Source organism: Phacochoerus africanus, chromosome 14, assembly GCF_016906955.1.
Source record: "Phacochoerus africanus isolate WHEZ1 chromosome 14, ROS_Pafr_v1, whole genome shotgun sequence".
In the NCBI taxonomy this organism is placed as follows: Eukaryota; Metazoa; Chordata; class Mammalia; order Artiodactyla; family Suidae; genus Phacochoerus; species Phacochoerus africanus.
In genome coordinates, this window is record NC_062557.1 from 20,059,584 (window position 1) to 20,128,627 (window position 69,044).

The 69,044-nt window shown below is 47.0% G+C and overlaps 5 protein-coding genes across 11 annotated transcripts in view; 2 read left to right on the plus strand and 3 right to left on the minus strand.

The window, feature by feature from the left end:
- IFI35 (interferon induced protein 35) overlaps positions 1-4,334 on the minus strand; it is an 11,263-nt gene extending 6,929 nt beyond the window's left edge. Inside the window, exon 1 of the mRNA XM_047757210.1 lies at positions 4,188-4,334. Within this exon, the coding sequence (XP_047613166.1) occupies positions 4,188-4,193 (6 nt within the window). The 5' untranslated portion in view covers positions 4,194-4,334. The remainder of the gene's footprint in view (positions 1-4,187) is intronic.
- Positions 4,335-6,847: 2,513 nt separating this feature from the next.
- On the minus strand, positions 6,848-9,180 carry RPL27 (ribosomal protein L27). The gene is made up of 5 exons (XM_047758565.1): positions 9,095-9,180; positions 8,772-8,854; positions 8,070-8,239; positions 7,056-7,166; positions 6,848-6,941 (listed from the first exon to the last, which is right to left on the minus strand). Exons 2-5 carry the CDS (start codon positions 8,850-8,852, stop codon positions 6,893-6,895), a joined length of 411 nt encoding a protein of 136 aa, XP_047614521.1. The 5' UTR covers positions 8,853-8,854; positions 9,095-9,180; the 3' UTR covers positions 6,848-6,892.
- Positions 9,181-12,721: 3,541 nt separating this feature from the next.
- On the minus strand, positions 12,722-23,933 carry RUNDC1 (RUN domain containing 1). Its single transcript, XM_047757039.1, has 5 exons — positions 23,390-23,933; positions 18,891-19,049; positions 17,008-17,206; positions 15,453-15,572; positions 12,722-14,859 (listed from the first exon to the last, which is right to left on the minus strand). The coding sequence occupies exons 1-5, from the start codon at positions 23,885-23,887 to the stop codon at positions 13,994-13,996; spliced, it is 1,842 nt and encodes a 613-aa protein (XP_047612995.1). The 5' UTR covers positions 23,888-23,933; the 3' UTR covers positions 12,722-13,993.
- Positions 23,934-24,046: 113 nt separating this feature from the next.
- On the plus strand, positions 24,047-29,697 carry PTGES3L (prostaglandin E synthase 3 like). Of its 7 annotated transcripts, none has more exons than XM_047757044.1 (7): positions 24,047-24,420; positions 24,756-24,916; positions 25,007-25,073; positions 25,174-25,272; positions 27,350-27,439; positions 28,932-28,988; positions 29,499-29,697. In XM_047757044.1, the coding sequence occupies exons 2-7, from the start codon at positions 24,849-24,851 to the stop codon at positions 29,532-29,534; spliced, it is 417 nt and encodes a 138-aa protein (XP_047613000.1). In that variant the 5' UTR covers positions 24,047-24,420; positions 24,756-24,848; the 3' UTR covers positions 29,535-29,697. The 7 variants fall into 7 exon arrangements, with proteins under 7 accessions (XP_047613000.1, XP_047612997.1, XP_047612998.1 ...); XM_047757041.1 differs by having other exon boundaries at positions 24,334-24,420; positions 24,803-24,916; XM_047757042.1 differs by having other exon boundaries at positions 24,334-24,420; positions 24,803-24,916; positions 28,935-28,988.
- Positions 29,698-32,564: 2,867 nt separating this feature from the next.
- On the plus strand, positions 32,565-41,044 carry AARSD1 (alanyl-tRNA synthetase domain containing 1). The gene is made up of 12 exons (XM_047757040.1): positions 32,565-32,722; positions 32,848-32,979; positions 33,362-33,521; positions 34,017-34,074; positions 34,887-35,043; positions 35,140-35,256; positions 35,505-35,635; positions 35,975-36,041; positions 36,211-36,302; positions 36,736-36,790; positions 39,027-39,121; positions 40,822-41,044. The coding sequence occupies exons 1-12, from the start codon at positions 32,684-32,686 to the stop codon at positions 40,955-40,957; spliced, it is 1,239 nt and encodes a 412-aa protein (XP_047612996.1). The 5' UTR covers positions 32,565-32,683; the 3' UTR covers positions 40,958-41,044.
- The last annotated feature ends 28,000 nt before the right edge of the window (positions 41,045-69,044 follow it).

Below are 69,044 nucleotides of genomic sequence, written 5' to 3' on the forward strand. Positions count from 1 at the left end.
AACCTAACCACGCCTAAGATAAAATCTCATGCTATCTGTGTTCATCACAGCCGTATTGGGAGGCCGTTAGCATAACGGTTAAGAGCATAAATTTTGGGGCCAGACTTCTGTGGCTTACATCCAGATCCTCTTACTCCTGCAAGACAATGGACAAGTTTATTTAACTCTCTGTGCCTTGATTTCTTCATCTGTAAAATGGGAATAGCAATTTCTACCTATATATAATTTTATTTGGGACAGGAGTTTATGGCACATAATGAGTGCTATGTTAAATGTTTTGAATTTATTTTATTTTTTGTCTTTTAGGGCCACGCCCATGGCATATGGAATTTCCCAGGCTAGAGGTCGAATTGAAGCTGCAGCTACTGGCCTACATCGCAGCTACTGGCCTACATCACAGCCACAGCAATGCTTGATCCTTAACCCACTGAGTGAGGCCAGGGATTGAACCTGAGTCCTTATGGATACTAGTCGGCCTCTTTACCACTGAGCCCCGATGAGAATTCCTTTTTTTTTTTTTGGTCTTTTTTTTGGAGGGGGGGGGCGCTGCATCTGAGGCATATGAAATTTCCCAGGCTATGGGTCAAATCAGAGCTGCAGCTGCTGGCCTACACCACAGCCACAGCAACTTGGGATCCGAGCTGCTCCTGCAACCTACACCACAACTCATGGAAATGCCAGATCCTTAATCCACTGAAAGAGGCCAAGAATGGAAACCAAGTTGTCATGGATACCAGTCGGATTTGTTACCACTAAACCATGACAGGAACACCCTGTTTTGTATTTTAATAATCCCCATTTCATAGGTTAGGGACCTGGGATTTATCAAGGTTAATTTATTGGCCCAAATACGTCAAACCGAAGGCCGTTGAAGACACATAGGGTCAGGAATAAGACTTGGTGGATAGGACTCTGGGTTAGAAGAGTATGTGGTGATGGTGGAAGCCAAGAGGATGGGAATTCATTCAGGCACAGAGCCTTAAAAATGTGATCTTTGAAGATACTTAGGGGTGAGGAAAGATAAAGGGATGCAGAGAAGAAAAAGGCCTGATCAGAGATAAGCAGGGCCAGGGCCAGGGTTAGGAAGTGTCAGGGACACAAAGAAGGGGTGATGAAACAAGAGGCAAAAAAAGATGGGGGGGAGGAGTTCCCATCGTGGCTCAGTGGTTAACGAATCCGACTGGGAACCATGAGGTTGCGGGTTCGATCCCTGCCCTTGCTCAGTGGGTTGAGGATCCGGCGTTGCCATGAGCTGTGGTGTAGGTCACAGACGGGGCTTGGATCCTGCATTGCTGTGGCTCTGTCGTAGGCCGGTGGCAACAGCTCCAGTTAGACTCCTAACCTGGGAACCTCCATATGCCACAGGTGCGGCCCTAAAAAGATTGAAAAAAAAAAAAGAAAAAAAAAAGATGGGGGGAATTTCCTGGTGACCTAGGAGTTAAGGAATCGGTGTTGTCACTGCTGTGGCTCTAGTTCAATCCCTGGCCTGGGAACTTCCGAATGCCACGGGCACAGCCAAAAAAGAAAAAGAAAAAGTTTAAGTCGATTGATTGAACTTGCTGATGCATTGCAAGTAGGATGTGGAAGAAGAGACTGGGACAATGCTAAGCTGTCTGGCCTGAGCAACTGAGGAGAATGAGAGCCTTCTGCTGAGATGGGGATGCTGTGGGTGGAAGAGATTGGGGTTTATTTTGAACATCTTAGGGATGAAGTGCCTATCTGACTGAGAGGTACAGTGGTGGTCGCCTCTATTGATGTATCATTCAGGGAACAGGTCCAGGCTGTGGGCATAAATTTGAGAATTACCCATGCAGAGATATTTAAAGTCACAAAACTAAATGAGATCGACAAGAAGAGGTCCAAGGGCTGATTTCTGGGGCATCCAACACTAAGGAATGAGAGGAATGAGGGAGAAACAGCCGGGGAGAATGCAGAGGAGTAGCGAGTGAAACCTGGGGAAGAGCAGGGGCGTGAAGGACCGCATGGTTAAGGAAGAGGAGCCTGCAGCTGTGCTGAGTGCTGCTAACAGGGCTGCAGGTGGCAGGAGAAACAACCACAGATTGAGCAACAAAAAAGCAGTCCTGCTTATCATAAGGAAATGCTCAGAATTCATGTATAAGGGTGATTATAGCTTTGTTTATGAAAGAAAAAAACCCTACATGTCCAAAGAGAAATAGCTAAATATAAAATACTATGCAGCAATTAAAAGACATAATAGTGAACATTCAACATGAAAAAACGCTCACAATAAGCCAGAAAAGCAAAATATAAAACTGTATATAAATATGTTCCCTATCCTTTGATTTAAAACATTTTAATTCAAAAGGATATTTATTAATGCATAATAATGCACAAAAATTCTGGGAAGACAGATATCGCAATGTTATTAATAACAGAGGTTGTCTCTCAACAACGAATTTAGTGTGATTTTTTTGGTGTAGCCGTGCCCACAGCATGCAGAAGTTTTCGGGCCAGGGATCGAAGCCACACCACAACAGTGACCTGAGCCGCAGCAGTGACAATGACAGATCCTTAACCAGCTGAGCCACAGGGAACTCCCATATCCTATATCTTGAACTGAAGGCAGAGACTAGGATTACAGAACCTTGAGCCTGGTCTTCATAGTCATCCAATAACCCACAAGATACTCCAAATTTAGTGTGATTTAAAAAAATACAGCTTCCTTGAATCCAACTAGTATCCATGAGGATGCAGTTTCGATCCCTGGCTTTGCTTAGTGGGTGTGGCCCTGAAAAGCAAAAACAAACAAACAAACAAAAAACCCCCCAAAAAACCCGGTTTCCTTTATCCACCTTCCTTCTTTTCTTTTTTTTTTTTTTTTTGGCTACACCCGTGGCATAGGCATATGGAAGTTCCTGAGCTGGGGATGGAACCTATGCCTCAGTAGAGACCTTGCCACTGCAAAGACAACACTGGATCCTTAACTTGCTGCACCACATCAGGAACGCCTCTTGTTTCCTTTTAATCCACAAAGGCCCTTTAAGAAAGCAGTTTTAGGAGTTTCCTTATGGTGCAGTGGCTTAAGGATCTGGTGTCACTGCTGTGGCCTTTGTTGTATGCCACGGGTGCAGCCAAAAAAAAAAAGAGAGAGAGAGAGAAGTTTTAGCAGAGAGGTAGGAGTAAGATGGGGGTGAATCAATATTGTCCTAGGGAACTGGGGTTCCAATATTATAAAGCGTTGGCAATATTAATGATAATCAATAAGCACTGAGCTCTTAGCATGTGCTAAGCAGTGTCCTCAGTTTTTACCGTATATTTTAGGGATTATTTAGTTTACTTCTTGCAGGTGGGTATTCTTGTGTTTGAAGCGTTACTCTCATTCCCATTGTATAGATGAGGACATGGGGCTTAGATTGTAAACTTGAGAGAGGCTAATAACTTGCCCAGGGCCACATAACTGGAGGAACCAGGCAGGCCGGCTCTACAGCTTGTGGTCTGTCTGTCTTCATTTAAGGGGCCTGAAAAATTTCCGAGCAAGACCTGTATATTTGTAACAGATGGGGTAGTATTAGGGAGAGAAAGACTCAAGAAGCCAGGAGGTTGAGATTCATTCATTCAACAGCTGTTTAATGAGTGCCTCCTGCGTGTCAGGCACAGTGCTAGGCAGTGAGGACCAAGGATGATCAGGCTGAGACAGAGGACCCGCCCTCACAGGGCTTAGCCTAGCGTGAGCAGGGGTGTTCACGGGTCGGGAAAGGGGGGATCACAGCAGATGGGGGGAGATTAGTTCTCAGAAAGGGAACATTTCTCCCTCTCACCGTGAAGAGAGCCCAAGGTTAAGCAGAAATGAAAATATAAGGAGGGGAGGAATTTGTTGGAGAAGATCTAAGGAGATAAAAGTGTGAGCAATTCTTAAGCTTTTAGAATTATCATTAGATTAATTTTTAAACTTTTGGGGTCATAGAACCCTTGGAGTATCAATTAAAATTATGGATTCTCTCCAGAAAAACACACATTCACACAAGGAATTCATGAGCTCCAGAGACGCACGTTATAGAAGGGACTTTGAGGCATAGTGAGGCAATCCCAGCTGTGTCTCTCTCTAGATCTTCAGCAGGTCTAAGAGATGGGCAGGGAGAGGCTTGGCTCAGAGATACCTGAAGGTTCCCGGCCAAGAAGTGCTCCTCTGCTCCCCTGCCCCCTGCCCCCCATACCCTCCTCCTCACCGACATGAGTCTGGGGTCCGTTTGGCAAGAACAGAGTTTTCAGAGCCGGGCACAGAGTGGCAGACCTTGCACCCTCCCAGGTCAGAGCCTGAAATAAAACTTCTACGAATCTCATGCAGTCTCTTTGCTTTCACTTTCATTTTGGTGAAGTTCCTGTCCTTCTGCACTCCACCCCTAGGAGGCTTCCTGGTCTTGAACTCAATTTCCCCCAGCTATGAGGCCTCGGGGGAAGCTAACTCACAAGCAACGACATGTATTTATATTTCTGGCCTTGCCCAAGGGATGCTGAAGTTCAGGGGCCAGGAATCAAACATGCACCCAAGCAGTGACCCAAGGCACATCAGTGACTCTGGATCCTTAACCCATGTGCCACCAGGAACTCCTCAAGCAACTATAAATTGCTGGCCCCAATCAACCATTCATTCCCAGCCTAGCAATCCCAGCACAGGCTGCACAAGCCTTTTGGTAGAATTTTGTATGTCTTTTTTTTTTTTTCCTTCCCTTTTTAAGGCCATCTCCTGGGGCATATGGAGGTTCCCAGGCTAGGGGTCAAAACTGAGATATAGCTGCTGGCCTACACCCCATCCACACCAAGACCAGATTTGAACCACATCTGTTACACCACAGCTCACTGCAGCTGGATCCTTAATCCACTGAGCAAGGTCAGGGATCAAATCTGCTTCCTCATGGATGCTAGTCAGATTCGTTTCTGCTGAGCCCCAAGAGAACTCCTGTTTGCATTTTTTTTTTTTTTTTGGCTTTTTGCTTTTTCTAGGGCCGCTCCCGCGGCATATGGAGGTTCCCAGGCTAGGGGTCCAATCGGAGCTGTAGCCACCGGCCTACGCCAGAGCCACAGCAACGCAGGATCCGAGCCGCGTTTGCGACCTACACCACAGCTCACGGCAACGCCGGATTGTCAACCCACTGAGCAAGGGCAGGGACCGAACAACCCACTGAGCAAGGGCAGGGACCAAACCTGCAACCTCATGGTTCCTAGTCGGATTCGTTAACCACTTTGCCACGACAGGAACTCCCGTCTGCTTTTTTAATGGCTATTTCCCTAGAGCCTAGAGTACTGCCCAGTACGTGCAGATGTTGAGTGAAAAATGCAACCAGGACAGAAGCCCCCTTCAGTTCACAAACTGAACAACCAGCCCTTAGCTGTTATGATTTTGCTTTTCAAGAATTGATCACCTTCAAAGGAACCCCTACGTTGGCTCTATTTTCTCCATTTCACCTGAGATGCTAAACCTCTGATGCAGAGGTGTCCAAAAGCCACACTGCTAGGTCAATCAAGCACATATCCAAACCTGGTTTGGACAGCATTTGATCTTGGGATTTCTTGTTGGCTTTGTCTTTTGTCTTTATAGGGCCACACCCGAGGCACATGGAGGTTCCCAGGCTAGGGGTCTAATTGGAGCTGTAGCCACTGGCCACAGCCAGTGCAACTTGGGATCAAAGCCGCATCTGTGACCTACACCACAGCTCATGGCAACACTGTTTCCTTAACCCACTGAGCAAGGCCAGGGATTGAACTCGAAACCTCATAGTTCCTAATTGGATCGTTTTCACTACACCACGACAGGAACTCCTGATCTTGGGCTTTTAGGTGGAGTGGAAAAGAATTTGAATTTTTAGTCCGAGGAGGGTTTAAATTTAGTTCCACTTGTGACTCTGAGTAGGCAAGCTACCTAACAGGGACATCCTACACCTAATGGCTAATCAATTGACACATGATTCCTATTTATCCTCTAGCCCAGGATTTCCACAAAGTAATTTACTGAGCCCCTTTCTCAATCCACTTGCCCCCAACCTAGATGGAAGTGTGCCAAGTATGGAGTTTGGCAGATAGACCTGCTTTAATCCTGGTTCCATTTAGTGATTTAAAACCGGCTCAGATGGAGCCTATTTCAGCAGTAAAACCTGGCCAGTTAAATGGCCAATGAAATAAAATGATGTTTCTACAAGTGGTGACAACCCAGTGCCCAAGTCCCTTGAATTACACCATTTCTCACCAATCACTGTCAGCCAGACCATTTAGGGGAGCTCCCCCTGGCCCCACCAGGGCTCAGGGATTCGTTGCTGGTGTCCATCCCTATTTAGAGATCTCCAGGATGGTCCTCATCTAAGCAGCACCAGCACCATGTGACAAGTTGCTAGAAATTCTTTTTTGGTCACAACTGTAGCAATGCCACATCTTTAACCCATTACCACACAGGAACTTCCAAGTTGCTAGAAATTCTGACTTACCAGACCTGGCACTCTGGTTTAAAAAAAATCACTTCAAGTTAATAAGTCTCAATCCAAAGTAGATGAAGTACACTCAGAGGGGCTTCTGGTTGCAAATGAGGGTGGGGGAAGAGGGAGGGGCTCAGAATGTCTTAGGTTCTCTAGGGCCCAAGCCAGGGATGCTTAAAACAATTCCACACGGAAAAATGTCTGAGTAGCCCTTTCATCAGGCAAAAGGTTCAATATATTTTATCCACTTAGGGCAGTTGGACCATTAAAAGATTATGAGGCTGATGAAAGTAGTAGTCTAGGTCTCAAATGCAGATTTAGCTTTGGTATTTTACCACATCCCCGGATCTACCACCCAAGGTCTCTCGCTGTATGGATGTTTTTTTCCCAGTCTAGTAACATAAGAAGCAGGCAGACACAGGGATTTTTTTCTTTTTTTTAATTTTAATGACCGAAATAAGACAGACCTAAAACCGCAGCTTCTGGAAGAACCATTTGTTCTTGCCGGTCTTGTATCTAGAGGGTGGGGGGGAAAGGACACCAATGAGGTGAAGAATGACATAAGACAAAATTATCTTCACGGAGAACAGTGAAACTATATCCCATCATTCACCACCAAAGCTGACTTACCTCTCCTCGAACTTGACCTTGGCCTCTCGTCGGGCCTTGCGTTTGAGTGCAGGGTCTCTGAAGACATCCTTATTGACAACAGTTTTGTCCAAGGGGATATCCACGGAGTACCTGGGGACAATGGCAGAGGTAGGAGCAGCCCATATGCTGCCAGAGCCCTCACTATCCCCACCATGGGACACTGGTTGACTCCACAGGAACTATTATCAAAGACTGCTGGAGTTCCCATAGTGGCTCAGTGGTTAACAAACCCGACTAGGAACCAGGAGGTTGTGGTTCAATCCCTGGCCTCGTTCGGTGGGTTAAGGGTCCAGCATTGTTGTGGCTTTGGCTAGGTCCGCAGCTACAGCTCCGATTAGACCCTTAGCCTGGCAACTTCCACATGCCGTGGGTGTGGCCCTAAAAAGACAAAAAAACCAAACCCCCCAACAAAAAAACTTGCTATAGTCCTGAAGTTTTCTTGCGGCTAAGTGGGTTAAGGATCTAGTGTTGTCACTGCAGCACTTGGGTCATTGCTGTGGTATGGGATTGATCCCTGGCCCAGGAAGTTAGGCATGCCTCACGTGTGGCCAAAAAGGGAAAAACAAAACAAAAAACTGCTAAAGTCCTGATGATGTTCTTTGGAAACACCCAATTTTAATAAATTCATTTACATCGATTCAAGCCACTGAAAAACTTCATTCTTGATTTTTCACAAGTACCTACCCTCTAATAACTACTATCCTTGAGTGGAAGAGGGCAATTCAGATCCTATGCCTGAGTTTACTGTGGCTGGAAAGAAATGGAAGAATCTTTACTCAACACTTAGCTCAAGACAGGAAGAGATTTTTCGATCCAGCTTGGGCAAGTCAGGCAAGTCTCTAGACAACTGGAAACCACAGCCAAGGGGACAAATTGAAGATGATGTCTCCTCCCTACACTGGAGTGACTATAAGGGTGTCTCCTTACTCAGCCGGCAAGAGAAAGGGAAAAGGTAGAAAAAGTCACTTTCATTCCCATTCTTGAAATGCTCACCTTGTGGGCATGAGGTGATTATAATTATAAACTTTCACAAAAGACTTAATCTTTGATCTCTTGGCAATTTTCTTCTTGCCCATGGCAGCTGTCACTTTGCGGGGATAGCGATCAATTCCAGCCACCAGAGCATGGCTGTAGGGTCGGTCTGAGGTGCCATCATCAATGTTCTGATTGAGCAAGGAATACATTTGTTATTTATAATTACTTTAAAAAAAATGAATTACTTTCGTCATTGCTATTTACGCCCTGAGCTAGATGTAGGGCGTGGATAAAGAATAACCCCACCCCATAAGTCTCTAAGACCCACTATTATAAAAACCATACAAAGCTAACATTTAAGTGCTATACTAGTATATACCCAAAGAGTAATAGCAATAAGGGTGGTATCAATCATTCCTACCAGGAAGATGCTAAGTGACTATTTTGACTATGAAACAATTCCTTGCCAGCTGCAGCACTTAACACGCTGGCCATCATTGCTACTTAAAACCTTTGGATACAAGATGCGTTGCTGCCCAATTCAACTCCTACTTTTTACTTTGCAACTTTCTCTCTCAAAAGCTCCCATGTATTCACCTCCATCCCTTAACTCGCAATGCTCAGTGGGTAAGGCTCCAAACTAAGACTCGAATTCCAAGCTGCAGCCCCTCTACCCTCCCCTCACCGATCCCCGGGATAAGAGGGCGCACAGGCTGGTACCTTTACGATGACCGCTTTGCGTCCGGAGTAGCGACCGGCCAGGACCAGCACCACCTTCCCGGGTTTCATGAACTTGCCCATTTCTGCAGAGGAAGGAGAAGGAGCCGCTCAGGAATCCGCAAGTTCAAGCAGTGGGCCCGAACTTCAGGCTGCGCTCACTGTCGCCTCAGCTCAGGCCGCTCGCGGGCCGTGCTCGCAGGACAGGGTCCGGAACAAAGCCGCCAGAGCCCAAAGGACAGAAAGCGGTCGACACCAACCCCCAAGTCGACCCCCAAGCCGCGGATGGCGGCGGATTGGGAAACCCTACCCAAACCTCTACTCACCGGCAGCGACCACTCGGGGCTACAGCGGAAAGGAAGAAAGAGCACTTCCGCTAACCTTTCACCCCGCGGAGGGTGATCTCACTTCCTGTCCCGCCCCTCAGGCTTCGCCCCCGCCCCATGCGTAGCGCTCCGAATCCGTGTTGAGGGCGGAAGAAGCTCTTAAGGGAATAGGAAGGCTTGGCAGCCTATTTATTCAAAACAAACTTTATTAGCAGCTCCAGCAGTAGACAGGGCAAAGAAGCTGTGCCTCCCTCGGAAGGCTTTTACCGAAAGGCAGCTGTCCACCGTCCCCCTGCCAGTAGTTCCTTTGTGTGCCGCTAGGAGGTGGGGGAGGCGCAGTTTGAAATTTACCTTTTTGCCTTGGAAGAGTCGGGAACGAAATGGGACATTCATAGTGCCAGCTGTGTGCCCTGTCAGGCTAAGGAGGGAGAGACGAAAATCAATTCGAATCAGAGTATTTGCCTTCAACATTTAAAGTCTACTGATGTCAGAGACATAACCGACTAGAATAGGAGATAGAGATGAAGGACCTTACGGTGATGCCAGCAGCTGTATACCTTGTGTCAGACCCAGCTTATTTACGTATGTTATCTCTTTTGATCCTCATAACAACACTAGGAGATGAAGCACTGTTATCTCCATTCTCCTGTTGAAGAGCCTTTGGCTTCGAGAGGTTAAGTAACTTGCCCCAAATGCACAGTTAGTAAGTGATCAAGCTGGGGACGCAGACTCAAGCAGTCTTCCCGAGCTCATGCTGTTTACCCCGTCCCCAAACTGAGCACCTACTCTGTGTCAAGCAAGATGCTAGGCACTTTAGGTAGGTCAACTGCCTTTTTAATTCTCACAACTCTGCATCTTAGGTATTCCCATCACTCATTGGAAGTTTTTATTTTTTAAAAACCTAATTTTATTTATTTATTGGCCGCACCTGCTGGCATGTGAAAGTTCCCAGACCAGGGACTGAACCCACACCGCAGCAAGGACCCAAGCTGCTGCAGTGAGGACATAGGATCTTTTAACCAATTGTACCACAAGGGAACTCCTGGAAGAGTGTTCTTAGATGGTTCTTTTTTTTAAATTAAAGTGTGGTTGATTTACAATGTTGTGCCAATTTCTGCTGTACAGCAAATTATATGTACATATACACATTCCTTTTTTTTTTTTTTTGGCCATACCTGAGGCATGCATATGTTCCTAGGCCAGGGATCAAAACAGTATACATTTCTTTCTCTTATTTTTGCTTTTTAGGGGCCAAACCTATGGCACATAGAAGTTCCCAGACTAGGGGTTGAATCAGAGATGCAGCTGCTGGCCTGTGCCATAGCCATGCCAGATGTGAGCCATGTCTGAGACCTATACCGCAACTCTCAGCAACACGGGATCCTTAACCCACTGATCGAGGTCAGGGATCAAACCCACATCATCATGGATATTAGTCGGGTTCATTACCACTGAGCCACAGTGGAACTCCCTACATTCTTTTATATTCTTTTCCATCATGGTCTATCCCAGATTGGATGTAGTTCCCTGTTCTATACAGTAAGACTTTGCTGTTTATCAATTCTAAATGTAATGGTTTGCATCTACTAACTCCAAACTCCCAATCTATCCCACTCCCTCCCTCCTCCCACTTGGCAGCCATGGTCTGTGCTCTATTAGATGGTTCTTTTTTTTTTTTTTAGATGTTATTATGAAGTTTTTTTTGTTTTTGTTTTTGTTTGTTTTGTTTTTTTTTTTTGGTCTTTTTGCCATTTCTTGGGCCGCTCCCTCGGCATATGGAGGTTCCCAGGCTGGGGGTCTAATCGGAGCTGTAGCCACCGGCCTACGCCAGAGCCACAGCAATGCAACCTACACCACAGCTCACGGCAACACCGGATCCTTAACCCACTGAGCAAGGGCAGGGACTGAACCCGCAACCTCATGGTTCCTAGTCGGATTCATTAACCACTGTGCCATAATGGGAACTCCCTGAACTTGTTATTTTCTTTAATGATTTCTATTTTTTTCCATTATAGCTGGTTTACTAGATGGTTCTTTAGGTGTCTTCCGAGTTAAAAAGAAAGAGAAACCATCTTACAATTTATGCTCATCTGAACACTGACAAATCTATAGGATTGGTCTTGGGCAAGTTGTGGGAACAATCAGGTTTCATCATTTCTCTTCTTGAGGCTCTCCAGGGACCAGTTACCCCTGCAGCTCTCAGGACCTTGTTCCAATGGTTTATCACCCTAACTATGTACTTAGAGTCCTATAGTCAGTGAAAATGGTTTCTGCTTTCATTTGGAAGATATTTCAGAGTTGGAAAGGACCTCAGAGATCAGCTTCTCTGTCCTCTCAAAGATGAAAGGACAGTTCTAGAGCAGCAAAGTCAGAGTTGGTGGCGTAGAGCAAGGTCCCCCCATTCCCAAGCTGGTGCTTTTCCCACCCCACCACATGACCCTGGCCTCTTCCACCTCCACTGTCTTCTCTCAGCCTCCTGATCTGCTTCTGCCTCTTTTGCTGTTTCTCTCTTGGAAAATAGAAACCAAACCCTGAAATCTTATTGTCTTGAACTCTTCTCTCATACTAAAACTCTTCAAATCAAGCCAGCAACTAAATCCTATGAATTTTTTTTGGCTTTGCCCACGGTGAACTGCGCCACAGCAGAGACAACACTGGAGCCTTAACCTGCTGAGACACTGGGGAAATCCCCTAAATCCTATGAGTTTTGCCATGTCTTTTAAATCTTTTTTTCCTATCCTTTTTCACCTGCTCCCTAACTGATCCAGCCTCAGTCCTCTTTCTCTGGTCCCTCCTCAAAATTTTGTGTGGGTCACAATTGCTTGGGATGCTTATCAAAGACGTATCACCATGGAGTTCCTGTTGTAGCTCAGTGGGTTACTAACCTGACTAGTACCCATGAGGATGCTGGTTTGATTCCTGGCCTCACTCAGTGGGTTAAGGATCCATGTTCCCATGAGCTGTTATGTAGGAACCAGACATGGCTTGGATCCCGCATTGCTGTGGCTGTGGCGTAGGCTGGTGGCTACAGCACCAATCTGACCCCTAGCCTGGGAACTTCCATTTTGAGGGTGCGGCCCCCAAGAGACAAAAAAAAGAGAAAGGAAGGAAGAGGGAGGGAGGAAGAAAGAAAAGGAAGAAATGATACTGGGGTGATCCAGGGTTATACCATATGGCTATAGCACTTTTCACTCCCCCATATGGTATCCAGACAAGTGAATTGAAAAATGCCAATTCCAAAAGTGGCGTGTGTGGTGAGATCTGCTGTGGGGATAGGACTGCAGGCCTGGGCAAGACAGGATGGTAATGCCAAGGACACTTTTCAGTGTTTTGTTCAAGTGGGGGTGGGGGGAAACACCACCAAAGCTGAGTTGACCCAGGGCAGGGCGCAGAGAAGAGGCAGAGAGGCCAGGAGCCAGGCATTGCTCAGCAAAGTACTGATCTGGATCAGATGGGCAGTTAATGCCCAGAGAGACTTACAAACCAAAACCAGCAGTCTCTAGAGTCTTTGCAGAGAAGCTACACAAAATATTATGATTTTATTAGCAACCACAGAAATCATTTTTCACATTTTACACATCCTGTTTCACACGAAGGAGGACTAATTCTAATGAATTATCAAGAATATATCTTAAATAATATTTTACTGAAAAAATTAAGTTAAAATGCACTACATAATAGTGCAGACACAAAGTGCAGCTGGCAATTTAATACATGAAGTGACGCTGAATCGGTAGTGCTGGGAACTCATTTAGTTTTTCCAGAAGGTGATACACTCTGCTTATCTTCAGTCAGTCCCAGGGCAGTATGCAAGCTGAAGAGCAAAATGAACTAAGAAGGGCTAAAGTAGACCAAGTCGGACCAATTGAGGGGCAGTCTTGCAGGGAAATGCTGAGCCCCCATCTGTCGCCAGTGATGCGCTGTGGTTCCTGCCCTCGCTGTGGTACCTCCAGACCGCCTCCACCAGCCAGCCTCCTGGACAAGTGGTGCAGACCTGGAACCCATTTCCTTCTGAGACGTCTGTGTCTATGTCTCACTGGGAGGAGCGCAGGGGAAAGGTTACTTGCCAGAGGACATGGTATCAGAGGTGATTGTCCTCATTAAGGACCAGCTCCAACACCCAAAGACCATCGTCTGGGCCGTGAGGAAAGGGGCCACTTTGTCAGGACAGGTTTCAGCTCTTACCTCTACGTGACAAGCGGCTCATGTGAAAGTCGCCTTGTGGCTAACACCCTCAGAAACGCTGTTCACAGGATTCCCACTCCTGCTCTAGCCCCGAGGCACCAGCCACATGGCCACGAAGTCAGCTCCGCCAGCCTCCAGGGCCTCTCTCTGGGAGGCAAGGAAGAGCTGACCACGGTTGTGCCTCAGTGTTAGACGCAACTATGGGACATACACAACCTCCCCTGACCTTGGGTCAGGAAGAAAGGGGCATCGGTGTTCCCAAAAGGAATTCCAATTCTGACCCAGGGCTGCCTCAAACCTGCTTCAAGTGAAGGCTTCCGGCCTGACTCAGGGGGGCCTTAGGGTGACTGTTTTCTAGGACCGGCAACTCCCTTGTGCTATCACTCACCACCACAAAGAGCATGCTTAGAGCAACCGGGTTTTCTAAAAATCAGACGTGGCATGACGAGAGTATGCTGTGACTGACTTCTTTGCCACAGGCGCAAATCTATGTGCCCATGTGGACACTGTGGTTACATGCCAGGGCTGAACATTTAACAAGAGGGTCTCGGCATATCGTTCAGAGATGCTAAGGTGATGGGGAAAACAGACTTCACTCGGCCAGGGACAGTGTCTTTAGCCCCTCCTCCTAGTCCTTGCTCTTGTCCTAGAAGAGTAAGAGTAACCATCGACCCCTCTTGAGCACGGTGCTGGTCTGGGGCCAGGGCATTCTCATCAAAAGGCATCTTTGATGTTCTTGAGCTGGCGCACAGCCAGGTCTACAGGGAGGCTGAACTTGAGGCTGCTGAGGCGGCTGAGCAGGTTGAGGGCACTCTCAAAGCCGGTGTGTGCCATGTAGCTCCAGGGCTGGTAGTGGGGCTCGATGAGCGACCCTGACTTGCAGATGAGGTTCACCCAGGACACGAGACGCTGCTCATTCAGGGCCATGCACACCAAGGCCTTCAACTCGGAGTCTGCACTGCGCTTAAAAGGGTCATGCTCCGTCAGCACCATGTGGATGGCTGTCAGCAGGCTCTGCTTGGGCGTCACCACGGTGCCTCCCATGACAGGCAGGGCGAAGGACTGCGAGAGCTTCCGGGCTGGGGACTCCACGTAAGCACGGCCATTCTTGGCGTGGTAGTACTTTACAAAGAGCTCCCAGGGGTGCATGGCCTCGGGGGCTGAGGAGAAGGCCGGCAGCAGACAGGCAATGGGGGCCATGACGAGGCTCATCCCTGGGGACGAGGCGTACAGTCCATGGGCCAGCAGGTCCCTCACAGCCACAGTCAGCTCCTTGCGCACAGCCATGGTCAGCTCATCCTTGCCTCCCAGAGAGAGGTCCTGGAGGCTGGCGGAACTGATGACGTGGTCGTGCGGCTGGTGCTTCAGGGCTAGCTGCTTCACCCTGTCTACGGATGCCTCCAGCCTCTTCAGTAAGGGAGAGTAGTCCCTGTCGGCCTGGCCCCTCGGCCACAGGGTCTGTGGGATCTGGCCCGTGGCACAACCAAACTGGCTAACAGCAAAGATCTGGAGCACCGCCAGTGCTCGCCGCATCAGCTGCAGCCCTGTCTCCCGAACTCGCTTCACATCTTCTGCCTTCGCTGCACAGAAAACATAATGACTCATCAGTGAGAGGCCACGGTGGTCAGAGGGACAGCCAAGGAGTCACAAGCTGAGATCCAGTCTTGCTTCTGAGCTACAGTATGGCTCCCACATGAAGCCGAGAGCCACTGAGGGTGTTGCTGGACCTAAGGTTTTTTTTTGCTGTGCCTGTGGCATGTGGAAGTTCCCAGGCCAGGGACTGAATCTGAGCCACAGCTGCAACCTATACCACAGCTGTGGCAATGTCAGATCCTCAACCCACTGTGCTGGGCCAAGGATCAAGCCCTTTCCTCTGCAGTGACCTAAGCAGCTGCAGAGGTTATCCTTAAACCACTGCAGGAACTCCTGGATGTACATTTTTGGTTAATAACAACTATTTTGAGAAACAATTCACGTCACATTCAGTTTACTCAGTAAGTGTGTAATTCAGCGGTTTTTAGTATATTCACAGAGTTGTGCAGCCATTATTTCCAAGGGAGACCATGAACCGTTGGCATTCCCCAATCCCCACTTCTCCCCAACTCCCGAGTCCTAGGCAACCACTAATCTACTTCCTGTCTCTAGGTTTGTTCATTCTGGAAGCTGTACTTACTTTTGCTGTTTCCTGGAGGGAGTCTGCTGCTGCCAGTTCTGGTGGAACCATTTCCTGTCTTCCCACTGGCCTTGCACTCACAGTGTCCGCTCTCTGTCTGTAATGGGCTTCCTACTTCATCTGTAATCAGAAGTTACAAAAGAGGAGACACTTATTTCGCTTCTTTATGGCAGATTTTTAAAGGAGAAATACTATTTACTAGAGCCTACCACGTGCCAAGACTTTCACAATAGTATCTTATTTAATTGTGTGGAACAGTGACTGGCATATAGTATCTCACTCAATAAATATTTACTGGGAGTTCCTGCTGTAGCTTGGTGGTAACAAACTCAATTAGTATCCATGAGGACTCAGGTTTGATCCCTGACCTCACTCAGTGGGTTAAAGATCTATGCTGGAGGAGTTCCTGTTGTGGTGCAGGAGAAACGAATCTAAGAACCATGAGGTTGTGGGTTCGATCCCTGGCACTGCTAAGTGGGTTAAGGATCCGGCATTGCTGTGAACCGTGGTATAGGTCAAAGACATGGCTTGGATCTGGCATTGCTCTGGCTGTGGTATAGGCTGGTAGCTGTAGCTCTGATTTGATCCCTAGCCTGGGAACCTCCAGATGCAGCAGGTGCAGCCCTAAAAAGACAAAAAAAAAAAAAAAAAAGAAAGAAGGAAAGATCCAGGAGTTCCCATCATGGCTCAGTGGTTAACGAATCTGACTAGCATCCATGAGGATTCGGGTCGATCCCTGGCCTTGCTCACTGGGTAAAGGATCTGGCATTGCCATGAGCTGTGGTGTAGGTAGCAGACGTGGCTCAGATCCTGCGTTGCTGTAGCTGTGGTGTAGACCTGCAGCTGTAGCTCTGACTGGACCCCTAGCATGGGAACCTCGATATGCTGTGGGTGTGGCTCTAAAAAGCAAAAAAAAAAAAAAAAGAAAAAAAGAAAAGAGAGAAAGAAAGAAAAGACCTATATTGCCACAAGCTGCAGCGTAGGTCACAGATGTGGCTTGTGGTTCAGATATGGGTGTGGCTGTGGCGTAGGCTGGCAGCTGTAGCTCTGATTTGACCCCTAGCCTGGGAACTTCCATATGCCAGGGTGTACCCCCACCCCCTGTCAAAAAAAAAAGAATTTACTGAGTGAAGAAAGCATGAATCATCATTTTATGGAGGAGAAGAGTGAGACTAAAGAGGTTAGGAACTTGCCCAAGGACACAAAGCTGGTAAATGGCAGGGCTGAGATTTTTAAAAATTTGTATTTATTTATTTACTTATTTATGGCCATGCCCACAGCACGTGGACGTTCCCAGGCCAGGGACTGAAACTGAGCCACTGGAGCGACAACGCTGGATCCTTAATCCGCTGGATCCTGAACTCCAGGGCTGAGATTTCAACCCCCTGGTTCTAAGATCCATGTTCTTTCCACTCCACCATGCTGGCTCCCTTACTGAGTGATCGAAGCTCTTAAACTGAACGTTAAGGACCGGCACCCTTAGGTGTTAGTAGTCAGAATACATAGGATGATGATGACACCTGGTCACCTTTCTTTTCCCATCCCCTCCTCTGACCTTGGATGAAGCTGATGAACATTTCCAGGTCTCGGATCTGAGTTTTCAGCTGTTCAACCAACTGTTCTTTCACTCGGGCTGGGTTGACGATTTGAGCCACAGCTGCATCCACACGCTGCCGAAGCTCCTCAGTGGACAGTGAACTGAGGTCCTCATTCAGATTCATGTCCAGTTTCTTTATTAACTCATCTATGATCACCTGTCAAGACCACAGGCCATGAGCACACCCTTTGGAATTTTCAAGGAGAGAGGATTAGGAAGAAGGGGAATCTTTACCAGAACGCCGCCTGCTACCTTAAATGGAAATCAACGATACACTTGAGGAAAATGTTGCAACTGCTGATCAAGGTGAGGGCACAGAACCTTTACTTCTCTTATAGTAACAAGGACCCCTGGTTCCTCTCTGATGGATGGCTCTTGTCAATGCAAATTTTCTACTAGGCCAGGCAACTTTCACTCAGGAGAACAACAGTGTGGATGATCCAAAGTGGCTGATGAGGAGTTCTCGTTGTGGCTCAGTGGTAACGAACCTGACTAATATCCATGAGGATGTGGGTTTGATCCCTGGCCTTGTTCAGTGGGTTAAGGGTCCAGCGTTGCCGTGAGCTGTGGTATAGGTCACAGACGTGGCTGGGATCCTGTGTTGCTGTGGCTGTTGTGTAGACCAGCAGCTGCAGCTCCAATCTGACCCCTAGCCTGGGAACCTCCATATGCCACAGGTGCAGCCCCCCGAAAAAAACCAAAAAAAAACCCAAAGTGGCTGATGATCTCTAAATAAAAGGCCACAGTTAGCTCTCCTCAAGGCCTCCAAGAGAATAAATGCTGATTTCCCTTAGTTTCCAGTCCTTCTCATCCCTTCCTGCCCTACTCTAGGCAATTAAAGGAAAGCTCTACAAAACATCCAGGTAGGTTACAGCTAAACTATGCTAGCGACACCACGAGGGACAATTTGAAAACCAGATAATATAAATCTAGCCCTGCTGGGTTAACAGCCACATCACAGGGAGAGACAAACATGTGGAGCGATAGCTGTATTCTGACCAGCAGATCTACCTGTCTGCCCAGGTTCTGCTTTAATAAATACAGCATTAAAGTCTGGATTCTTGGAATACTTGTCAAATGGTGCTGGAGGAAAAACCAGTTTACACTGTATGAAGTGCCCAAGTAAAACATTTTTTTTTTTGTCTTTTTGCTATTTCTTGGGCCGCTCCTGCGGCATATGAAGATTCCCAGGCTAGGGGTCCAATCGGAGCTGTAGCCACCGGCCTACACCAGAGCCACAGCAACGCGGGATCCGAGCCGTGTCTGCGACCTACACCGCAGCTCACGGCAACGCCGGATCCTTAACCCACTGAGCAAGGGCAGGGACCGAACCCGCAACCCTATGGTTCCTAGTCGGATTCGTTAACCACTGCGCCACGACGGGAACTCCCAAGTAAAACAATTTTAATGAACAAAGGAAAGAAATGATTGTATGTTATTAATGTAGTAATTGCCCCACCAAAAAAAAAAAAAAAGACATCATTTTCTTTTTCAACCACACCCTTGGCATATGGAAGTTCCTAGGATTGAATATGAGCCAGGGCTGCAGCAATGCTGGGTTCTTAACCCACTGTGCTGGGCCAGAGATCGAACCTATGCCTCCAAAGAGACTAGCTGGATCATTAACCCATTGCGCCACAGCCCAAACTCCTCAATCATCATATTATAAAGCTTTGGCCTGTGTGAATAAAGACTGGCCCCAGGTAGCAGCAAACTTTCCCTTTGATTAGGGCCAGCAGTAAGGCCGAGGGTGAGCAAGCTGGGCAAGGCTGTCCTGTGAATGCTGGAAGGGACAAGGTAACCTGAGGCCATGGCGGAGGCCAACTCTGGAGTCTGCTCACCCGCTGTCTTTCCAAGACCACGGACTGTGGCAGGGAGTCATAACTGCCCTCTTGATAGGCAAACGTTTCCAGGTCGTCTAGTTGGGTTTTGAGCTGCAGGATCAGTTCCTTCTGCTTCTCCCTTTGGGTTGCCAGACGTTCCCGTTTCTCCTGCTCACTCTAAAATAGGAAAATATTTAGGTCCATTTCACAGGAAAAGAACAAGTCAGGACACATTAAGAATCCTCTTAAGGGAGTTCCCATCGTGGATCAGCAGAAACAAATCTGACTAGCCTCCACAAGGCCACAGATTCGACCTCTGGCCTTGCACGGTGAGTTGAGAATATGGTGTTGCTGTGAGCTGTGGTGTAGGTCACAGACATGGCTTGGATCCCGTGTTGCTGTGGCTCTGGTGTAGGCCAAGAGTTGCAGCTCTGATTCGACCCCTAGTCTGGGAACCTCCATATGCCTTGGGTGCAGTCCTAAAAAGACCAAAAAAAAAAAAAAAAATCCTCTTAAGCCACATGTGTATAACTGAATCACTCTGCTGTACATTAAAAATTAACACAAACCACTGTAAATCACCTACACTTCAATAAAATAAAAAGAATCCTCTTAAGCCAATAATAACCAGTAAAGTATAAAAGGTTTCCAAATAACCCAAATGAATACAGAAGTCATGAGACATTTTCAAAAATAAGAATAATTATTTCATCCAGGGCAATGTATTTATTTATTTATTTATTTCTAATTAGGGCTGCACCTTCGGATAGGGAAGTTCCCAGGCTAGGACGGAAGTTCCCAGCTGCTGGCCTACACCACAGGCACAGCAACTCCAGATCTGAGCTGCAACTGAGATCTACGTCACAGCTTGCAGCAAGGCTGGATCCTTAACCCACTGATTGAGGCCAGGGATCAAAACCGAATCCTCAAGGACACTAGCCAGGTTCTTAACCTGCTGAGCCACAATGGGAGCTCCCAGGGCAATTTATTAAATGTGTGTTTTCTTTAAGAAAGTATTTGTCTGTTGTTCCTGTCGTGGCGCAGTGGTTAACGAATCCGACTAGGAACCATGAGGTTGCAGGTTCGGTCCCTGCCCTTGCTCAGTGGGTTAACGATCCGGCGTTGCCGTGAGCTGTGGTGTAGGTTGCAGACGCGGCTCGGATCCCACGTTGCTGTGGCTCTGGCGTAGGCCGGTGGCTACAGCTCCAATTGGACCCCTAGCCTGGGAACCTCCATATGCCGAGGGAGCGGCCCAAGAAATAGCAGAAAAAGACAAAAAAAAAAAAAAAAGAAATAGGACATGAATACAATAGGGCCTTTTGTTAAGACCGCTTTCCCCTCCTCAAAGGTCTAAGTAGGATTGACACAATTTATCTTCGCCAAGACTGCCTCCCAGGAATTAAACATGCCAGTCCTCCGTAGCCAATTACCACAGAACAACTCCTGAAAACTTTCTGCAGCCACGTTTCACAAGAGAATCTGGAGGTAAGGGTGCAGAAAAAGACTTTATAACTCATAACCAGTTTTCTTAAGGTTCAAATCTCCAATATATTGCAAATACCAAACACAGGTGCCCGGCACAGTGAAAAAAAATCCAAAGCCAACTAATAGGGGTGGGAGGGTAACGATGTTAAAAAGAGAAAAAAAAAAAAAAAAAAAGTCAGGTAAGGTTCCCTGACTCCTTTTCTTACCGTTAACCACTAAGCAGTTTCTGCATTGAAATGATTCAAAACCGTTTGGAGAGGTAAAGTCTCACCAACGTATTCTCAAAAACTGGTTTTTCCTTGCCTTTCTTGAGTATCAAAACCAAAAAAAAAAAAAAAAGTAAAACCAGCAAATTACTTGTAGACGTAAGGCTGCACTTCAAACTAGATGTCTAGGGGATATTGAATTTAACCTTGAAATGGTACTTACCAAGGCCTCCAGAGGTAAGGTATGAGAGAGAACAAATGAAAAACAACACATTAACTTTTTGTTCAGCTATTTAAAAAGCAATCCCTTTACTCTAGCTTTGTTCAATATGAGAAAAAAAAAAGAAAAAGAAAAACCCTCTCTCAGGGGATACTGCCCCTCCAAACCTCTCCAAGTGTTGCGCTTTTTTCTTAGAAGCCTGCTTCTTCTCCCCTACTTAGTGAAGGCATCACTATTCTTAGAGATTTTCCCAGGCAGAACCCTTTGCTTCCCCTGTACTTTGTACACACTTCTACTCTAGCTCATTTCACATCATAATGATTTGTTTAGGATCCTGTCTCCCCAAGTCTATGAACTCCTTAAGGGCAAAGGCTTTTTTTTTTTTTTGCCTCGCCTGTGCCATGTGGAAGTTCCTGGGCCAGGGACTGAACATGCACCACAACAGCAACTCAAGCCACTGCAGTGACAGCTCCGGATCTTTAACCTGTTGTGCCACAGGAGAACTCAGCAAAGGCGTTAATTGTACCCCCAAGGCCCAGTGGTATCTGGCACAGGATAAGTTCTCAGTACACACTTTGTACTGAATTCAGTGAGGTCTAGAATGACACATCCCAAATAATGAAATCTCATAAAGTTGTCTAACCAGCCCAAAGGGAAAGAACTAGGGACACTCTGCTTTTGTTTTCTTGCCTTCTTTTTTGAGGGGACCACACCTGAGACATTGTGCAAGTTCTCAGGCCAGGGATCAAACCTGTGTCACAGCAGTGACCTGAGCCATAGCACTAGCACTGCAGGATCCTTAACCAGTGGGTCACCAGGAAACTCCTGTTTTTGTTTTCATTGTATCCCATCCCAACATTACAAAGCCAAAGACGAAAGAAACCAGCCATAGATCCTGATTCCATTTTCCTGAGTGTGTCTGCTGAATGGGGTCATTTGCTGTGGTAATTACCGGGTAGGCTGTTCACTGGCAGGCAGGCAAACAAGTTAACAATGAGCTCTGGTGCAAGGCAGGGAATAACAGAAATAATTTCCAGTATGAAGCAAGAGAAAATGCTGGTCAAAAAACCCACAAAAACTGGAATTGGTAAGCAGTCATTTGGTTCAAACGTGTCCCCACTTGGCACTACCTGTTCATGTGTCAATACAATATACACACACAAGATTACAGCTGCTTATTAAGTGTTTGAGCCCTACACTAATTATTTTTTTAAGTTGTACTCTGTTTCCAAAAGTAAAAATGACCATTCAAAAGAGGACCAACTCCACAAAGAAACTCTAGTGCTTCTCACTCCTGAACAGGGGCCAACCACAAAAGTTCTTTCTATCCCATTTGTTCTTTAAAAGTCTGGCAATCTGGGAGTTCCCATTGTGGCTCAGCAGAAATGAAATCTGACTAGTATCCATGAGGATGCAGGTTTGACCCCTGGCCTCGATCAGTAGGTTAAGGATCTGGCGTTGCCCTGAGCTGTGGTGTAGGTCGCAGACGCAGCTTGGATCTGGTGTTGCTGTGGATGTGGCCAGTGGCTGCAGCTCCGATTAGAACTCTAGCCTGGGAACCTCCATGTGCCATGGGTGCAGCCCTAAAAAGCCAAAAAAAAAAAAAAGAAAAGAAAAAAAGCCTGGCAATCTGAGGACCTGTGCAAGGAGCTCTGAGTATTCAGAGAGAAGGGTGGAACAGTAAACACGGGACTGCACTGAAAACACTTCAGATTAAAATAAGTCAATATTTGCTGCTGATAAGTCTACTAGGTTAAAACCAATTTAAGTGGGAAGAAAGCCACATGTGGGCTGTAACCTGAAGAACAGAAAGGTGGAGAAAAGAGAGCAAGTCTCCTCCAACAAACTATCTACAACTGCATCCTTCCAGAGGTTCAAAGACTGTAAGGAAACATTCTCTTGGTAAGTCATACAAACTCTCGGTACATAGTGTAGGTTAATTGAATGCATCTTGTCATAGTTACCAAAGGGGCTTCATTCAGAAAATCTAGTTATTAAGTAGGATGGGCAAGGAGTTTTAAAATACCAGCACTAAGAAATTCATATAATCAGGAGTTGTGTTTCTTTCAGTTAATGAGAGACCTTGCTGTTCACCAAAGTTCTCACCCAGTCAAGGGTCTGAAGATTAAAGGCATTCTCTAGATTCCAGTTATGCGAGAACAGGGAGCAGACCTAAATTTCCATGGATTTCAATTCGCTTGCTCTTCACTAGCCAATTTTCTCAATCCCCAGGGTCGGGGTACTATATCAGCAAACGGACTCAGGACTTAGGTACTTGATGAAGCGACCCCAAGATGAGTGGAAGCAGCACTGTTTAGTGGGGTGCTCTGTTGCCCTTTGAATACTCTCCTCGCTCACCGCTCTTCTGCCTCTCAAGTCATCACACTTGTACCTCTTTCCACACCTTTGGTGGACATCTCTCATCAACTTCCCAGACCTCCCATTCCTCTTGCTTTTCAGCAGGCCCCTAACATCTGCCTGGTCTCCTCTTCTGGGACGCGCATACCCACCTAGACAAGCCAGCTTCTCACCACTGCCACCCCAGTTCGCGTCACCCACCCAGTCCTCAATTCCCATATCCTCCGGGTCCAGCCCTAGCTGTTCACCTGGTCCTCGCCCCGCAACCGTGGCCGGTCCCCCAGCAGCCCGTCGGCATCATCACTGGAGGGGTCCTCGCTGCCCCCGTAACCCAGGACATGAGGGCAGCCGCGGAAGGCGAAGTCCTCGAGCTCGCGGAGGAGTCGCTGCTGCTCCGCTGGCGCCCCACGCACCACCTGCCGCAGGCGGAACTGCACCTGAGCAAAATGGGAGGACAGAGCGAGCAGCGCCGAGTCCAGCCGCCGCCGCTCGGCCCGCAGCCGCCGCAGCGTCCGGTCCGGGGAGTCGGGCGCGGAGCCCGTGGCCGCGCAGGGCTCCTCGGCCGCCACCTCTTCCGAGAACGCAGCCGCTCCGGGTCCGGTCTCCGCCACCGCCCCCACTGGCGCCCAGCGCACCGCCTCGCATGGCGACAGCGACTCCTCTTCCTCCTCCTCTTCGTCCTTCGCTCTTGGGCCAACGGCCGCCACCCCCGTTACCGGCTCTGCAGCCGCTTCGACGGCCGCCATCTTCCAGGAAACTCTGCTGCACGTCAGCCGCGCCCCCTGCTGCCATGGCAACGGCGCGCAGGTTGCAAGCCTGGAGGAACGTGTGGGCGGGGCTCAGACGTACAGCTCTCGGACGTCACCCTGGGCGGGCCTTCCCTTGGGATTTAATTCTGGCCCAAAATTTATTGATCGCCTGCTGTGCATCCGGCATTGAGTGTACTAAGCGTTGAAGAAACAGGTGAATGAAGCCGGGGCAAGTCCTTTCCTGTGTACAGACTCTAGTCCTTGCCCTGGTCCTGGCGAGCGGGTAGTCTATTCCAAACGTGTGCATTTCTGGAGATCCCAACATGTGAAGGGCTGCAAGGACTGTCCGCTCACAGAGTCTCTTGGGAGTGCAGATCCCTGGCTGTAGGGCCACGTTCCCCGTTCCTCTAAACTCTTTCCCCGACCATATAAGGAGAGGCAGCTGCTGGGGCCGTCCCCAGGATCTAAAGATAGCAGCCCCTGCCCTGGACTCTAAGCTGCGACCGGGCAGCGGCAGCCGCCATGGCACGGTAAGTGCTTCTATAGCCGCCCGTTTCCCTGGAGATTCTTTGCCCCACGTTTTCTAGGCGCTCCAGGTTCTGCAAGGTCCCAGGGGAACCCCGGAGCCCAAGTCTCTGTAAGCTTGTGGTAGTGAGGGAAAGTGTGAGCTGAATGTTCTTCATAAGTCCCTACCTTTCTGCTCTCGTACTTTCGATTCTCCCCAGGTCCACCCTCACCGCACATGACCCCTCCTGTCACTCCCCTTACACCCCCTTCTGTCTGATTTAGCTCCAGTTTGTGCTAAAGCATAAAACATCCCTTCCTTGTATTTTCCCCTCCTTCCGCCCTTCCCAAATGCCCTCAGTCTTCCCTCTCCCACCCCTATGAAGCCCCACCTCAACTCCTCTTCAGGCAGCATGCCCGGACCCTGTGGTACGACAGGCCCAAGTATGTGTTCATGGAGTTTTGTGTTGAGGACAGCTCCGATGTCCACGTGCTCATCGAAGACCACCGCATTGTGTTCAGGTAATGGCCCCCGACGCTAGAGGGCCTGGCTTCCCGAGAACCTTCCCCTTCTCCTGATGCCCCCGTATTCATCCTCCCACATCTTCTCAGCTGCAAGAACCCAGATGGAGTGGAGTTTTACAATGAGATTGAGTTCTATGCCAAGGTGAACTGCAAGGTAAGGGTGGAGTGGGACAGTACAGGCTGGTGGGAAGGCTGCCTGGGAAACCGGAGATTCATTCTAAATCTCAGACCCTAAAAGCGAGGCTATCTGGCAGGACTCTCAGGATAAACGCTCTGGCCGCTCCATTACTTGCTTTGTGAGGAAATGGAAGGAGAAGGTGGCCTGGCCCCGGCTCACCAAGGAGGATATCAAGGTGGGTGTGCGGGAAGCGGCAGCTCTTTCTCCTCTAACCCAGGTACCCAGGTTAGATCTGAGAATCTCCCTTGGCTCCTTTCCCATCGACATTCAATTACTCACCAGGTCCTGCCTATTTGACCTCCTAAATAGAATCCATGATTTCATCTCTTCCTAATTCAGACCTTATCCAATACTGGGTGAGGTTTGTTGCATATTTTCAGCCCCACCCTCTATCCATCCTCTGTATTGCTCCCATCATGGTCTGTTGAAAACACACATTTGACCCTGTCACTCTCTTCCATTTAAAAGCCTCCAGTGGCTTCTTTTCCCTCAAAAGTTGAAGATTGGCTGTCCACTGGCTGGATCTGGCTCTCGCGTTTGTTTTAGGAGTCTTCACAGTGTTGGAAAGTATTTTGACTGCTGGCTGACATTTTAAAATGTGGAGATTTCGGAGTTTCCGTTGTGGTGCAGTGGGAAACGAATCTGACTAGTAACCATGAGGTTGTGGGTTTGATCCCTGGCCTTGCTCAGTGGTTTAAGGATCCTGTGTTGCTGTGAGCTGTGGTGTAGGTCAAAGACGAGGCCCGGATCCCGCTTTACTGTGGCTGTGGCATAGGCTGGTGGCTATGGCTCCAATTCAACCCCTAGCCCGGGAACCTCCATATGCCGAGGGTGAGGCCCTAAAAAGACAAAAAGACCACATAAAATAAAATAAAATAATTAAAATCCAGAGTCTTGGCTTCTCTCGGAAACTGGAGACTCAGCCTACACTGGTCTAAATTCCCAAATGCCTAGAGTTGGTGCTTTAAATGGGGCATGCCCTTCACTTTACTCCTTTTCATTATCTCTCTGACATTCTCAGGCGTTTGACCTTGTAGCTTCTGCCGTTTGAGTTGAAGTTCAGGCTCATGACTTAGCTTTTCCTTCCTTCCGCAGCCTCTTACCCCATTGCTCTCTGCCTCAAACGTCACATTCCAGCCACAGCAAACTCTTGCAGCTCTTTGCCACACACCAAGTTAATTATTCATCTCAATACCGTCGATCAAGCTCTGCCTTCTTCCTGGAAAGTCTCCATCACCTGTACCTTCACCCACCTCACCCCTGCTCATCCTTCAAGGCCCTGCTACCCTAAGAAACCTGGGTTCCCATAATGTCCCCTGCATAGCCCACCGTCATGCTTTTCACACTGTATTATAACCATTTATTTACATTTCCCTTCTCTGCTTCTTGATGGCTGGGACTATGTATTGAACATTTTATTTTATTTTATTTTTTTTGTCTTTTTTTTTTTGCTATTTCTTGGGCTGCTCCTGCGGCATATGGAGGTTCCCAGGCTAGGGGTCCAATCGGAGCTGTAGCCACCGGCCTACACCAGAGCCACAGCAACGCAGGATCCGAGCCGCGTCTGCAACCTACACCACAGCTCACGGCAACGCCGGATCGTTAACCCGCTGAGCAAGGGCAGGGACGGAACCCGCAACCTCATGGTTCCTAGTCGGATTCGTTAACCACTGCGCCACGATGGGAACTCCTGAACATTTTAATAATCCCAAGGCCAACCTCGGAATCTGGCCCATAGTATGTGTTCAATAAATACCTGTTAAATGAATGAGTGAATAACTTCTTTCCCTATAAAAATGTGGGAACTGGAGTTCCTGTCATGGCTCAGTGGTAGCAAACCCAACCAGTATCCATGAGGGTGCGGGTTCAATCCCTGGCCTTGCTTAGTGGGTTAAGGGTCTGGTGTTGCTGAGAGCTGTGGTGTAGGTCAGAGACTTGGCTCAGATCCCAGTTTGCTGTGGCTGTGACATAGACTAGAAGTTGCAGCTCCAATTGGACCCCTAGCCTGGGAATTTCCCTGTGCCATGGACGTGGCCCTAAAAAAAACAGAAAAAGAAAAGAACCTGGTAAATCTTTGCTGCTGATGACATGGCAGCTTGCAGGAAGGTTACCCAGAGGGGTGCTTTTGGGGAGATGATACTCCCATTGAGCCTCTTTCCCTCAAGTGTGCTTCTACCCACATGCCCACAGTCATTTCTGCACTTCTGCTGCTGCCTTCCTGGCCTGTGACTCTCTGTGCTTTCCTCCTGCAGCCAGCGTGGTTGTCTGTGGACTTTGATAACTGGAGAGACTGGGAAGGGGATGAAGAAGTGGAGTTGGCTCAGGTGGAACATTATGCAGAGGTAGTGCCATTTTCTGCCCATTGTACTCATTCTCCGTGCTGTGCATGCATTGCTCTGGAGAGCTGTCATCAGGGCTAGGCAGAGGACTAGGAGCTCCCGCGCAGGCTGCTCACTGGTGCTGATGGCCTTTGCATATTTTGCGCGATGTTTCTTTTTCTTTTTCTTTTCTTTTCTTTCTTTCTTTTTTTTTTTTTTTGCTGAGCCGGCAACCTGTAGAAGTTCCTAGGTCAGGGATCCAACCCACACCACAGCAGTGATCCAAGCTGCTTCAGTGACAACACCAGATCCTCACCCTGCTGAGCCACCAGGAAACTCCTTGCTCAATGTTTCTTTAGCAGTGATGAGGAAAATGAATATTCCCCAAGTGAAACTGAATACATAGGTTCAGTCACGGTTCCGAGTAGAGCCTGTGTTCTGAAAAAGTTGGGCAAAACCTTGTTCTGTTTTTCTGTAATTTCTGTTCTATTTTCTTTGCATATACATGTGTATTTTTCCTAAGCCAGACAGCTTTCTGGGAAGCTCAAACTATGCAGCATAGGAGTTCCCGTCGTGGCGCAGTGGTTCACGAATCCGACTAGGAACCATGAGGTTGCGGGGTCGATCCCTGGCCTTGCTCAGCGGGTTAAGGATACGGCGTTGCCGTGAGCTGTGGTGGAAGTTGCAGACTCGGCTCAGATCCCGAGTTGCTGTGGCTGTGGCGTAGGTCGGTGGCTATAGCTCCGATTGGACCCCTAGCCTGGGAACTTCCATATGCCGCAGGTGCAGCCCTTAAAAAGACCAAAAACAAAAATGAAAACAAACAAAAAAATCACTAGTTCCCAATAAGTTGCCCCTGCTATATATTTGTTTTTGGAATTTCAGCTACTAGTTATTCAAGTTGCAAAAATACTAATAGACCCTAACCTGGATTAGTGAGGAGGTGTGTATATTTAATTTTCATATATATATATATATATATATATATATATATATATTTTTTTTTTTTTTTTTTTTGCTCCTGCCTACAGCATGGGGAAGCTCCCAGGGCAGGGATCAAGCCCCAGTCACAGCAGTGACCCAAGCCACATTAATGACACCACCCGATCCTTAACCCACTAGGCCACCAGGGAACTCCTAAATTTCCTTTTAAAAAGAGGATCAAGAAGTTCCCATTGTGGTGCAGCAGGTTTAGGATCCAGTGTGGTCTCTGCTGAATCATGGGTTCGATCCCCAGCCTGGTGCAGTGGGTTAAGGATCTGGCATTGCTGCATCTGTGGCATAGGTCACAGCTGCAGCTTGGATTTGATCCGTGGCCTGGGAATTTCCCTGTGCTGCAGGTGTGGCCACAAAGGGATCAATTTACTTTTCTCCAGTTCATTCCAGTGATGTATTAAGGGCCTTCATGCTGGAGCAGTTGTTTGTCTGAGACCATTTTCCTATGGTCCATGGATATGCAGGTGGTTCTTCCCTCAGCCCTCTTCTCTCTGGTGACTGACAGCTTTTCTCCTCCCAGCAGCTTTTGAAGAAGGTCAGCACCAAGAGCCCTCCCCCTGCAATGGACGACCTGGATGTAAGTAAAGCCTGCTCCTTAACCCTTCGGTTTCCTTTTAGCCCTGAAAAAATAAGGTATTAGAACCCTCCTGTGCCCAGTCTCTAGCATGGAGTGGTTCTCAGTGCTTGTGAGGCAAGTCTGAATTTGACACAGAAGGCCAACTGTTGCTCTCCATGCCTTAGGAGACCCCAGCAAGACCCTCCTCCCCTCCCTCTCCTTCTTTGCTTCTCCAATTTAGAGCAGACCTGGCATGTTGACTATCTTTGCAGCTGTAAGCACCGGTAGCATTCGTTGAAATTCTGACATTAAATGACAACTGGTACAGTGTTGTTTATCGAGAACCAGTGGCTTATTTTATCTTCCAAAGTTAAATCCTTCTGGATTAGCATCCCCGAAGAAGTTGTGTGCTTCAGAAAATCACCAAAGAAAATTTGGAGAGCTGGAGGGAATGAGCAGTATTTGTGAACACAAATGTCCAGTCTTTGCAGACTCTACAGTTGCTTTTATCTTTTTTGTCCCCCCCTCCAGGATGATTCTGACAGTGCTGACGCAAGAAGTAATTAACTTTCTGTCACAGCAGAACCGGAGAGGAAGCTGTGGCTGTCTTCTGGTCACTCTGACAAGCTAGGGCCTGGGTCTTTGTCAGCTCTTTGCCTGGGCACCAGGGTCCTCTGGGATCTCTGAACTTTCCGAAGAGCTCTTTATTAAAGGTCCTCCTCATGCTTTATTTCTTCTTCCTAGGCACTTGACTGTGGCTGCTGCGGCTGTTGGCTGGATAGAAAAGGACTAGAGGGGTGGGACTTCTGACTTCTTACCAATTAACTGTAATCATCCAGGCTTTCTTGAGTATTCGAGGTGTGAGTGAGAGAGAGAGAGAGTGTGTGTGCGTGCGCGCGCGCGCAGGCAAAAGCCAAAGAAGCAGATTATATAGATTATACTGAATATCTAGGAACTGTTCTCTGTCTCTTTCCTTCTTGTACTTCTTCCTCCTGGAGACAAGCCTCTTCCCCCTCTATAGTGCCTCTCCAGTGGAGAAGCGGGTATTGGAGATCCTGGCCCTCACTCTTGCGATCAGAAGAAGAAAGATGTTGGGAATAGACTTGTAATCAAGCTAGAGGATTCTCCATGCCCAGATCTATGTGCTGATCTTCAGAACAGAAACCAGCCTTTTACTTTATGGCTAATATTGCCATCTCTAGAACCAGCCAGAACCCCACATCAGCTGCCTGCCTACTCCAGAAATGTCTTTACACTTTTGGAGTTCCCCTTGTGGCTCAGCAGTAATGAATCCAACTAGTACCCATGAAGATGCAGGTTCCATCCTTGGCCTTGCTCAGTGGGTTAAAGGATCCAGTATTGCCATGAGCTGTGGTGTAGGTTGCAGATGTGGCTCAGATCCTGCATTGCAGTGGCTGTGGCGTAGGCTGGCAGCTCTGATTCGACACCTAGCCTGGGAACTTCCATATGCCACATGTGTGGCCCTAAAACAAACAAACAATTCAGAATTCCGGAAATAATCTTTACACTTTTAAAACTAATTTTATGCAATGCCATGTCTATTCACTCTTCCATTGATCAGCTGTCCCATTCATCCACAATCATTTTTTAGGTGCCTAATGTGTACTTAAACCGTGACTTAAGCAATATGCAATACCTAGACTTTGCTCTTGAACTCATGGTAAAGTACTGAGGTTTGTTAAATTAAACAAGCAGAATTTGTACTCTTTCAATAGGAGTAAACACTGTTAACAGTTTCTTCAATAAATTTACATATGTTTATCTATATCTTGATGTGTATCTCTACATATTATACCCATTATAAATTCTATACCTATATATCATAATTATATATAAAATATAGACTATATATGGAACATAAACACCTAGAGGATCATGTATTGTTTATATGCCATATAATATAAAGATTTTACACATACACAGGCAGATGTAATGTGTGTGTATACAATGGGAATTGGGCTATACATTTTGCACCTTGCTTTTTTTCACTTAATATGTATTGGTACTCTTTCCAAATCAGTCTTCATAGAACTAACTCTTCTTCATGGCTACATGGTATTTAATTGAATATATTTTCCATAATTTAACAGGTTCTTTATCTAGGGATATTTAGGTTGTTGTTAGTCTTTTCCAACCTTTTGTTTTTTAGTGCTGCAACTGTGGCATATGGAAGTTCCCAGGCTAGGGAATCTAGTTGGAGCTGCAGCTGCTGGCCTAGACCACAGCTCATGGCAAGGCCAGATCCCTAACCCACTGACTGAGGCCAGGGATTGAGTCCGCATCCTCACGGATACTAGACAGATTTGTCTCTGCTGCGCTTCAACAGGAACTCCAGTCTTTTTCAATTTTTAAGCAATGCTGCAAGGAGCAGATTGAAAAGTATGTCCTTACATATTTGGCAAGGATATCTGTAGGGTAAATTTCTAGAAGTGGAATTGCTATCACCCTCACATCAACGTACCCACAATTCTGAAAACCAAAAACTCTAAATACCAACTTAAAAAAATTAACACCAAAACTCATCTGGCAGGAAAACATGACCTAAAATGATGTGGAGCTATTTATAGCCTTTGTTTATTCCAGCATAAACATTAATGCGTTTGAATCTAAGTAGGTTGCTCCAGAGTGCCAAATGAAACACGTTATGTAACACATGGGTATGCTCTGCATTACTGTCTAAAGTCCGAAAAACTTTAAATTCTGAAACATGGAGACTTGAAGATTTTTATTAGTTGATTTAAAGGAGCAGAAAGTTGCAGTTCCCATCGTGGCTCTGTGCTTAACATATACGATAGGAACCATGAGGTTGTAGGTTCCATCCCTGGCTTTGCTCAGTGGGCCAAGGATCCAGCGTTGCTGTGAGCTGTGGTGTGGGTTGCAGACACAGCTTGGATCCCCACTTGCTGTGGCTGTGTTAAAGGCCTGCAGCTACAGCTCCGATTCGACCCTCGGAACCTCCATATGCCGCAGGAGCGGCCCAAGAAATGGCAAATAAATAAAGGAGCAGAAAGTTAATTTGAACTTTTAATCTCTTTAACGTTGTAAGGCGCTGATTGCAGTTTGACTCCTGTTAACCTTTTTATGCTGTACAATGCGGGAGCACCAGTCACATGTGGTTACTGAGTACTTGAAATGTCCCTAGTCTGCACTGAGATGTACTGTAGATGTAAAATACACACCAGGTTTCGATTTTTTTTTTTTAATGGAGAAAAAAAAGCCCTCACTTATTTAAAAAGACTTATCATCAGACGAAATAACATTCTGGATAGGTCGATTTAAATTAAAAAAAAATTAACATATGTGGCTCGCATTACTTTCCACTGGGCAGCGCTGCCGTGCACCCAAGCCGGTAACGATTCCCACGTCTACCAGCCGGGCTTCTGAGGGGCGGAATTACGTACATTCCTGCGGCCCAAAGTGGCTAAATTAAGTGCTTTGGCAAGTTAGACCGCACTTGTATTTCTTTTTGTTTTCTGGTTCTTTTCAAAGCCTTAAAATTGCTGCTATTTTAATAACCCGGAACACCGACACGTCGCGTTTTCAGTAAGTTTGTCCTAATCGCACACCGTTTTTTCCATGTCCTTTTGCGTCTGCGCAGAGACACTTCCGGAATAAAGATTGTCCCGCTCCGCTCTCCGTCCGTCGCCAGGCGGCTCCTGTGTGTGCTGATCCCGCCGTTCTAGGAGACTGCACCGATGGCGTTCAGGTGTCAGCGGGACAGCTACGCCAGGGAGGTGCGGCCGGCGGAGCGAGGGAGCTGAGCGGACCGGGCGGTGCAGGGAGGAGGGCGCCACGAGGAGGGAACGCCAAGCTGGGATCAGTCCGGTCGGGACTTACTTTTTCTTCCTTCTTTTCCCAGTTCACCACCACCGTGGTTTCCTGCAGTCCCGCAGAGCTGCAGATCGAAGGAAGCAACGGCAAGAAGGAAGTACTGAGCGGTTTCCAAGTGGTGCTGGAAGACACGCTGCTTTTCCCCGAGGGCGGGGGACAGGTAGCAGACCCGACCCTCCCCCTCCTCTTCCCGCCTCTTGCCTCCCTGGAAGCCAGTAATTCCTTTCTGCTCAGCTGGAAGATGATCTGCTTCTGTGTCCCAGATACAATGAATACAAATGGAAGTTAATTCATTTCAGTTCATTTGTTCATTCAACGGGTTATTTATCAACAAATACATAGATGTTCAGCGTAAAGAAGACAGGGACAGTTTCCTCATGAAGCAAAAGTACCACTTCACTTGGCCTTGCTCTTTCTCCTCCCTTAGGGAATCTCCAGTTCTGGGTGTGTTTCTCACATACTCTCCCTAGAGGGTCTTTGTATTCGGGAGTTAAGGTGATCCTTACCTGCTACTACTGATTATCTTTACTTCTTTTCCCCAGCCTGATGACCATGGTACAATCAATGACATCTCTGTGTTGAGGGTGACCCGCCGCGGCGCCCAGGCTGATCATTTCACCCAGACTCCCCTGACCCCTGGGACCGAGGTCCAGGTCCGAGTGGACTGGGAGCGGAGGTTTGACCACATGCAGCAGCATTCAGGTAGGTGTGTGGGATGATAGGTGGTTTGGGTTCTCTAGAAGTTAACCTTTTGGAAGGTACAGACATACTCAGAATCAACTCCAATTCAGGCAGGAATGTGATAAGTTCCGTAAAAGCAAAATGAACAGTTGAAGGAAAAATATTAGCATAACGGTCGAATTTGAGTATTACCAGCCATGAGGACACAGGTTCGATCCCTGGCCTCGCTCAGTGGTTTGAGGATCAGATGTTGCCGTGAGCTGTGGTGTAGGTTGCAGGTGCAGTTTGCATCTGGCATTGCTGTGGCCAAGGGAGGGGCTCTGATTTGACCCCTAACCTGGGAACCTTCATGTGCCTCAGGTGTGGCCCTAAAAAAAAAGAAGAAAAAAAGAGCATTACTCACTGTCCTGTACTGCAGGTCTTCAAGGGAAGAATTTCTGTGATGACATTTATGCTGGGATTGTGTGGCTGCCTGGGCTTTTTACTCTTCTCTTGTCTCCTGCTTTCTCTGCTTAGGGCAGCATCTTATCACTGCGGTTGCCGATCATCTTTTTGGGCTGAAGACAACTTCATGGTGAGCAGGAGGCATAAAACTGTCAGCCTTGGGTGCCTGACTGCCAGCTCCTTTCCCAGTAGCACGTCAGGGGTAGGAGGATAAAAATCTGTTGTGCTCTCCTTTTCCCTTGACGATGGGTGGCAGGTGACCTTGTGTTTCTCAGGAAAGCGCATGGAACCTACAGCCCAGTGACCTAGGGGATGAACCCCGGCTCTGTGACCTTGATCAGGTTCCTTAACATGACCCCTCACTTGTAAAATGGAAATGGTAGCCCCTACTTTGTGATGTTTTTGTGAGAATTAAATAATAGCATTTATAGAATTCCCTTGTGGCACAGCAGGTTAAAGATCCAGCACTGTCACTGCAGCGGCCTGTTGTGGTCCCTGCTGTGGCTCCTGTTCCATCTCTGGCCGGGGAATTTCCACATGCCACAGGCACGGACAAAAACAGACGGAGCATTTACATGAAGGTGCTTTGTAAACTGTAAACTTCTCTTGTTATTGTTGTTGCTTTCTTTTTTTTTTTTTTTCGTCTTTTTGCCATTTCTCGGGCCGCTCCTGCGGCATATGGTGGTTCCCAGGCTAGGGGTTGAATCGGAGCTGTAGCCATTGGCCTACGCCAGAGCCACAGCAACTCGGGATCCGAGCTGCGTCTGCAACCCACACCACAGCTCACGGCAACGCCGGGTGGTCAACCCACTGAGCAAGGGCAGGGACCAAACCCGCAACCTCATGGTTCCTAGTCGGATTCGTTAACCACTGTGCCACAACGGGGAACTCCCTATCGTTGCTTTCATCAGCATCCTGTGACCACTCTCCTCCTTCTGGCAGGGAGTTGGGGCGACTCCGGAGTGTGATCGAGCTGGACAGCCCCTCTGTGACTGTGGAGCAGGTAGCTGCCATTGAGCAGAGTGTCAATGAAAAAATCAGAGATCGGCTGCCAGTGAATGTGCGAGAACTGAGCCTGGATGACCCCGAGGTGGAGCAGGTGAGGAGAGGGATGGTGGGATGGCTTCTCTAGAGTGGTCTTCCCCGGGCTCCTCACCAGAATTCGGACAGCCCTCCTCCCTTCCTTGTATTCCAGGTGAGGGCCCGGGGTTTGCCAGATGATCACGCTGGGCCTATTCGAGTCGTTACCATCAAGGGTGTCGATTCTAACATGTGCTGTGGGACCCACGTGAGCAATCTCAGTGACCTTCAGGTAGGGAGGAGGGGCTCTTGAGCGGGAGGGAGAGAGGGTGTTGAGAGTGGGGGATCATGACAGGGCTGGGAGCGATAGAGGGGGACGCCTGAGGGGTCCCAGATGAAATCACTCCTTTATTGCTTCTGAGCCTGGGGGGAGGTTCTCTCGCCTACCCTCAGGTCCAGCACCACTGCAGTTTACACGTGTGTGTGTGTGTGTGTGTGTGTGTGTGTGTATTGGTGTGTTAATCTCCTTGCTTCATGTAGGTCATTAAAATTCTGGGCACTGAGAAGGGGAAAAAGAACAAAACCAACCTGACCTTTCTGGCTGGGAACCGGGTGTTGAAGTGGATGGAGAGGAGTCACAGCACTGAGAGAGCGCTGACGGCCCTGCTGAAGTACGCCCCCTGCCACTGCTCCCTGCTCTCAGCCCCTGGGCAGCCCGGAGCTTAGCCAGAGCTTAGCCTTCCCTCTGGTACAGCAGACAGAGTAATCTCTTCTCTCTGCGGGAGAGGATGCCATCGTGAGTGACACAGTGCTTTGGATCATCAGTCAGAGGCACACAAAACGGCTTTTTCCTTTATATCCTCTCCCCCGATCTCCCGAGGTTTCCTTGCAGTGTCCCCAGGTCCCCATCGGGATGGACACAGACCGTAAAGAAGAGCACTGTTGATTTATGCCTGATGCCAAAAGCAGCTGGAAGGCTGGGTGGGCCTCCAAGAACCTTTCTCTTGCAGGTGTGCAGCAGAGGATCACGTGGAAGCAGTGAAGAAGCTGCAGGCGTCCAGCAAGCTCCTGCAGAAGGTGACTTATGCCTGGAGGCTCTGCCTGGAACTGGCCCCTCCGACAAGGCGCCTCGCCTCCGCCTGGCCGGATGTGTGGGGTCAGAGGGCAGTGGGCGGGGGAGGCGAGACAGTGCGCCCTCTGGTTCCCCTTTCCCCGCCTGTCAACTGAGTCATGGCCTCTGTTTCAGAACAACCTGAACCTGCTCAGAGACCTGGCTGTGCACATCGCTCTCAGCCTCAGGAACAGCCCAGACTGGGGAGGCGTGGTCACGTTACACCGGTGAGAGAGGGGCCCACGGTGCTGGCCCTGGGCTCAGCCCCTCCCCTGTACGCAGCGCATAGTTGGGGGTGGGTCACCCCTGGTGTCCTCAGACAGGTGTTACGTTCCAGGGTTTCTGGGTTTAATAGAAACACCTTCACTGTAACACTGGAACTTGCCTTAGCACTTTCCCTCATCTCCTTCACCACCTACCAGGGCTCCACTGACCCGGGTGAATCCTGTCTGAGGGAGAGGAAACGGATGCAGAGCTTGTTATCAAGTGCCGAGGCTGAGAAGGACTGGCCCTCAGCCCGCGCTCTTTCTCTGCTGAGGGAGCCTAGGACTTGGCACAAAAGGCAGCAGGGAGGCCAGCCGCGTGAGGAGGACCTGGGCCTCCTGCCGTTTTCCAGCTCCCATTGTAACCTGGATCTCAGGCCTGTGTCCTTTGTTTTAGGAAGGAGGGTGATTCTGAATTCATGAATATCATCGCCAACGAGATCGGGTCAGAGGTAAGAGGAGCGTGAGATTCTTTGTCCACCCTGGGCGGAGACCCAAGTGCGGCGAGAGGGGTCAGCTGAGGTCTCTCCGCGTGCACATGCGCATGGAGAACAGGCTTCATTCGGTGCTATTTTCTCAGCGCTGACTGAGCATTTAGGTGCCACGCTTGGTCTGAGGGATTGACCTTTCTGGGGCTATGACATTTACCAGCTTCAGAGCTCTTTTTATCAGAACTAGAACTTCTCCATGCCGCTCGCATTTATGTGCGCCAAGGGCCTGATTGAGAAAGATGAGGGGTTGGCTAGGCCTTTAGAAGGCTGTCTTTTCCATTTTCCTTTGCCTCCGGCCTCAGCTGCCCCTCCTCCTCGGGACGGTTTAGAGCTTAGAGGTTTTCAGGGCCCTTTTTTGCATTTATTCCAGAAACACTTCTTGGAATATCTACTCTGGGCCAAGCAGTGCGCATATTGCTCTTCACACTTCTGTGTAGAGAGTACTAATTCTCAAGGAACTCACTCTGGTCTGGGAGACAGCTGTGTATGTTGACCTTTATAACGTAGGGTGGTGGATGCCAGAGGCAGAGGAGTCCATTACTTCCGAGGGAAAGGCGGACGGGGGTGGGTGGGGGCCTGGAAGATTGCTTTCGGGTCATTGCTGGGCGGGGTGGCCAGGCAGAGGGAAACGTGGAGGTTTAGGCAGGCACAGGTGTGTGGGGGAAGCAGGGTGGCCAGGCAGCAGAGGTTGGTGGGAGTGTCAGGTCATGAAAGGCATTTTATGCTTGGTTATGGTCCAGCAGGCTTCGTCCTCTTATTTATTTATTTATTTGCCACTTCCACGGTATGTGGGAATAACCCAGCCAGAGATAGAATCCTCACCACAGCAGTGACCCAAACTGCTGCTGGATACTTAACCTTCTGCACCACAAGGGAACTCCCTTTGCCCTCTTGGTGTTCAACCCAAGTTCCTATAGTCAATTTCAAACAGTTGCTTGTGGTGGTCGGGGGTGGAGGGGGTGGGGGGGCAGTTTCTTGTGGAGTTTCCATTGTGGCACAGTGGTAATGAATCTGATCCATGAGGATGTGGGTTCGATCCCTGGCCCTTTTCAGTGGGTTCAGGATCTGGTGTTGCTGTGAGCTGTGGTTTAGGTTGCAGACACGGCTCAGATCCCGAGTTGCTGTGACTATGGCCTAGGCCAGTGGCTGTAGCTCCGGTTTGACCCCCAGCCTGAGAACCTCCATATGCTGCAGGTGTGGCTCTAAAAACCAAAACGAACAAACAAAAAAACCAAAAAAACTCCACACAGAAAAACAAAACAAGTTTCTTGTGCCTACTGGGCCAGAGTGGAAGGGCTGCCTTATCACCCATTAGGGATATCACTTGTGGTTTTGGGGCAGGGGGCAAATCTGAAATCTGTTTTCTTTTTTTTCCTCTTTTTTTTATAGGAAGAGCTCATTTATAGTGTTATGTAAGTTTCAAATGTACAGTGTAGTGATTAAAAATTTTTATAGGAGTTCCTGTCGTGGCACAGCAGAAACGAATCCAACTAGGAACCATGAGGTTGTGGGTTCGATCCCTGGCCTTGCTCAGTGGGTTAAGGATCTGGCGTTGCTGTGAGCTGTGGTGTAGGTTGCAGACACAGCTCTGATCTGGCGTTACCATGGCTGTGGCATAGGCCGGCAGCTATAGCTCTGATTAGACCCCTAGTCTGGGAACCTTCATGTGCCATGGGTGCGGCCCTGAAAAGACAAAAAAAAATTTTTTTTCTTATAGATTATATTTCATTTAAAATTACTATAAAATATTGCCCATATGCCCTGTGCTGTGTAATATATCCTTGTAATATGTGTAGTTGATACATAGTTTGTACCTATTAATCCCCTTCCCCTGTCTTGTCCGTTCCCCTTTCCCTTTTCTTCTGGTAATCACTTGTTCTCCATTTCTGTTTTGTTATATTTGTTCATTTATTTTTTAGATTCCACATGGACGTCATAACCTAGAGTATTTGTCTTTGTCTGTCTGAGTTATTTCACTAAGCATGATACAATCCGTATTGTTGCAGAAACTCTTGTTTTCCTGTAATTGAAACGTAATTGGCATATACTATTGTGTAAGGTGTACAGTGTGTTGATTTGATACATTTGTGTATTGCAATATGATAAAAATCTGTTCTTGAGACTGAGGAGGATACAGTTGAGGGGGGATTGACTGGACATCCTTAAGTATTAGGGCTTGTCTTGTCTTGCCTCCTAGGAGACCCTCTTGTTCTTAACCGTGGGCGACGAGAAAGGTGCCGGGCTCTTCTTACTGGCAGGGCCAGCTGAGGCTGTGGAGACCCTGGGGCCCAGGTAATCTCCCATGGATTGCTTTGCACGGGTGTGAGAGCCTGTCAGCCTAACCTGCTAATACAGCCCTTGACCGGTGGAAAGGGCCGTCGCATCTGCATCTCATTTCGAGTCACATCACAGCCGTGTGAGGTTGGCTGAGCAGAAATAATGGCCACCATTATTCCCAGTTTACAGATGAGGGACACACAGCATGTGCTTGAGCTCTCATGGGTAAAGTGGCAAAACTGAGACTCATGCCCAGTTTTTTTGGCTCCCAATCTCATGTGCTTTATGTTTTTTCTTTTAGAAATTGAGATTCGTAAATGATATGTGAATACAGGTGCTGGGTTTTCTCTAGGCGGATGAAGCACTTGATTATGCCACCAGCAAAGCAGAGTCCTGGAGAAACTTGGGGCGGGGTGGGGAATGGGATTTAGAGACCAAAGCAAAAAAGGCATTGATGAAGTTGCTATAGAAAACTCAGAATTTTGGAGTTCCCATCGTAGTGCAGCGGAAATGAATCCGACTAGGAACCATGAGGTTGCATCGATCCCTGGCCTTGCTCACAGCATTGCTGTGAGCTGTGGTGTAGCCGGTGGCAACAGCTCCAATTAGACCCCTAGCCTGGGAACCTCCATGTGCTGAGGGTGCGGCCCCAAAAAAACAAAAGACAAAAGAAAAAATCAGAATTTTGTTGGACCTCTTTACCCTTTCATTACTGTTTATATTTTCTTATTTTAAATTACTATGGAGGTGGAGTACCCCATATTCTTTCTGGCATTTAGGGTGTTTGAAATCTTGATTGGCTCTGATGAGTACATGTTTGTGTAAAACACTGAGGGAAATCAGAAGTGCTTAGCGCAGAGCTTCCTGATAGGCAGCCAGGTGAGGTCTATAGATTGGTTTGGCCTGCGTATTCTTTTAAATTTTCAAAATTATTTGCTACATTTTAAAATTAGAATTTTTTTGGAGTTTCCGTCGTGGCACAGCGGAAACGAATCCAACTAGGAACCATGAGGTTTCGAGTTCGATCCCTGGCCTCGCTCAGCGGGTTAAGGATCCGGTGTTGCTGTGAGCTGTGGTGTAGGTCGCAGACGCAGCTGAGATCCCGTGTTGCTGTGGCTGTGGTGTAGGCCAGCAGCTGTAGCTCCGATTCGACCCCTAGCCTGGGAACCTCCATGTGCCGCAGGTGTGGCCCTAAAAAGACCAAAAATAAAAATAAAATCAGGAGATTTTTATTTAAAAATAAAGACTCCTAGCTTTACTCAAAAAAGGGGAAAAAAGGGCACACTCTGGCAATTCTGGGCCTACATTCCTACAGGGTAGTAGCTGCAAGGAAGTGAGTGGTGGCTGCCCTCTTTAAACATTCAGCTTGAGCCGTTGCCACACGCCCACCTTGCTCTCTCAGCCCCAGCTTGCTTCACTGCTGTTCCCACAGGCCTTTGTATCTGCACAAAGCTTTTTACCTCTGATTATGCTTGTCCTGATCTCTGGAGCTTACCATAATTTAGCCCGTTTCTCAACACCTCTGTTGTTCCCAGTTACTCACTCTCACAAGAAACACGGTACGTAGATCTTTGTGCACGTGTGCAAGCATTGCTGGAAGCCATCTCCTCGCTTGTCCTCCCTGCAGTCCACGGGAAAGCCTTAGGGCTGCCCTTGGTTTTTCCCGTGGCTTTTCTCTCAAAGACCCTCTCCCCGACTCTCTCTCTGCTCCCCAGGGTGGCTGAGGTGCTGGAAGGCAAGGGAGCAGGGAAGAAAGGCCGCTTTCAGGGCAAGGCCACCAAGATGAGCCGGCGGGCAGAGGTGCAGGCCCTTCTCCAGGACTACGTCAGCACCCAGAGTGCGGAGGAGTGAGGGCTCGCCTGCCTCCCTGGCCCTCCATTGACTGCAGGCCTCCTGGGACACAGGGTCTCTGGGACAATAAAGTAGTTTGACTTGAAATGGTTGTGTTACTACTTCTACTTATACGATGAATGACGAGTTTATACAGTATATTCCAGTGTACCTGTGTGATCAATGTCTTTGTGAATAAACAGCTCTCTAATTTTGCCTCTGTTAGGTGCACCCTACCTGATTAAGCCTTATGCTGAGAAAGTGTCCTGATTTATCTAAACCCAGCTGCAGTCCTTATAGAAATGCAGCTGCCTTAGGAAATGCGAATCAGGCGTGAGTCTCAGCTTGTGGCTTAGACTCACCTTTCCTTGTTTTATTTTTCCCTTATTTCTTCTTCTAGTCTTGTGTTTCAGAATTGAAAGGTATCATTGATTTTGTATGTAGGTCAAGAGGCCATGAAAATATGTGGGAGAAAGATGTTCCAGGTCTGTTACTGAGGCCAAAAATGGTACCAGGCAAGACTAACTCAAAGGAAGCTGGGGGCATTATTAACATGGGACAAAAGGAACTTGAAGGCTGTAAGACTTTTTTTTTTCCCCCTTATGGCCACACCCACGGCACGTGGAAGTTCCCAGGCCAGGGAATGAATCTGAGTCACAGCTGTGACAGCACCGGATTTAACCCACTGCACTAGGTGAGGGAACCTGAGCCACTGTAGTCAGGTTCTTAACCCACTGCTCCACAGGGGGAACTCCTAAACTTTTGTTTTCTTTCTATTTAATGAGTTTTTAATATTTAGAGAAATATGGTTGATTTATTTTTGTTTTCATTTTAAATGAAGCATTTCTTCACTGTTCTTAACATATAGAAACTCAATGCAGAAATAAATGAGAGCTGCATTGCTCTGATTGGGAAAGGGGATTTCACGGTGCTCAGGAGGGTCCTGAGGTGCCCCCGTAGAGCCACAGGGCACCATTTGGAAACCAGTGATTTATTGTAGCCACCTTATTTTATAGATGAGGTTCAGAGAAGTTAGGTGCCAGTGGGTACATAATTAGCAATAGCACTGTAGTGTAATTAGCTCATGAGGTAGTCTTTTGAAAAGATTAGCTTCAGACTTCAGTAACTTTTACTGTGCCATTCCATTTCAAAGCATAGACAAATACCCGCAAACAGCCCGTGTTTTTCCCTCACAGAGCATGTCAGTTACGATGTTTGTGCTGGTCTTGCAAGTCAAACTTAGGTTTGAATCCTGGGGCTCCTGAGAGGTTATGTGGTTACATGTCCATGTGATATCAACCTGCAGAAAGTTTAGGGTATTATGAATAAGCATGTTGTCTGCAATACTATGAAAGTTGCCTGATAATCCTTTCAGTCTTTGAAACAAGAGACATTTATTTACAAGTTGTCTCCTCTCTAAACACAATGTCAAGAGTTCCTTTTGTGGCTCGGTGGTTAATGAACCTGACTAGTTTCCATGAGGACGTGGGTTTGATCCCTGGCCTTGCTCGGTGGGTTAAGGATCCGGCATTGCCATGAGTTGTGGTGTAGGTCGCAGACGTGGCTTGGATCCTGAGTTGCTGTGGCTGTGGCTGGCAGCTGCAGCTCAAATTTGACCCCTAGCCTGGAAACCTCCATGTGCTGCAAGTGTGGCTCTAAAAAAAAAAAAAAATTAAACACATTGTCAATTTTTGAAGCTACCTAGTATTAATTCCCACTTCTCTAACTAGATTTCAGATTTTAGTAAGGTCATAGAATCAAAACAATTCTAGGCCTGGAAGGAACCTTAGAGATTGACAACCAGACTTGAGGAGATAGACACTTTTTTATTATTATTTATTATTTTTATTATTTTTATTTTATTTATTATTATTATTATTATTTTTTCTTTATTGTGGTAAAATAAACATAACGTAAAACTTTACCATTTTTACCACTGTAGGAGATAAACTTTTTTTTTCCTGTAGCCCCAGAGGGCCAGAGGAGATAAACTCTTAAGTGAGTTGCCCAAAGATAATGTCGCCCAGTGGTGGAGCCCCAGTAGAATTCTTGTCCCCTGAAATTTTGTTATCTCTTCCCACTGCTGCCCATTGCCTCAAAACTCAAAAGTTTCATAACCCAGGCGACCTTGTATCTGTCCTAAAAATAAATGCACAAACTCCGGTTACATGTGAGCAATTAAAACAGCTAAGTCTCATTATTTCAAAAAAATTAAAATGGGGAAAAAATCCAGGTATAATGGAAAAAATAAAAATCATTATTAAAAAAATTAAAATGGGAAAACAGCTAAGTCCATGGGCTCAAATCCAATGTTGTCATGTACCACGATAAACATTTAACCCCTCATTCTGGGAATAGACTCTGTTGGGGGTGGCAAAACTGTTTATCTTATTAAACTGAAATCAACCGAATACTCAGATCATCAAATTAACTTTAGCCAGAATAAAGATGGCCAAGGCAAAGACAGCCAGGGTGGGAGTTCCTGTTGTGGCTCAGTGGAAACAAATCTGACTAGTATCCATGAGGATACAGGTCCGAGCCCTGGCCTTACTCAGTGGGTTAAGGATCCGGCTTTGCTGTGAGCTGTGGTGTAGGTTGAAGACTCTGCTTGGATCCTGCATTGCTGTGGCTGTGGTGTAGCCCAGAGGCTACAGCTCCGATTTGACCCCTAGCCTGGGAACCTCCATATGCCGCGGGTGTGGCCCTAAAAAAAAGAAAAAGGGTGAAATAATAGAAGAAAAAAAGAAATCCGACACCCAGAGGAGATAAGCTGTGGCTGTGACTGTGGGCAGCTGTTTCCATCTTCAACCCTGAAAGGAGCATCATTAAATGAGCTGGTGCGAACGTGGTTTAAATGAGAGCGAACCCAGAGAAGTTCTCTGTTCGTCTGTGTGGATGCAGATCTGGTGGGGAGTCTCGTGTCAAGAGCCCCTAAAGAGAGAATGGCAGTATCCAGTTAGTTTTCTCCCAAAGTGAAAGAAGCTGAAACAGCTAGTCTGGTAAGGCCAAAAGCCATAAATAGCCTACTTGTCAGGGACAGGAGTCTAGAGCCAGATTTCAGGTGGAGCCAGGAGGCAGATTAGTGGGAGTGCGGGGCTGCAGGGAGGTGGCCATTTGAGTTTCTGAGACAAAATTTAGGCCTTGATGCTGCATGAGTAGGTTACCTACAGGTATGAAAGGCATCAAGAGATTTTTTCAATTTAAACTTTTTTTCTTTTTTCTTTTCATGGCTGCACCTGTGATATATGGACATTCCCAGGCTAGGGGTTGAATTGGAGCTGCGGCTTCCAGCCTACACCAGAGCCACAGCAATGACAGCACTAGATCATAGCTGCATCTGAGAACTACGCCACAGCTGTGGCAAGGCCAAGTACACCTTCATCCAGAGTGAGGTCAGTGATCGAACCTGAATCCTCATGGACACTATGTTTGGTTCTTAACCCACTGAGCCATAATGAGAACTCTTTTTTTTTTTTGCTTTTTAGGGTCGCATTCGTGACATATGAAAGTTCCCAGGTGAGGGGTCGAATCGGAGCTGTAGCTGCCAGTCTACACCACAGCCACAAGCAACAGGGGATCTGAGCCATGTCTGCAGCCTACACCACAGCTCACAGCAATGCCAGATCCTTAACCCACTGATTGGGGCCAGGGATTGAACCCACATCCTCGTGAATACTAGTTGGGCTCGTTATTGCCGAGCCACGATGGGAACTCTGGTAACTCCATTTTAAAAAAATGTTTTCTTAAAAAGTCTTCCTCCAACCCTGCCCCTATCCAGTTTTCCTTGCCAGAGACAACCACTAATTTCTTATGTATCCCCTGGTAGTATTTTTTTTTATAGATGTTATAAATATTCCCTCTCTTGAAATATAAATGGCAGCAGCATACTGTACACTCCTCTGCATCTTGCTTTTCTGGTTAAACGAGTGTCCCTTGTTTTAAAACAAAACCGTAGTGTAAAAGTTATGCAGTACAAAGTAGAATCGTTGCTGAGAGATGGGGAAGTATTATCTGCTTCACGGAATCTTCCTTATTACAGAAGGACTCAGGCAGGTTTCCCTTGAACAGAGACCCAAGTAAATTCAGTTTTTGTGTACGTAATGTCCCTCTGACCCTCTATGTTTTGATTTCATCAAGGTGTAATAAAAAGAGCAGTGGGAGTTCCCACTGTGGCTCAGCAGTAATGAACTCAACTAGTATCCCTGGCCCCTTCAGTGGGTTAAGGATCCCACATTGCCATGAGCTGCAGTGTAGGGTAAAGATGCTGCTCGGATCTGGCATGGCTGTGGCTGTGGCTATGGCCCTCAGCTGCAGCTCTGATTTGACAATATGCCACAGATGCAGCCCTGAAAAAAAAACAAGAGCAGTGGATGGGACCTAATCAAACTGACAAGCTTTTGCACAGCAAAGGAAACCAAAAAGAAACCAAAAAGACAACTTATAGAATGGGAGAAAATAGTTTCAAATGATGCAACTGACAAACAACTTATACAACTCAACAGCAAAAAAGCCAACAATCCAATTGAAAAATGGCAAAAGACCTGAATAGACATTTCTCCAAGGAAGATATACAGATGGCCAACAAGCACATGAAAAAATGCTCAACATTACTGATTATTAGAGAAATGCAAATCAAAACTACCACGAGATTCCACCTCACACCAGTCAGAATGGCCATCATTAATAAGTCCGCAAATGACAAATACTGGAGGGGGTATGGAGAAAAGGGAACCCTCCTGCACTGTTGGTGGGAATGTAAGCTGGTACAACCACTATGGAGAACAGTATGGTGGTACCTTAGAAAACTATACATAGAACTACCATATGACCCAGCAATCCCACTCTTGGACATATATCGGACAAAACTTCCCTTGAAAAAGACACATGCACCCGGTATTGCAGCACTATTCACAATAGCCAAGACATGGAAATGACCCCAATGTCCATCAGCAGATGATTGGATTAGGAAGATGTGGTATATATACACAATGGAATACTACTCAGCCGTAAAAAAAATGAAATAATGCCATCTGCAGCAACATGGATGGAACTAGAGACTCTCACACTGAGTGAAGTAAGTCAGAAAGACAAAGATAAATACCATATGATATCACATATCTGGAATCTAATATACAGCACAAATGAACCTTTCCACAGAAAAGAGAATCATGGACTTGGAGAATAGACTTGTGGTTGCCAAGAGGGAGGGGGAGGGAGTGGGATGGATTGGGAGCTTGGGGATAATAGATGTGGACTCTTGCCTTTGGAATGGATTAGCAATGAGATCCTGCTGTGTAGCACTGGGAACTATGTCTAGTCACTTATGATGGAGCATGATAATGTGAGAAAAAAGAATGTATACGCGTATGTGTAACTGGGTCACCATACTGTACAGTAGAAAATTGACAGAACACTGTAAACCAGCTATGATGGAAAAAAAATCATTATATATATATATATAGCAGTGGAGGAGTTCCCATCGTGGCGCAGTGGTTAACGAATCTGACTAGGAACCATGAGGTTGCAGGTTCGATCCTTGGCCTTGCTCAGTGGGTTAAGGATCCGGCGTTGCTGTGAGCTGTGGTGTAAGTCGCAGACGCAGCTCGGATCTGGTGTTGTTGTGGCTCTGGCGTAGGCCAGTGGCTACATCTCCGATTGGACCCCTAGCCTGGGAACCTCCATATGCCGCAGGAGCGGCCCAAGAAATGGCAAAAAAGACCAAAAAAAAAAAAAAAAAAGCAGTGGACAGGGGGCTACCCTCGCTTGCCAGGAGTCCAGTAGGTTCTGGTCACGTAGGCTTTAAGTGGCCACGTTGTTTATTATCCAAACTTGGGCACTTCTAAGAGAGAAAGGGGTGCTCCTCGCCTCACTCCGAAACCACAGTCACACACCAGGACGGTCTCAGGCAAACCAGGGTGTCTGGTCTCCCTGTGGAGATTCCCTGCCCTTCAATTGCTTGATCTGCAAATGGAGATGTGAACACGGTGTCCGAAGAAAGAAGGAACTTTCTGAAAATAACTCAATTAGGAAAATGCATCAACATTTGAGCAAATTATGGGAAAATAGTAACTAGTTGTATACAGAAAGGGAAAATAAAACAGTTTTTTGAACTGGTGACGTCATTCACACTTGTCAAAGGGGCCCTAATCCAATGCCCCGGGGAGAGGAACTGTTTGTATTCAAGGGATGGGGCGGATTATCTTTCGGAGGATCACCAGGCACAAAGCAGAGGGAGGCTAATCATGTATTAGAGTAACACTGAATGAGGACAAAGAGAATAAGAGGCATTTTATAAAGTAGCACCAAACGTGACCGAGTTTTACACACACACACACACACACACACACAGAATTTGTAGATGCTGGAACATGGCTAGAATCTACTTTTGGGGCCTAGAAATAGTGAGAAGGGGCTCCTTTTTGGCTAATAATGTTTTGTGGCCTAAGTACCTATAACTTGCTGAAGACACAGATACTGCCCATCACACCAAGGTGAGGGTCTCCTTGGGTGCATATATGGGTGCTGGTTCAAATGTGAGTGTGAAAGACAAAAGGCATCTGATGAAAGATGGGCATAGACAGGAGACAGACCAAATTCAGGCAGGCATCATGCCTAAACGTCCTATGGCACCACCCCAACCTTTGTCCTGAGTAGAAACCAGAGGGCGGCCAAGCTATGCTGATGCCCAGCTTTTTCCTTAATAAGAACTTAAATAAACTCCAGGGCCCTGCTTGGGAAACAGACGGCTCAACATCCCCTACCGAAACACTCTTGCAGAAAGCTTCTGTGTCTGAACTTCTGGGTCCATTCCTTTCCTGAACTGGATCCAAACTATGACTAAAATGCCCTTGACAGAAGACAACCAGGGCTATTTGGGAAAGAATGATGGAGACGTTTTCCCTTTTTTCCCAGAAAGTTCTTCACCTTCTGTGCAGACTACCTCTGGCACAAGGCCAGTCTCTCAGTGTCAAGGAACAAGAGCGGGTCTTGAAGAATGGACCTGGGCCTGTGTCCAGAGCAGGAGAGGTGCTCAGGGCCTTCTCTCTCTTAGGCTGAGCCCTTTCATAAATTCCCTGCAGAAGCCACCTGCAGCCGAGGCCTCCTGGTAAACATCCCTGCTTGTCCAAAAACCCCAGCCTCAAAGCCAAGTGTTTCAGAATCAACCTTTTCTTTTATGAAAATGAAAATCCCGGAAGTCCCTATTGTCACTCAGTGGTTATGAACCCAACTAGTATCCATGAGGATGCGGGTTCGATCCCTGGCTCCAGCTCAGTGGAGTAAGGCTCTGGTGTTGCTGTGGCTATGGCTGTGGCCAGCAGCTGAAGCTCCGATTCAACCCCTAACCTGGGAACTTCCATATGCCTTGGGTGCAGCCGTAAAAAGCAAAAAAAAAAAAAAAAAAAAAAAAGAAAGAAAAAGAAAGTGGAAAGAAAACTCCCTCTTTCTTTCATGTCACCTAACTTGTTTTTGTTGTTATTGATTTGGGCATAGAGTAAACAATCACAGAATTCATTTGTTCATGTACTCAACAGATAATTATTGAGAGTGTAGTGTGTGCCAGACACTGTTCTAAGAACTGGGCTATACTGGGGATTAATACAGCTTTGGCCACTGTTCTTATTGGCATTTGAGGCCACGGAGAAGAAAGGGGAGAGAGAGACCAATAAATGTAAAGTTATACATTCTGTCAAGTCAAAGAGGAAAAGGACAGGGTGACGTAAGAATATCGGGGGTGGGGGGAGAGCACGGGAGGGTTGTGGCAGTGACAGCAGAGTCTTGGGGAGAATTTAGTCCCTCCTGGGCTCCAGCACCCAGGCCACCTTACATACGGCAGGGTGCTTACTAAGCAAACAAAGCTCGTTTGTTCTAAGACAACTCTGCCGGCTTCCCTTCCAACCAGATGGCCAACCTCCGAGCCCTTTCTTTATAGAAATTCTGGGCTGCAAATTGTCCTCAGTCCCAGAAGGTGACCAGGGTCTTAAAGAGGCTGATGGTTTCATTGGTGAGTCATAGATAAAATATCTTTTATGTGGCACCTTTTACGTGGCTGTTACAGGGAGGCAAAGAATGACAGACATGAAACTTGTGTTGCTCTTCCCCCAAACAAGCCTGTCCCAGCACTTCTAGGCCATTTCTTCTGTCCCAGAGGCTCCCTTCCCTCCCTACTAGGGTAATCCCTGTGTTACACCTCGGCAGAAAGAGGATAGGTGACAAAGACACAGTCTAAACAAGACCTCATGAACACAAGGAATACACTTGGTAAAAATTGCAATTCCAAAGAGTGAAAAACACACTTCAGCACCACAAATGGATATAGTTCTGCCAGACTTTTTTCAGGCACTTTGTAAATGTCAACTCATTTAATTCTCAAAACAAGAGAATTAAATGAGTGAGATGAATCCCACTATCATCCCATTTGATAGATGATGATACTGAGGCACAGAGAGATAAGGAGCTTGCCTGAGGTCACACAGCTAGTAAATGGCAAGTTACATATTTGCACAAGCAGTCTGGCTCCTGAGCCCATCTGCCCAGCCACCGTGTTGTGTGGCCTCTCAGTACCATATCTAGTACATCAGTAAGTAGCTATATAAGCATTAGTAACATACTTTAAAAATTGCTCAAATATATGTGTGTGTGTGTGTGTGTGTGTATATATATACACATGCCAATATCTTTTATAAACTAGCATCTCCTTCATGGTTAAATAAGTGATTTTAGGACAAGGGCATTTAAGGCTCTTAAGGCTGTCTGGTGCTTTTGGCAAGGAAAAGGAATCAAATAAGCGAGCTATAAATGGAAGTGAAAACCTTCCATCATAATGTTGCCACGTAGCCTCTAATTTTACCTCTGTGAGGGCAGGTACATGCATTATAATGCAGGAAGGGAAAAACCAGGGGCTTACTCTTTCGGGGTCCGAAAGAGAAGGGCCTAATTCCTGACATTTAATTCTAAGCCTGTCTGTCTCCCCTTTTCTGTCACTCTGGCCTCGATGTCTACGGAGACCGTAGTCCATGTGTTTTACAAATGATGCTTGAAAAAGTGCACTTGGCCCATTTCGGATCCTTGGTGTGGGTGAGTCAGGGATTTCCACTCAGCTTTGGAAAAGGCTGAAAAGCTGCCCTGCTGGAAAAGTCCAGGTGCCCGTTTTCTTTGGCCGTGTCTTTGCCGTCTGTTACCAGCAAGATGAACTCATCCTGAAGTTCGGCATGAAAACGAATTTGGAATCTCTTCTGCTCTTGTCATTTGCTTCTTGCCCCAGACCAGGATCCTCTAGCTTCCTCGCTCCAACGCTGAGGCACTCGCCTCTGCAACTTAACAGCAGAGGGTGCTGTGAACCAGTGGTTACCGAGGCTTCTCCCAGGAAAAAAGAGGATAAAAGAGCCCCCCCCCACCGCCCCCGCCTCCTCGCTGATTCAGACCGTCCGAAAGAGGGTTTCTCAGCGTCTTGGTCCCTTGTGGCTACTGAAGATCTTGTCTGTGGGATGTGGAGTAGCCAGATGTTTCCCAAAAAACGAGAGACATGGTGTGTGGCCTTCTGGAAATGCCCTGTCATTTGTGTTTTGTGTGTGTGTGTGTGTGTGTGTGTGTGTGTGTGTGTGTTAACTCTTCTCTGATCAAATTTGATGCTTGCTATTTTATGCCCTCAACTCCATTCTGAAGAGTGCTGAGTCCTAGCTTCATTCAGAAAACAGCATCCTGGAGTTTCCAGTGGGGCTCAGTGGAAACGAACCTGACTAATATCCATGAGGACGCAGGTTCTATCCCTGGCCTCTCTCAGTGGGTTAAGGATCTGGTGTTGCTATGAGCTGTGGTGTAGGCCGCAGACAGAGCTTGGACCTGACGTTGCTGTGGCTGCGGTGTACACCAGTGGCTATAGCTCCAATTTGACCCCTAGCCTGGCAACCTCCATATGCCACGGGTGCAGCCCTAAAAAGACAGACAGACAGAAAGAGAGGGAGGAAGGAAACAGCATCCAGCTCTCTGGGCTCAGCCCTAGTTTGCAATGACAAGGCTAAATACACTAGGAAGGTCAGAAACTCTTTGGATACCGCCCTCTGGAAAAGGGTGAAGAAAATTGAAATCAGCCAGCATGCTAAGTACACTTGCTCTTCTGAGGCGAAACCAAAATGAAGAGCTGAGGTGTGGGGACCAGGCCTTGTGGTTCCTGCAGGAAAATAGTAGCTGGTGGTACCCTCACCTCCAAGCCCACTTCTGCAGTCCCTGTAACGCCCGCCAGCAGAAGGCTGAAAGTGTAGAAAGAAAGGCCAGTAGAAGCTCCACCATTTGAAACCTTGCTTGCCTATAATAAATGGCTTCATTTACATAACAACAAACAAAGAAAAAAAAGAAAACAGCACTCTAGGTTCCCATTTTCCGAGGCCCCCTCTGTACTGACGTTATCAATGGCTACAGTAAGACAACAGGGAACATTTTTTTCTTTTTTCATCTTTTTTAAAAAGCTGAGGCTTAAATGTTCCTTCCATATTATCTCTCAATTTCTCTGTTTTCCTGAAATTCTGCATCTTTAACTCATTTTTTTTCCAGCTTCTTGACTTCCTCTAGCCCTCTCACATCCTGATTGTTGATGGAGAGTAACAGTGACATTCTGTATTTCTGGCTATTTCAGTTATCCTTAGCTCTAAGCAAATTTGCTCTATAAGATCTATTTATAAAACCTTCCACACTAGGCTTTTGTGGCTAAATATGCTTGAGTTTATAATATAACCTGATGGACACATACTCAATTTGCTTACTGCTTCTGAGTTTATCTATCTCAGAGACCCAGCTTCAATTGTATTTAAGTGGTTCCTTTTCTTTTTTTAACTTGCCGTATACATTTTTTTTTTTTTTTGGCGACATCCGAAGTGCGTGGAAGTTTCTGGGCCAGGGATGGAACCTGCTCCACAGCAGTGACCTAAGCCACTGCAGTGACACCAGATCCTTAACCTGCTTCACCGCAAGAGAACTCTGCCTTGTACATATTTTTATTCACTTTATTCCTGGTGAAGGGATACGGGTGATACATAAACATTCCAGAAAAGATAAAAAGAACAACTCTAGGAGTTCCTGCTGTGACACAACAGGATTGGAGGTGTCTTGGGAGGGCTGGGACACAGGTTCGATTCCTGGCCCAGCACAGTGGGTTAAGGATCTGGCGTTGCTGCAGCTGCAGTATAGGTCAAATCTGCAGCTTGGATCTGATCCCTGGTCTTCGAACTCCAATTGCCACGGGGTGGCCAAAAAAACAAAACAAAACAAGAACCATTCTATGTGGTTTCATGGCCACGGTGAGAGAGGGGGACATGGGGGTGGAGAGGGAGCTTGGGCAACGTGTGAGGAAAGTCGTGGCTGCAGACTGGCCCCAATGGTGTCGACAATCACCTGAATATGAACTTGTCAGGATTCTAGACATGAACAAAGCAGGGAGACTGCCAGACCAACAAAAGTTTACCACCTGTGCTTCTTGACTGGAGCAAACAAACAGTATTTGATTCCTTTGATGTGTTGGACACACTCCAGCCAAATAAAGAATTCAAGAAAGAGAAAACAGGAGTTCCCGGCGTGGCACAGTGGTTAACGAATCCGACTAGGAACCATGAGGTTGTGGGTTCGTTCCCTGCCCTTGCTCAGTGGGTTGACGATCCGGCGTTGCCGTGAGCTGTGGTGTAGGTTGCAGATGCGGCTCGGATCCTGCGTTGCTGTGGCTCTGGTGTGGGCCGGTGGCTACAGCTCCGATTGGACCCCTAGCCTGGGAACCTCCATATGCCGCGGGAGTGGCCCAAAGAAATAGCAAAAAGACAAAAAAAAAAAAAGAAAGAGAAAACATAGGAGGCAAGAAACTGAAACTGAGAAATGCAGAGAAAGAAAAGCGACTTTACATGACCACGAATGTTGAAATCCTTCAAGAGCTGATTAGAAACTTCTTTTAAAAAATAATAAAAATATAAATAAATAAATAAATTCCACAATTAAAAAAAAAATCACAATGGCACCCTGTTCAAGAAAGTCACACTCTGAAAATACAGCAAGATATAGTTTTTAAATGACTCTGAGACTCAAACAAGCCAAAAAGCAGCACTGTCTAGACCACGAAGGCAATTACCTTGCCTCCCTCGGCCAGGTAATTCAGGGTGGGGGTGGGGAACAGGAGGACTAAGGGATGCTCTAATTTTGTGTACCATCGTTTTGGATTTATAATAGTAGCTAACCACACCCGTTTCCCCATGATGCATTTTGGTGTTTCTTTTTCCTTTGACTGCCTTTTATAGGATGCTTTAACAGGATCTTTTTAGGTGATGTCTTCAAATTATTTACCAATTGCTATGGCGTGAGCCGTGACCAATTTCAACAATTATTTACTGAGAGCCCCTGTGGGCCAGACATTATCCTAGGTGCTCAGTGAACAAAACAGCTCCTGCCCTCGTTGAGCTTACCTTTCAGCGATGCAGACATACCATAAACAGTCAGTGAGGGAAAACAAAAGGAAGGGAGCAGGAAAGGGAACGAGGCTGGGGAATGCAGAGGGTGGAAATGGGGAGAGGAAAGTAGTCGGTAGGGTGGAAATTTTAAATCAAGTGGTTGGTCATGGGAGGCTTCACTGAGAAGAGGAGACTCAGGCAAGACTTGACAGAGATGTGGGCGGCAGGCAAGCAGGTGTCTGAGGGCGGAGCATGGAGGCAGGGGGAACAGCTGGTGTCAAAGGATCAGGCTGGACCATGCCTGGTCTGCTGCAGGGACCGCAAAGAGCCAGAGTGGCTGGAGTGGGGACTGCAGTGGCAGGAGAGGAGCAAGATAAGGGGCTTTGTCTCTCCACTAGCCTCCCACCCCCGACCCTGGCCCATGGGGTGCATGCAGCTCTTGTTCTGAGTGACATCCCACACACTGAAGCATCTTAAACACAAGGACCACTGTCCTTTCTCTATTTATTTATTTTTGGCCACACTCACAGCATGTGAAAGTTCCCTGGCCAGGGATCTAACCTGAGCCACAGCAGTGACAACAGCAGATCCTTAATGGCTAGGCCACCAGGGACCTCCAAGGTCCTATTTTCAAATAATCGCTGTGGAGTTCCTGTTATGGCTCAGCGGGTTAAGGACCCAACATTGTCTCTGTGAGGATACGGGTTTGATCCCTGGCCTCACTCAGTGGGTTAAGGATTTGGTGTTGCAACAAGCTGTGGTATGGGTCGCAGTTGTGGCTGCGATCTGGCATTGCTGTGGCTGTGGTGCATGCAGGCTGGCAGCTACAGCTCCAATTTGACCCCTAGCCTGGGAACTTCCTTACACCCCAGGTGTGACTGTAGAAAGAAAAAAAAAAATCACTATGGCTGTTCTACTGCAGGAGGCAATCGAGGAAGCAGGGGGTCTGTTAGCAGGCTGATTCTATAATCCAGGGAGAGAAGATGGAGTCTTGGATCCAGATGACAAGTGGTGGGTTCTGGAGAGACTTGAAAATTAGAGCCATTGGGATGTCCTGACCAAATAGATGTGGGAGTAGGGAAGTCAGAGGGGGTGAAGGACCACTTCTGGGCTTGAAGAATAGCACCAGTTCAGGAGGGGCTGGGGCTGGGGCACTGGAGCAGGATCCTGGAAGCCCCTTGCTGCACCGTTCTTTGCTGTGGTGGTCTTGGGGGAGTCCCTAGCAAGGCACCAGGACGAGGGCCACTTGGGGAGCTCTGCACAGTGTGTCTGCTCCTGTGATTACCTGCTAAAAACAGCTCTGGATATTGTGCTTATAGCTTAGCTTTCTCCATGCTTTTCTCTGGGAGAATGAACCTAAAAGTAGGCTTGGATCCTTAACCCACTGTGCTACAAGGGAACGTCCTTAAACAGTTTTTTTAATTTAAAAAATAGGTTTTTGGAGTTCTATTGGCTCAGTGGTAACAAACCCAACTAGTATCCATGAGGATGCAGGTTCAATCCCTGGCCTTGCTCAATGGGTTGAGAATCTGGCGTTGCCGTGAGCTGTGGTGTATGCATGCTGCAGATACAGTTCGGATCTGGCATTGCTGTGGCTGTGGCTGTGACTGGCAGCTGCAGCTCTGATTCCACCCCAGCCTGGGAACTTCCATGTGCCATGGGTGCAGCCCTAAAATAAGACACCCCTCCCCCCAAAAAATAGGTTTTCGATGATCTGGTTTGATATCAGAGAGGTCTTTTTTTTTTTTCCGTTTTGCTTTTTTAGGGCTTCACCCGAGGCATATGGAAGTTCACAGGCTAGGGGACTAATAGGAGCTACAGCTGCCAGCCTGCACACCACAGCCACAGCAACGCAGGATCCGAGCCGTGTCTGTGACCTACACCACAGCTCACAGCAATGCCAGATCCTTAACCCACTGAGCAAGGCCAGGGATCGAATCCAAAACCTCATGGCTCCTAGTCGGATTTGTTTCTGCTGTACCACGACGGGAACTCCTCAGAGAGGTCGTACGATTTTTATGGGACAATTGAATAAGTTTACCTGAAAACAAATGTTACTTATTAAGATATATTAGCTAATTTTAAAAAAAAGTATAGTAAAGAAAGAAGAAGAAAATTAGGGGAACGCCTGAGACCTTTGGACCCTACAGTTTTTATCCTGCCATTTTGCTTCGGAGGGTATTTTTAATTCAGGAGGCATTTTCTCATAAAAGTACATACTTTAAAATCAGAATGAAGTGTTCCCACTGTGGTACAATGGGATGGGCAGTGTCTCTGCAGCGCCAAGGTGAAGGTTCAATCCTTGGCCCCAGAACGGTGTGTTAAAGAATCTGGCATTGCCATAGCTGTGGCCTAGGTCGCAACTGCAGCTCAGATCTGATCCCTGGCCCAGCATCTCCATATGCTGTGGGGTGGCCCAAAAAGAAAAAAAAAAATCAGAATGATACCATCATTAATGACTTTTTATTAACTCCGTAACTTGGGAATTTAAAAAAAAAGCACAGTGGTCCAACCTACTCTTTTTTTTTTTTGGTCCTTTTGCCTTTTCTAGGGCCGCACCCATGGCATATGGGGTCCCAGGCTAGGGGTCGAATCGGAGCTGTAGCCACCGGCCTACGCCAGAGCCACAGCAACACGGTATCCTCGTCTGCAACCTACACCACGGCTCACGGCAACGCAGGATCCTTAACCCCACTGAGCAAGGGCAGGGATCGAACCTGCAACCCCATGGTTCCTAGTCGGATTCGTTAACCACTGCACCACGATGGGAAATCCTGGTCCAACCTACTCTTAACATTTCTCACACTTTTTTTTTTTAAGTTTTAGAGAAATCTCTAATGTTATCTGATAAAATATTTGTCTCAGGTTCAGCAGTTCTTTCTGATTCATGTTGCTTTCTTTTCATTACATTCAATACTTCTTACTTCAAAATGTTAGCAGGAGTTATTTCTGAGTAATGAGCTTGGGGTGACTTTATTGTCATCTTTATACTTTTCGGTCGTTTCTAACACTTCTTAGGGAAATGGTCTTTGTAATTCCTTCGTGTGATACTTTTCTATTCAGAAAAAGCCAGAACTATGATTTTTAAAAACAGAATTAAAAGGAGTTCTTGCTGTGGTTCAGTGGGTTAAGAACCTGACACAGTATCTGTGAGAATGTGGGTTCAATCCCTGGTCTCGATCACTGGGCTACGGATCCTCGTTGCCAAAAGCTGCAGCATAGGTCACAGATGTGGCTCAGATCCAGGGTTGCTGTAGCTGTGGTGTATACCACAGCTGCCTCTCCAATTTGAGCCCTAGCCTGGGACCTTTCCTATACCGTAGGTACAGCCATAAAAAGAAAAAAAAATTGAATTAAAATACCCTTCTAGAACAAATGTCAGTTTCTCAAATATTGACTCAGCAAAACAATAGCAACAATAACCAAATGTTCTCTGAAACCCTCTCAGTTATGATTTTACTTCAGAAGGAGTCATTGTCTTAAAAGGATGTCTGGCTTTAGGAGGCCAGTGTGCTGGCCTTGGTCAGTGAGTGCGTGTGTGTGTGTGTTTTGGGGGTTTGCGTTTCCTTCTGTTTATGGAAGCACAGGTTGGTCATTTAGAACAAGAGGACCAGTCCAATGGGTATGACTGTCAACAAAGAGATGGCATGGTGTTTGCCAAGGCATATGAGGAATAAAAAACAGAAGGAAATACGACTGTATTGTGGGTGAAGGAATATAACTTTAAGCTAACATATTATAGATAAGGTAAAATAAAAGATTGTATGTTGGAATTCCTGTTGTGGCTCAGTGGAAATGAACTCGACTAGTATCCGTGAGGATGCAGGTTCGATCCCTGACCTCGCTCAGTGAGTTAAGGATCTGAGTTGCCACAAGCTGTGGTGTAGATCCCACGTTGCTGTGGCTATGGTGTAGGCTGGCAATGGCAGCTCCAATTCGACCCCGAGCCTGGGAACTTCCATATGCAGCAGGTTTGGCCCAACGTAATATCAATTGGAAAAATCATTGTGAATGCATAACCTTTAACAAAAATGTTTTTCTGGTTCTGACCCTGACTGTAGCCCATTCTGCCAGCCCTTCTGCCCACCCCGACTCTCACTAAAAGGAATTGAGGCTTTTTTTTTTTTAGGGCTGCACTGGCAGCGTATAGAGGTTCCCAGGCGAGGGGTCAAGTCAGAGCAGCAGCCGCCGGCCTACACCAGAGCCACAGAAATGCGGGATCCGAGCCACGGCTGCAACCTACACCACAGCTCATGGCAACGCTGGTTCCTTAACCCACTGAGTGAGGCCAGGGATCGAACCCACAACCTCATCGTTCCTAGTCAGATTCGTTAACCACTGAGCCACGACAGGAACTCCTTGAGACTTCTTGAGGATGATTCTGCATCGTGGAGTACAGAAAACTTCGTATGGGCCTAGAAAACAACGGTTTCAGGTATTTAATTTTGGGGGGTGCAATTTTAAAAGGTATTGTATTTTTGTATTCCTTTTCTAATATTTCATTGTTAGTATACAGAAATGTGACTGGTTTCTTTCTTTCCTTCCTTCCTTCCTTCCTTCCTTCCTTCCTTCCTTCCTTCCTTCCTTCCTTCCTTCCTTCCTTCCTTTCTTTCTTTCTTTCTTTCTTTCTTTCTTTCTTTTTTTGTCTTTTGTCTTTTTAGGGCAGCACCTGTGCCATATGGAGGCTATGGGGCAAATCCAAGCTGTAGCTGCCAGACTATGCCACAGCCACAGCAATCCAAAATCCGAGCTGCATCTGTGACCTACCCCACAGCTCACGGCGACCCCAGATCCTTAACCCGCTGAGCGAGGCCAGGGATCGAATCTGTGTCCTCATGGATACTAGTCAGGTTTTTTAACCACTGAGCCACGATGGGAACTCTGAAATGCTACTGACTTCTGAATGTTAATCTTATATCCTGGTGCTTGCTGAATTTGTTGATCAGTTCAAGCAGTTTTCAGGTTGAGTCCTTAGGGTTTTCTGTATGTAGTATCATGTCATCTGCATACAATGACAATTTTACCTTTTCTCTTCCAATTTGGATACCTTTTATTTCTTTTGTTTGTATGATTGCTGTGACTAGGACTTCCAATACTATGCTGAATAAAAGTGCTGAGAGTGGGGGAAAAAACAACACTTTCAGACAAGTAGTGGTAGAAGAAGAAGGAAGCCAGTGACCAAATTGCAACAAACTTTTTTATTTAATGGCCACACCCACGGCATATGGAAGTTCCTGGGTCAGGGACAAAATCTGAGTATGCTGCAGCTGCAGCAACGGTGGATCCTTTAACCCACTGCTCGGCTGGGGAATCAAACCCATGCTTCCTCAGGACCCCACCTGTTGCAGCTGGGTTCTTAACCCAGTGCGCCACAGTGGGAACTCCCCAAATGGCAACAATTTTGACAGCAAAAAGAAAAACACAATTATGATTAACTGAAATAAGTTGTGTGTGAAAAACCTCAAGACAAAAAAGTTGATATGTGATTTCTTAAAAGGATAAATAAATCAGAATATGTTAATTTTAATAAGGGAGTGTCAATAAATATGGATTTTTTAAAACTAGTAGGCTTATACCATTTTTCTGTGTAATCAGGAAAGAGTGACTACAAGAAATTCATGTGAAGTGAATAGTTCTGAGAAAAGGTAGAAATTGTATCAACACCAGGAAAAACTGATCAAGACTGATGGTCACACAGTATGTGTTGGAGGTCTCACTGTCGATCAACCACAATGTTTTCTAAGATGAAACATTACCCAGGAGTTCCCGTCATGGCGCAGTGGTTAACGAATCCGACTAGGAACCATGAGGTTGCGGGTTCGGTCCCTGCCCTTGCTCAGTGGGTTAAGGATCCGGCGTTGCCGTGAGCTGTGGTGTAGGTCGCAGACGCGGCTCGGATCCCGCGTTGCTGTGGCTCTGGCGTAGGCCGGTGGCTACAGCTCCGATTGGACCCCTAGCCTGGGAACCTCCATATGCCGCGGGAGCGGCCCTAGAAAAGCCAAAAAACAAACAAACAAAAAAAACCATTACCCAAATATTCTTTTTTTTTCTTTCTTTTATGGCCACACCTGTAGCATATGGAAGTTCCAGAGACTGAATCAGAGGTGCAGCTGTAGCCTATGCCACAGCCATGGCAGCACCGGTTCTGAGCCACATCTGTGACCTGTGCCACAGGTTGCAGCAACGCTGGATCTTTAACCTGCTGAGCAAGGCCCAGAATGGAACCCAGATCCTTACAGAGACAACATCAGGTCCTTAACCTGCTGAGCCACAGTGGGAACTCTGTTATCCAAATATTCTAAAGGCAAAAGCTGAAACCTCCAGAGCTTACTGTTAATCATAATGAAATATGATAAAGTATGCATACATTTTTAAGAATTGCAGCAGGCCCTTTCAGTATGGCATGCCATCCGAATGAGAAGACAGTAGGATTGGGCTCAGCAAGACAAGAGGTCACTATTTTGGTGAGAGACACCAGGTTTCAAGGGATGAACTTGTACAATCTATTAATGTAAGGCAAGTTTAAATAGAAAACAGGAGCTTGGGTTGGAAAGTATGACCAGGTCCATACCCTAGTCCAGAATCTAGAGGTTTATAATGTGGAAACCTAATCTTGGTGATCAGAGACAGTATTCTTTTTTCTCCTGGTTCTGAAGGTTACTGTAACCCTGCAAAGATGTAGGGATAGAAATTGCTGTGAAGCTAGGGAAGTGGAAGGAGACCCCGAGAAAGTAAGACAAGAACATATAGGGATGATGGAGGTAAGAACTGACAAGCCATGCCATTAAGACTGATGTAACTGCTTAGGTGTAACTGCACGCAAATGAGTTCTGTTATCTCTGTGGTGTTTTGTGGGTATTTTCTCTGCTTTTATGATGGGCAAAGCATCGTCAAGGGGACAGGGAACTGGAGCGTCGCAGGGGCTGAGGCAATGGCGTGATTGTTGGTTACGCCATCAAGAGGTCTGTGACCTTCACCAAGAAGATAAAGTCTCACCCCGAAAGCCCTGGGGTTGAAGCGGGGTTCTCGGTCTCACCCTCGAACCTTTGGGAGTCGATCTCTCTTGAAAAAATAGCAGCAAGTCTTAGTTACGGCTTCCTGTCATCAGCTGCTTCGAGAGTTGGTTCCCCTCCTCCTGGGTTGTAATTGTCTCCGGGGAAGAGGCCAAAGTTTCTCCATGGCCGACCCTGTCCTTTGGGTTTTCAACTTCTTTCTCATGTTCACTTGGGAGCCTGTAAATGGCTTCTTACTGAGTCACTTGCGGAACTCGGAGCTCCTTGAATCTGTAATTTGTTAGCTGGTTTTTCCAACTATTTTCTAGCGAATAGTTGTCTGTTTTTCATGCAGTCAACAGAGGCTTTCCGAGGCCTTCTCTGTGTTAGGCCCCGAGGTCAGGTTGGGTGGCTCAGAGCAGGCACCCGTGGAAGGGGTGTGGGGAGCCATGCCCGGGCTTCGAAGGGGCTCTTGATCTAGGTTGGAGGGTGCAGGGTGGGCAAGGAGGTTTCCTTGAGACAGGGATTGAACGGGGAGGAATTTACTCTATGAGGTGGGGGAGGTGTTCTGAGAAGAGGGCTGTGCACAAGCCAGGAGGTGCCCTCGGAAGAGCGCCCTGGAGGAACCAGCCAGAGTACACAGGCCAAGGTGAAGGGGTGAAGGTGGTTAGGTAGATGAGGCCGGGATCTAGCTGACTCATGGAGGCCATATAAGACTTTCCTTTTTCTTCTTTTTTTTTTTTTTCGGTTAGTGCTTTTTTGAGATCATTCACATAACGTAAAATTCTCCTTTTAAAGTATACAATTCACGTGGAGTTCCCGTTGTGGCTCAGTGGGTTAAGACTCTGACTAGTATCCATGAGGATGTGGACTGGATCCCTGACCTTGTTTGGTGGTTAACGATCTGGCGTAGATGTGACTGTGGCGTAGGTCAGGTGGCTAAGGCTCCGATTCAACCCCTAGCCTGGGAACCTCCATATGCCTTGGATGTGGTCCTAAAAATAAAATAAAATCAAGTATACAATTCATTGGTTTTTAGTAGACCCACCAAGTTAAATAATCACTATAACCAATTTTAAAATATATTCATCACCTCCCAAAAGAATGTTTATACCTTTTGGCAGTTACCCTCATTCGCCCCGTTTGGGTTCTGGACCCAGTTCCAATGTGTCTGTGGAGGGCGTTTCCCAATCCATCCAACAAGCAGTTATCAGATACAGCCTGAATGCCCTACAGTTCCATTCAACTCAATTATTATTATCATTTATTTATTTATTTTTTTTGCCGTTTTTTGGTCTTTTTAGGGCTGCACCTGCAGCATATGGAAGTTCCCAGGCTAAGGGTCGAATCGGAGCTGTAGCCGCCGGCCTACACCTCAGTCACAGCAACACAGGATCTGAGCCGCGTCTGCGACCTACACCACAGCTCGCGGCAACACCGGATCCGTAACCCACTGAGCGAGGCCAGGGATCAAACCCAAGTCCTCATAGATGCTAGTCAGGTTTGTTAACTGCTGAGCCACGATGGGAACTCCCAATTCAACTCAATTCTGACACTCACTGTCTTCCTGGAGACTGGGTCAGATTCCGAAGCTTAAGGGCTCAGTTCTCCAAGACTGCCCTCCCCTCCACCTCCCACTTCAGAGGCCAGTGGAGAATCCAGGTTGTCGCCTGTGCTTCTGACGTATTGGCTGTAGATCAGAAGTACCACTGATCCCCTCCTCGGGTTCAATTAATTTGCTAAAGTGGCTGGGAAAACTTGAAGAAATGTTTTACTTACTGAATTACCGATAAAAGGATATAAGCTCAGAAATAGCCAGACAGAAGGGACAGCAAAGCCAAGGTGTGGGGGAAAGGGCGTGGCCTTCCAGGATCTCTCTATGCGCCCCACTCTCCCCAAATCTCTCAGTTCACCAACCTGGAAGCTCTCTGAACCCTGTCCTTTTGGGTTTTAGGGAGGCTTCACTACAAAGGCACATCGATTGGCACACAGTCAGTTGATTGTGCCATTGATTGTCAACGGATTCAACCTCCAGACCCTCCAGTGACCTCCCAGGAGGATGGGACCGAAAGTTCCAACATTGTAATCACGTGGTTGGTTCCCCTAGCAACCAGCCCGATCCTCCATCCTCCAGGGCTTTCCACCAGTCACCTCATTAACATAAACTCGGGTGTGGTTGAAAGGGGTGTGTTATGAATGTCAAGACACCTTTATTGCTCTTATTGCTTAGAAATTCCAAGGCAAAAAAACAACCAAACAAACAAACAAAAAAATGGAGTTTCCGTCGTGGTGCAGTGGTTAACGAATCCGACTAGGAACCATGAGGTTGCGGGTTCAGTCCCTGCCCTTGCTCAGTGGGTTAAGGATCCAGCGTTGCCGTGAGCTGTGGTGTAGGTTGCAGACGCGGCTCGGATCCCGCGTTGCTGTGGCTCTGATGTAGGCTGGCAGCTACAGCTCCGATTGGACCCCTAGCCTGGGAACCTCCATATGCCACGGGAGCGGCCCAAGAAATAGCAAAAAGACAAAAAAAAAAAAAAACCAAAACCAAAAAAAAACCCCCAGAAATTCCAAGGCTTTTAGGAGCTCTGTGCCAAAAACCAGGGACAAAGACCACATATATTTTTTATTATACCACACCAGGCTGGTATGTTTTGAATTTGAGGCACCTGGGAGAAATCCAAGTCAAATGGGTCGTTGAATGAACAGTTCTAGAAAGCAGTGGAAATTGGTCTGGACGAGAGATGTTAGTTTGACAGTCACTGGGGGATAGGCAGAGGCCTTGCAGGAAACAGGTGGTCTGCTCCAACTGGATACTTTCGGGAGAGTCTAAGAAAGGCGCTGTTTATTAAAATGTGGCTAGGGGAGTTCCCTCGTGGTGCAGTGAGTTAAGGATCTGTCATTGTCACTGCTGTTGCTGTGGTTACAGCTCTGGCTCAGGTTCAGTCCCTAGCCTGGGAACTTCCACATGCTGAAAGCGTGGCCCCCCCAAGATGTGGATGGGTTTTTTATTTTTTTGTCTTTTCTAGGGCCGTACCTGAGGCATATGAGGTTCCCAGGCTAGGGGTCTAATCAGAGCTGTAGCCGCCAACCTACACCACAGCCACAGCAACGCGGGATCTGAGCCACGTCTGTGACCTGCACCACAGCTCACAGAAGTGCCAGATCCTTAACCCACTGAGCAAGGCCAGGGATTGAACCCTCAACCTCATGGTTCCTAGCTGGATTCATTAACCACTGAGCCACGAGGGAACTCCAATGGATAGGGTTTTTAAAAAATTTTCGTTTATTTTTTTGTCTTTTTAGGGCTGCACCTGCAACATATGGAAGTTCCCAGGCTAAGGGTTGAATCGGAGCTGCAGCTGCTGGCCTAGCCACAGCCACAGCAATGCCAGATGCTTAACCCACTGAGTGAGGCCAAACCTGTGTCCTCATGGATACTAGTTGGGTTTGTTACCACTGAGACAAAAGGGGAACTCCTGTGGATAGGGCTGAAGGAAATCAATTTAAAAAAAGGGCAGTAGCCTGGGGCCTGCAAATAGGGAGCCATTGACCCCACCCCCTCCAGACCAGAAAGGTTACTGGAAGCCACAGAGGGCTGTGTGGAGAGGAGAGTCTAACAGGAGGCTTTGGTAAGGGGCACACCTTGGGGAATAGATACTCTGGCCTCCCTGTCCCCTCTCGTCTCTTGCTCGTGCTTCCCACCAGCAAAACCCAAGTGCAGGCCCAGGAAAAGGAAGCCTGATGTTGTCTGTCCAGGGCCCCCTTCAGAGTCCAGAGTGGGAGGCAGAGGGCAGAGAGAGCCTCTGGAGGGGCAAACAGAAGTAGAGGGCGCAGATGGTAATTTAAACCTTGGATGGACAGGAGAACAAAAGAGGCCTGAGACAGAGCCTTGGGTCCTTGAGACATTGAAAGCTGGGGTGAAGGAGGATGAGCAAGCTGGCCAAGGAGGTACAATCACCAGGACTATCCTAGAGGCGAATCTAAGACTGAGACCAATGTCAGTGTTTTTGTTGTTGTTTTTGTTTGTTTGTTTTTTGCTTTTTAGGGCCAAACCCATGGCATATGGAAGTTCCCAGGCTAGGGGTCAAATTGGAGATACGGCTGCCGGCCTACACCACAGCTACAGCAATACCAGATCTGAGCCATATCTTCGACCTACACCACAGTTCATGGCAACGCCTGGTCCCCAACCCACTGAGCGAGGCCAGGGATCGAACCTGCAACCTCATGGACACTAGTAGGATTTGTTTCCGCTGTGCCACAACGGGAACTTTGATCACTGTCAGTCTTTTTTTTTTTTTTTGGTTTAATTTTTTATTTAAAAAATTTTTTTGACTTTATTTTTATTTTTTATTTTATGATTTTTATTTTTTCCATTATAGTTGATTTACAGTGTTCTGTCAATTTCATTGTCAGTCTTTACAGAAATAATTACCCCCACACAGAGGCATAATATTCTTGCTTTTACCTATTTTTTTCCTTTTTTCTCTTTTTAGCCCCACCTGTGGCATATGGAAGTTCTGGGGCTAAGAGTTTAATTGGAGCTGCAGCTGCCAGCCTGTGCCACAGCCACAGCAACTCAGGATCTGAGTTGCATCTGTGACCTATGCCGAGGCTTGTGGCAACACCAGATCTTTAACCCACAGATTGAGGCCAGGGATCGAACCCACATCCTCACAGAGACAACATCGGGTCCTTAACCCACTGAGCCGCAATGGGAGCACAGATGCAGGGAAAAGGGAATTGCCTTTTGGGTTTCCCTCCGGACCACAACCAACCCCGTCTGCGGCAAGAATCCCCGATATCTCACCAGTGCTAGTGCCCCCACCTCCCTGCAGTATTACCTGGTGCTTCTTCTGGACCATCTGGCAGACTGCCTAGGTCTGAATTCTAGCTAGCTGCAGGACTTGGCTCAAATTACTTAACTTCCCAGCTTACCCATCTGGAAAATGGGAATGGTAATAGTTGTGAGAATTAATTCAGGTATCCTAGGTGAAGTACCAGGGACATAGTAAATGCTCAAAACCATGCAGATGCTCAATAAATACTTGTTAAATGAATAAGTTACTTCAGTTGAAAAAACTATTAAATTAAGGAGTTCCCTGTGGCACAGTGGGTTAAAGATCCGGTACCATCACGGCAGAAAGCTGGATTGCTGCTATGGCACGGGTTTGATCCCTGGCCCAGGAGCTTCTGCGTGCTGTTGCCGGGGCCAAAAAAAAAGATAAGACTCTACTTACCTATGTGGTAACCATAAGAAATTTTATGAAAAAATAATTGAAAATCTTTAGGGCTTAAAATTTCTATTACTGTAATAAATAAGTGTATTAGCTTTAATAGTAACCTAATGTTATATTAATTGAATAATCAACTTGCTGGCTTTCAAAGAAAGAAGAAAGTGTTGGTACAGAAACACTCAGAGCACTGAAAAAAAACTTGGGCTTGGAGTTCCCATTGTGGCCCAGTGGTAACGAACTCAGCTGGTATCCATGAGTAGGCAGGTTTGATCCCTGGCCTTGCTGTGAGCTGTGGTGTAGGTTGCAGACATGGCTCGGATCTGGTGTTGCTGTGGCTGTGGCATAGGCCAGCAGCTACGGCTCCGATTGGACTCCTGGCCAGGGAACCTCCATATGCCGCAGGTGTCCCCTAAAAGAAAAAACAAAAAAACCCGAAAAAGCTTGGGTTCACCAATATCCAAGGAGTCAAGTTCTGGAACTTTCCCCCGCAGGGATGGGGCACAGCTAGGCATGTGGACAAGGATAAGGCAGGGCAGGAATTCCCTGGTGTCTCAGTGGGTTAAGGATTCTGTGTTGTTCACTGCCATGGCCCAGGTCACTACTATGGCGTGGACTTGATCTCTGGCCCTGGAAATTCTGCATGCCATGGGCAGGGCCAAAAATAAAGAAATATAAAGGGATAAGGCAGGGCAAGTGGGCTTCAGTGAGCAAGGACCCAGAGTATTGCAAGGCATTGAAGCAGAAAATATTTATTTGCCTTAGTTTATTTTATTTATTTATTTATTTATTTATTTATTTATTTATTTATTTATTGTCTTTTTGCCATTTCTTGGGCCGCTCCTGCGGCATATGGAGGTTCCCAGGCTAGGGGTCGAATCAGAGCTGTAGCCACCGGCCTACACCAGAGCCACAGCAACATGGGATCTGAGCCACATCTGCAACCTACACCACAGCTCAGGGCAATGCTATATACTTAACCCACTGAGCAAGGCCAGGGATCGAACCCACAACCTCATGGTTACTATTCGGATTCGTTAACCACTGAGCCACGTCGGGAACTCCTGCCTTAGTTTGTTTTTAATTATTTGTTTTTCTTAAACAGAAGTTCTTTTGGATTAAAAAGGAACACCTGTGACTGTGCTTATGTAAGAGAATGTCCTTGTTCTTAGGAGATACGGGAAGTACTTAGAAATAAAGGAGTCCTGATGTCTGCAAATTACCTTTAAATGAGTGATCAAAAATAACATGTAGGAAGTTCCCATTGTGGCTCAGTGGTAATGAGTCCGACTAGTATCCATGAGGTTGCGGGTTCAATCCCTGGCCTCGGTCGATGAGTTAAAGGATCCGGTGTTGCCATGAGGGGTGGTGTAGATCTCAGACACGGCTCAGATCCCTTGTTGCTGTGGCTGTGGTGTAGGCCAGCAGCTGTAGCTCTGATTTGACCCCTAGCCTAGGAACTTCCATATGCTTCAGGTGCAGCCCTAAAAAGCAAAAAAAAAAACAAAAAACTATATATTATATATATATATAGTGAGGCAAATAAGACAAAATGAATAGTTGATGATTTAGACGGAGGGCATATGGAAGTTCATTGCACTTTACTTTTTATTTAAAGTTTTTTCAAAATAAAGAGTAGGGGAAAAAAACAGTAATAACTGCTTAGTATAGAACAATTGAAAAAAAATAGAAACATGGAACAAAAAAAAATACCCATGATCCCACCACTAAAGATAGTCAGTGTTGACATTTTGGGGTATTTCCTCTCATTTTTTCTTAGGCATTTAAAAATCGTATTTGCTATTACTATATATACACACAGACACACTGATAGTTTAAATAAGAGATGTTTGAATAACACATTCTTTCAATTTAGATGAGTAGATGGGAAACATAATTTTAAACATTCATAAGTTTTTAAAAGAACCTAAAATTGGATAGTCCAGTGCATCATTTAACCATGTACCAGTCCTTTAACCATGTAATACTCATTTTTCTTTTCTCTCTCTCTCTCTCTTTTTTTTTTTTTTTGTCACTTTGCCTTTTCTAGGCCACTCTGGCGGCATATGGAAGTTCCCAGGCTAGGGGTCTAATCGGAGCTGCAGACGCCAGCCTACGCCACAGCCACACCAACTGGGGATCTAAGCCGCATCTGCGACCCACACCACAGCTCACAGCAACGCTGGATCCATAACCCACTGAGCAAGGCCAGGGATCGAACCCGCAACCTCATGGTTCCTAGTCGGATTCGTTAACCACCGCGCCATGATGGGAACTCCTCTTTTTTTCTTTTTTTGCTTTTTAGGGCCACACCCATGGCATATGGAAGTTCCCAGACTAGGCATCGAATCAGAGCCGCAGCTGCCAGTCTACACCACAGCCACAGCAACTTGGGATCCAAGCTGCATCTGCAACCTACACCACAGCTCATGGCAACACTGGATTGCTGACCCACTGAGCGAGGTCAGGCATCAAACCTGCATCCTCATGGATACCGGCCGGATTCGTTTCTGCTATGCCACGACAAGAACTCCAACCAGTCATTTTTCTATTGCAGGACCTGAGGCAGACTGGTGGGGAGGTCAGAGCTGAGGTGTGGTGGTCTGTTGCTTGGCTTCGAATCTGGCTCAGGCATTTCTTGCTCTCTGACCTGGAGGTCTTAGATTTCTGATTCTGCTTCCTCATCTGTAAAGTGGGGATAATAATGGGTGTTGGGAGAAGGAAGCAAGTTGTAAGTGTAAAGTCTTCAGAAAAGTACCAGGCACATCACCACCACCATCACCATCACGGTTATTAGCTCAAGGAAGCGGATGGTAAGCATGACTCAGTGGGTTAGTTTTGATTTTTTTTTTTTTTTAGGGCTGCACTCGTGGCCTATAGACGTTCTCAGGCAAATTAGAGCTGTAGCTGCCAGCCTATGCCACAGCCACAGCCTTGTGGGATCCAAGCTGCATCTCTGACCTACACCACAGCTCATGGCAACGTGGGAGCCTTGACCCACTGAGCAAGGCCAGGGGACAGGGATCGAACCCACGTCCTCATGGATAGCAGTCCTCATGGATACAGCATTCACGTTAGAAGTCACCTACAGATGGCGATCAATCTGAACCACAAAGGCACGGAACCCGTTGATTTCTCTCTCTGCTGGTGCCATCACCCCAAAAGCAACAATGACAAGAAAACACCTTCTTTCTTTCTAGTTTCCACCTCTCTCTCCCACCTTCCTTACCAAGTCTTCCCGATCACTTGTCACTCGTCAGCCAGCTTTAAATTCTCCCTGAAACTCTCTCCGTCTCAAATAGTGTCAGCTGACATTACTTTGCAGAACCTTGAGTGTCATTTTCTTTTTTATTTATTTATTTTTGTTTTGGTCTTTTTGCCTTTTCTAGGGCTGCTCCTGGGGCATATGGAGATTCCCAGGCTAGGGGTCGAATCGGAGCTGTAGCCACCGGCCTACGCC

What these genes read in the sequence shown, in the direction of transcription:
- RPL27 (XM_047758565.1), bottom strand. Translation starts at nt 8,852, where the DNA reads ATGGGCAAGTTCATGAAACCCGGGAAGGTGGTGCTGGTCCTGGCCGGT. An exon ending in GCAAAGCGGTCATCGTAAAG is followed by an intron (nt 8,240 to 8,771) that starts GTACCAGCCTGT and finishes TTGCTCAATCAG; the next exon opens with AACATTGATGATGGCACCTC. An exon ending in AATCACCTCATGCCCACAAG is followed by an intron (nt 7,167 to 8,069) that starts GTGAGCATTTCA and finishes CATTGTCCCCAG; the next exon opens with GTACTCCGTGGATATCCCCT.
- RUNDC1 (XM_047757039.1), bottom strand. Translation starts at nt 23,887, where the DNA reads ATGGCGGCCGTCGAAGCGGCTGCAGAGCCGGTAACGGGGGTGGCGGCC. An exon ending in TGGTCTTGGAAAGACAGCGG is followed by an intron (nt 17,207 to 18,890) that starts GTGAGCAGACTC and finishes TGGTCTTGACAG; the next exon opens with GTGATCATAGATGAGTTAAT. An exon ending in GTTCATCAGCTTCATCCAAG is followed by an intron (nt 15,573 to 17,007) that starts GTCAGAGGAGGG and finishes TTCTGATTACAG; the next exon opens with ATGAAGTAGGAAGCCCATTA.
- PTGES3L (XM_047757041.1), top strand. An exon ending in TCACCAAGGAGGATATCAAG is followed by an intron (nt 25,273 to 27,349) that starts GTGGGTGTGCGG and finishes TTCCTCCTGCAG; the next exon opens with CCAGCGTGGTTGTCTGTGGA. An exon ending in AGGTGGAACATTATGCAGAG is followed by an intron (nt 27,440 to 28,931) that starts GTAGTGCCATTT and finishes TTCTCCTCCCAG; the next exon opens with CAGCTTTTGAAGAAGGTCAG.
- AARSD1 (XM_047757040.1), top strand. Translation starts at nt 32,684, where the DNA reads ATGGCGTTCAGGTGTCAGCGGGACAGCTACGCCAGGGAG. An exon ending in ATGACCCCGAGGTGGAGCAG is followed by an intron (nt 35,044 to 35,139) that starts GTGAGGAGAGGG and finishes CTTGTATTCCAG; the next exon opens with GTGAGGGCCCGGGGTTTGCC. An exon ending in GGCGTGGTCACGTTACACCG is followed by an intron (nt 36,303 to 36,735) that starts GTGAGAGAGGGG and finishes CCTTTGTTTTAG; the next exon opens with GAAGGAGGGTGATTCTGAAT.